The 67,416-nt window shown below is 50.0% G+C and overlaps 1 protein-coding gene across 1 annotated transcript; it reads right to left on the reverse strand.

Moving 5' to 3' along the window:
* Positions 1 to 26,128: 26,128 nt before the first annotated feature.
* On the reverse strand, positions 26,129 to 59,336 carry LOC119964297 (calcium-binding mitochondrial carrier protein SCaMC-1-A-like). The gene is made up of 5 exons (XM_038793573.1): positions 59,188 to 59,336; positions 57,859 to 57,966; positions 50,071 to 50,238; positions 38,725 to 38,875; positions 26,129 to 26,669 (listed from the first exon to the last, which is right to left on the reverse strand). Exons 1-5 carry the CDS (start codon positions 59,314 to 59,316, stop codon positions 26,485 to 26,487), a joined length of 741 nt encoding a protein of 246 aa, XP_038649501.1. The 5' UTR covers positions 59,317 to 59,336; the 3' UTR covers positions 26,129 to 26,484.
* Positions 59,337 to 67,416: the final 8,080 nt, after the last annotated feature.

Consider the following 67,416-nt stretch of genomic DNA (forward strand, 5'->3'; position numbering starts at 1 on the left):
TCGCCACCCTCTGCGGGAAGTAGTTCCTCCTCATCTCCGTTCTAAACCTCTGCCTCTCGACCTATATCTGTCACCATTGGTCCACTTTTACTTTATCAATCCCGTTTAGTACCTTTATCAGATCCCCTCTCGTCCTTCTAAACTGCAGCGAGTATAAGCCCAAACTTTTCATCTCTCCCTCGGGAAAGTACCTTTACAGGAACCTCAGGAACTGCTGGGAATGGCGTGAGCAGAGTCCAGGAATCCCGGGAGCAGAGTCCGGGATGGTGGGAGCAGAGTCCGTGAATCCTGGCAGCAGTGTCCGGGAATGTTGGGAGCAGTGTCTGCGAATGGCAGGAGCAGTGTCTGGGAATCCCTGGCAGCAGTGTCTGGGAATCCCTGGCAGCAGTGTCTGGGAATCCCGGGAGCAGTGTCCGGGAATGGCGGGAGTTGACTCCGTGATTGGCGGGAGCAGTGTCAGATTGGCGGGAGCAGTGTCTGGGATTGGCGGGAACAGAGACCGGGAATCCCGAGAGCAGTGCCTGGGAATAGCGGGAACAGTATCCGGGAATCAGAAGAGCAGAGTCCGGGAATTCCGGAAGCAGTGTCCGGGAAGGATGGGAGCAGGGTCCGGGAAGGATGGGAGCAGGGTCCGGGAAGCATGGGAGCAGTGTCTGGGAATCTTGGGAGCAGTGTCTGGGAATGGCGGGAGCAGAGACTGGGAATCCCAGGATCATTGTCCGGGAATCCTGGCAGCAGTGAGATGCCAGAGCTCCAGGAGAACCAGGGGGCAGAGGTGAGTGCAGTGACCATCACTCAGGAAAAGGTTCTAGAGAAACTGAAAGGTCTGAAGGTGGATAAGTCACCTGGACCGGATGGACTACACTCCTGGGTTCTAAAAGAGATAGCTGAGGAGATTGTGGAGGCATTGGTGATGTTCCTTCAGGAATCACTGGAGGCAGGAAGGGTCCCAGAGTACTGGAAAGTGGCTAATGTAACACCACTGTTTAAGAAGAGAAGGAGGCAGAAAATGCATTACCTCACATTTGTCCGGATTAAACTCCATCTGCCATCTCTCCGCCCAAATCTCCAAACGATCTAAATCCTGCTGTATCCTCTGGCAGTCCTCATCGCTATCCGCAATTCCACCAACCTTTGTGTCATTTTTTTTAGAACATAGAACAGTACAGCACAGAACAGGCCCTTCGGCCCTCAATGTTGTGCCGAGCCATGATCACCCTACTCAAACTCACGTATCCACCCTATACCCATAACCAGCCCTATTCCTGATCTCTACCCATATAGCCTCACTGCCCTCTGAGGTGTCCTCCCGTAGTACAGCTGTGATATTCTCCCTCACCAGTAGCACAACTCCGCCACCCCTTTTACATCCCCCTCTATCCTGCCTGAAACATCTACATCCTGGAACGTTTAGATGCCAATCCTGTCCTTCCCTCAACCAGGTCTTTGTAATGGCAACAGCATCATAGTTCCAAATACTAATCCAAACTCTAAGTTCATCTGCCTTACCCATAATACTTCTTGCATTAAAACATATGCACTTCAGGCCAGATGGAATACAATGTGGAAAAGTGTGACGTTATGCACTTTGGAAGGAGAAATGGAGGCATAGACTATTTTCTAAATGGGGAAATGCTGAGGAAATCAGAAGCACAAAAGGACTTGGGAGTCCTTGTTCACGATTCTTGTAAGGTTAACGTGCAGTTTCAGTCGGCAGTTAGGAAGGCAAATGCAATGTTAGTATTCATGTTAAGAGGGTTAGAATACAAAATCAGGGATGTACTTCTGAGGCTGTATAAGGCACTGGTCAGACCCCATTTGGAGTATTGTGAGCAGTTTTGGGCCCCGTATCTAAGGAAGGATGTGCTGGCCTTGGAAAGGGTCCAGAAGAGGTTCACAAGAATGATCCCTGGAATGAAGAGTTTGTCGTATGAGGAACGTTTGAGGACTCTGGGTTTGTACTCGTTGGAGTTTAGAAGGGTGAGAGGGGATTTTATTGAAACTTACAAGATACTACGAGGCCTGGATAGAGTGGACGTGGAGAAGATGTTTCCACTTGTCGGAAAAACTAGAACCAGAGGACACCATCTCAGACTAAAGGAACGATCCTTTAAAACAGAGATGAGGAATTTCTTCAGCCAGAGGGTGGTGAATCTGTGGAACTCTTTGCCGCAGAAGGCTGTGGAGGCTAATTCACTGAGTGTCTTTAAGACAGAGATAGGTTGTTGATTAATAAGGGGATCAGGGGTTATGGGGAGAATTCAGGAGAATGAGGATGAGAAAATATCAGCCATGATTGAATGGCGGAGCAGACTCGATGGGCCGAGTGGCCTAATTCTGCTCCTCTATCTTATGGTCTTATAGATCCCTCAAGGTTGCCACCCAGGTTGATAGGGTTGTTAAGAAGGTGCATGGTGTGTTGACTTTCATTAACAGGGGGTTGAGTTTAAGAGCCGTGAGGTTTTGCTGCAGCTTTATAAAACTCTAGTTAGACCACAGTTGGAATATTGTGTCCAGTTCTGGTCGCCTCATTATCGGAAGGATGTGGATGCTTTGGAGAGGGTACAGAGGAGATTTACCAGGATGCTGCCTGGACTGGAGGGCATGTCTTGTGAAGAAAGGTTGAGGGAGCTAGGGCTTTTCTCACTGGAACGAAGAAGGCAGAGAGGTGACTTGATAGAGGTGTACAAGGTGATGAGAGGCATGGATAGAGTGAATAGCCAGAGACTTTTCCCCAGGGTGGAAATGGCTGTCACGAGGGGATATAATTTTAAAGTGATTCGAGGAAGGTATAGGGGAGATGTCAGAGGGAGGTTCGTTACACAGAGAGTGGTGGGTGTGTGGAATGCACTGCCAGCGGAGGTGCTGGAGTCAGAGTCATTTGGGACATTTAAGCGACTCTTAGACAGGCACATGGACAGCAGTAAATTGAAGGAGTGCAGGTTAGGTTGTTCTTAGATTAGGATAAATGGTCAGCACAACATCGTGGGCTGAAGGGCCTGCACTGTGCTGTACAGTTCTATGTGTGCAGTTCTGGTCACCACATTACAGGAAGGACATTATTGCTCTGTAGAGTGCAGAGGAGGTTTAGAAGAATGTTGCCAGGGTTAGAAAAGTGTGGCTATGAGGAGAAATAAATGGCACAACCATCAGGAGCATAGAGACACAGAGAGATCTGGGTGTGCAGGTCAACAGATACTTAAATGTGGCAGCACAGGTGGAAATGGTGGAAAAGGAAGCATATGGCATGCTTGCCTTCATTGGATGGGGTATCAATTATAAAAGCTCGAAAATTATGGTTCAATTATATAGTACGTTGGTTCAGCTACATTTGGGATACTGTGTCCAATTCTGGTCACCAGAAGGACGTGGAGGCTTTGGAGAGAGTACAGAAAAGGTTTACCAGGATGTTGCTTGGTGTGGAGGGTATTAGCTATGAGGAGAGATTGAATAAACTGGGATTGTTCTCCCTAGAGAGACGGAGGCTGAGGGGCGACCTGATAGAAGTTTATCAAATTATTAGGGGTATAGATAGGGTGAACAGTTGGAGGCTTTTTCCAAGGGCGGAAATTGTAATTACAAGGGGGCACAGGTTCAAGGTGAGGGGGGAAAGGTTCAGTACAGATGTGCGGGGGAAGTTTTTTTACACAGAGGGTGGTGGTGGCCTGGAATGCACTGCCAAGTGAGGTGGTTGAGGCAGATACGTTAGCGACCTTTAAGACGTATTTTGAAAAGGAACAGGGACATTGTCATGTGAGAGTACCTTTAAGAAATGGGTGTTTATTACTGCAGTGATGTCAGAGAGGGGGTGGAGCTGGGCTGTCTGTCAGTTTTTACTTTCACTTTGGGCTGGCTGCTACAGGGTGTGATTCAGTTTGGTTTTGAGAGCTGGATAGCTGCAGGCAAAGCAAGCAGCTGTAAGGATCTCTCTCTGTAGGCTACAGACTGACTTCATCTCATTTCAGGATTTCAAAGTGGTCCATGTCTCAGTAGAGAAGTTAAACCTGATGTCTTTCTGTAAAAGGATTAGAATATACAGTGCAGAAGGAGGCCATTCGGCCCATCGAGTCTTCACCGACCCAGTTAAGCCCTCACTTCCACCCTATCCCCATAACCCAATAACCCACCCTAATCTTTTTGGACACTAAGGGCAATTTAGCATGGCCAATCTGAACATCTTTGTACTGTGGGAGGAAACCGGAGCACCCGGAGGAAACCCACGCCCACACCGGGAGGATGTGCAGACTCCGCACAGATAGTGACCCAGCGGGGAATCGAACCTGGGACCTTGGAGCTGGACCTTGGTTTATAAAGTGTTAACTGGTTTCATAAATAACTATTGTTTTGCTTCAATAAATACTTTTAGATTTCTGCTGTACCACACCTGTAGAGTGGGCCATGTGCTCCCCATACCACAATCTATCCACAGTTGTGGGTCAGGTGAACTCCATGATACGCTTTGGGGCTGTCTAAACCCTGGCCCATAACAAATTGGGGCTCGAGGGGGATAAAAGTCTATCTATTGGATTGGCTTAGTGAACTTAGACAGTGAGGGGTGAGCATATTGTGGTTGCTTTTCAGGTGTGGTATTTCAGTTTAAGTAGGCAGAGTGTTGTGGACAATGGCTCTTTCAGAGGCTCTGAAGATTTTGGGGGTGGAGACGGTCACACGCAGTACCTCATGGACAGTGACTAAAAAATACAGGCTTTTAAAGTTGGCAAAAACATTGCAGTTAACATTACCTGACAAAATGCAAAAAGAAGAGGTATTTAACACGGTAGCTGAGCATTTAATATTGCCTGAGATACAATCTGACTCATTGGAAAAAGCAAAGATCCAGTTGCAGATTAAGCAACTTGAATATGAAAAAGAATTAAAGCAGCTTGAATACGCAATGAGAGAAAAAGACAGAATAGCCCGAGCAGAACAAAAAGAACGAGAAAAGGAGATACAGATCAGGGAAAAAGAAAAGGAGAGAGAAGAAAGAGAAAAAGAAAGAATAGCCCAGGGAGAACAAAAAGAAAGAGAAAGGGAGACACAGATCAGGGACAAAGATAGAGAGGGAGTTTGAATTTAAGAAAATGGCCATGAAACATTTTTTTAAAAAAAATTTAGAGTACCCAATTCATTTTTTCCAATTAAGGGGCAATTTAGCGTGGCCAATCTACCTAGCCTACACATCTTTTGGGTTGTGGGGGCGAACCCCACGCAAACACAGGGAGAATGTGCAAACTCCACACGGACAGTGACCCAGAGCTGGTATCGAACCTGGGACCTCGGCACCGTGAGGCTGCAGGGCTAATCCACTGCGTGACCGTGCTGCCCAGAAAATGGCCATGAAACATGACATTCAGTTAAAATTGGCGGACGTAAAGGAAAACGTACAATTGAATGATAGTGATGAGGATAGTGAGAAAGAGCATCATAGTTGAAGGCTTGGTAGAGATAGATAGAGGTAGAGATAGAGAAATATAGCACAGAACAGGCCCTTCGGCCCACGATGTTGCGCCGAACTTTTGTCCTAGGTTAATAATGGAATGTTGGACAATTTTTCATGGCCAATCCACCCAACTTGCACATCTTTGGACTGTGGGAGGAAACCGGAGTACCCGGAGGAAACCCACGCAGTCACGGGGAGGATGTGCAGACTCCACACAGACAGTGACCCAAGTCGAAATCGAACTTGGGACCCTGGAGCTGTGAAGCAATTGTGCTATCCACAATGCTACCGTGCTGCCCTTAAGAAGTTAACCTACACTCCATTATTCTACCCTAATCCATGTACCTATCCAATAGCCGCTTGAAGGTCCCTAACGTTTCCGACTCAACTACTTCCACAGGCAGTGCATTCCATGCCCACACTACTCTCTAGGTAAAGAACCTACCTCTGACAGCCCCTCTATATCTACCACCATTTATCTTAAATTTATGTCCCCTTGTAATGGTGTGTTCCACCCGGGGAAAAAGTCTCTGACTGTCTATCTATTCCCCTAATCACCTTATAAACCTCTATCAAGTCGCCCTCATCCTTCTCCGTTCTAATGAGAAAAGGCCTAGCACCCTCAACCTTTCCTCGTATGACATACTCTCCATTCCAGGCAACATCCTGGTAAATCTCCTTTGCACCTTTTCCAAAGCTTCCACATCCTTCCTAAAATGAGGCGACCAGAACTGTACACAGTACTCCAAATGTGGCCTGACCAAGGTTTTGTACAGCTGCATCATCACCTCACGGCTCTTAAATTCAATCCCTCTGCTAATGAACGCTAGCACACCATAGGCCTTCTTCACAGCTCTATCCACTTGAGTGGCAACTTTCAAAGATCTATGAACATAGACCCCAAGATCTCTCTGCTCCTCCACATTGCCAAGAACCCTACCGTTAACCCTGTATTCTGCATTCATATTTGTCATTCCAAAATGGACAACCTCACACTTGTCAGGGTTAAACTCCATCTGCCACTTCTCAGCCCAACTCTGCATTCTATCTATGTCTCTTTGAAGCCGACAACAGCCCTCCTCACTATCCACAACTCCACCAATCTTCGTATCATCTGCAAATTTACTGACCCACCCTTCAACTCCCTCATCCAAGTCGTTAATGAAAATCACAAACAGCAGAGGACCCAGAACTGATCCCTGCGGTACGCCACTGATAACTGGGCTCCAGGCTGAATATTTGCCATCCAAATTTGCCATCCAGTTTGTTATCCAACTGGCCAAATTTCCCACTATCCCATGCCTCCTTACTTTCTGCACAAGCCTACAATGGGGAACCTTATCAAATGCCTTACTAAAATCCATGTACACTACATCCACTGCTTTACCTTCATCCACTTGCTTGGTCACCTCCTCAAAGAAGTCAATAAGACTTGTAAGGCAAGACCTACCCCTCACAAATCCGTGCTGACTATCCCTAATCAAGCAGTGCCTTTCCAGATGCTCAGAAATCCTATCCCTCAGTACCCTTTCCATTACTTTGCCTACCACCGAAGTAAGACTAACTGGCCTGTAATTCCCAGGGTTATCCCTCTTCCCTTTTTTGAACAGGGGCACGACATTCGCCACTCTCCAATCCTCTGGTACCACCCCTGTTGACAGCGAGGACGAAAAGATCATTGCCAACGGCTCTACAATTTCATTTCTTGCTTCCGTCTGTTTCACACTGTCCTCTCCAACAATATGGCCCCTCTCGTTTGTAAATACTGAAGAAAAATACTTGTTCAAGACCTCTCCTATCTCTTCAGACTCAATACACAATCTCCCGCTACTGTCCTTGATCGGACCTACCATCGCTCTAGTCATTCTCATATTTCTCACATATGTGTAAAAGGCCTTGGGGTTTTCCTTGATCCTACCTGCCAAAGAGATTAGTAAAGAGAAATGTAAGCTACCAAGAGACAGAAAGAGGGGAATGCATAATAAGGGACAAAGAAATGGCTGAGCAATTGAATACATACTTTCGTTCCGTCTTCACAATTGAGGACAACAATCAGATACCAGAAATGTTGGAGAAGGAAAGGTTTAGTGAGAGAGAAGAACTGAGGGAGATCAATATTAGTAGCAACATTTTGCTGGGAAAATTGATGGGATTGAAGGTGGATAAATCCCCAGGGCCTGAGAATCTGCATCCCAGAGTGCGTAAGGAGGTGGCTCTGGAAATAGTGGCTGCATTGGTGGTCATCTTCCGGGATTGTATAGACTCTGGAACTGTCCCTGCAGATTGGAGGGTAGCTCACGTCACTCCGATATTCAAAAGGGAGGTAGAGAGAAAGCAGGGAATTATAGACCAGTAAGCCTAACATCGGTAGTGGGGAAAATTCTTGAATCTATTATCAAGGACTTTATAGTGGAACATTTAGAAAGCAGTGGCAGGATCAGTCAGAGTCAGCATGGATTTATGAAGGGAAAATCACGCTTGACAAATCAGTTGGAATTCTTTGAAGATGTAACTAGTACAGTTGACAAGGGGGAGCCAGTCGATGTGGTATATTTGGACTTTCAGAAGGTGTTGACAAAGTCCCGCAAAAGAGATTATTGTGCAGAATTAAAGCGCATGGGATTGGGGGAAATGTATTGAGGTGGATAGAAAACTGGTTGGCAGAGAGGAAACAAAGAGTCGGGATTAATGGGTCCTTTTCAAATTGACAGGCAGTAACTAGTGGGATACCACAGGGATCGGTGCTGGGACCCCAGCTATTCACAATATATATTAATGATTTGGATGAGGGCAAAAAAATGTAGCATCTCAAAGTTTGCAGATGATACCAAGTTGGGTGGGAGGGTGAATTGTGACGAGGATGCAGGGATCCTACAGCAAGATAGATAGAGAAATACAGCACAGAACAGGCCCTTCGGCCCACGATGTTGCGCCGAACTTTTGTCCTAGGTTAATCATAGAATTTTGGACAATTTTTCATGGCCAATCCACCCAACCTGCACATCTTTGGACTGTGGGAGGAAACCGGAGTACCCGGAGGAAACCCACGCACACACGTGGAGGATGTGCAGACTCCACACAGACAGTGACCCAAGTCGAAATCGAACTTGGGACCCTGGAGCTGTGAAGCAATTGTGCTATCCACAATGCTACCGTGCTGCCCTTAAGAAGTTAACCTACACTCCATTATTCTACCCTAATCCATGTACCTATCTAAATATCTATTTAAATATGTCCGAGCATTGCCAAGGTTTGACGAGAAGGATGTAGAAGCCTTTTTCATTTCATTTGAGAAGGTGGCTAAATAAATAAAATGGCCACAGGACATGTGGGTATTACTGATTCAAACAAAGCTGGTTGGTAGGGCTAGTGAAGTGTTTGTATCACTACCGGAGGAGATATCTGAGTCGTAAGAGGAGGCGAAAAAATCCATCTTAAGTGCATATGAGCTAGTGCCTGAAGCTTACAGACAAAGTTTCAGAAATTTAAGGAACAAATTTGGTCAAACATACATGGAGTTTGAAAGGCTCAAACAGAGTAATTTTGATAGGGGGGTAAGGGCTTTGAAAATAGACCAAACGTATGAAGCTGTCAGAGAAATACTTTTGGAGGAGTTTAAAAATTCAATTCCTGATGTAGTGAGAACTCATGTGGAAGAACAGAGGGTTAAAACTGCGAGGTTAGCAGCAGAATGGCAGATGATTATGAATTGGTTCATAAATCAAAGCTTGGTTTCCAACATCTGTTTCAGCCGGTGAGGGATAGAAACTGGGGACATGAGAAATACTCAAGTGGTAACGGTAAAGGGGATCTGATGGGAGACAATAAGGAGAATGTACCTATGATTTTTTTAAAAATCCAGGAGGGTGGAAGAGACATGAAAAGTTTCAAATGTTTTCACTGTAATAAACTAGGCCATGTAAAGTCACAGTGTTGAAGAAAAGCCCTGGAAAGGCTGAAGTGGTAAAACAGTATAAGATCATGAGATTTGTTAAAGTGCTAAAGGAAAGCCCAAGTGATGCAAAGGAGGTGCAAAAGATTATACAGCCTGATCAAGAGGTGATTGATAAGAATATGCCAGATGTCTTTAAAGAATTTACTTGTGTGGGTAAAGTTTACTCGTGTGCCAGAGGAAGCGGGTAAAGAAGTCACAATTTTAAGAGATACGGGAGCTCGTCAATATTTAATGGTAAGAGATGAGGAGTTATGTAGTTTGGGAAGAATGTTGCCAGAAAAAGTGATAATATATGGAATTCAGGGTGAGAGGAGTAGTGTTCCATTATATAAGATAAGGTTGGAAAGTCCAGTGAAGAGTGGTGAAGTGGTAGTAGGATTAAGAGAGAAACTATCTTGTCCAGGAATACAGTTTATCTTGGGTAATAATATAGCTGGATCGCAGGTGGGAGTGATGCCTACTGTGGTTGATAAGCCAGTGGAAAATCAGACAACTGATGTGTTGAAGGACGAGTATCCTGGGATTTTTCCGGATTGTGGAGTAACAAGGTCGCAACGTCGCAGGTTAAGACAAGAAGAAAAATCAAAGAGTGAAGATGAAGTGGAAGTGCAATTATCAGAAACGATTTTTGATCCGATGGTTGAAAAAGAACAAGAACAGGTGGCGGATGAGGCGGATATTTTTAGTTCAGGAAAAATTGGTGGAGTTACAACAGAAAGACATAGAAATAAAACAGATGTATCAGAAAGCATACACAGAAGAGGAATCTGAGTGTATACCGGAGTGTTATTACCATGAAAATGGGCAGAAGTTCATCAAGTAGTATTGCCGGTAGGGTATAGAAAGGAGGTGTTGCGAGTTGCACATGAGGTACCATTGGGAGGTCATTTGGGAATAAGGAAAACCCAAAAACATTTTTATTGGCCTGGAATACATAAAGATGTAGTTACAATTTGTCGATCATGTCACACATAAAGAACAAAAAAAATTACAGCACAGGAACAGGCCCTTCGGCCCTCCCAGCCTGCGCCGATCCAGATCCTTTATCTAAACCTGTCGTCTATTTTCCAAGGATCTACTTCCCTCTGTTCCCCGCCCGTTCATATATCTGTCCAGATGCATCTTAAATGATATTATCGTGCCCGCCTCTAGTGACACCACTAGTCACCTTTCTCCATTTTGAGACACTCCCTTCCACCACTACCCTCTGTCTCCTGTTGCCCAGCCAGTTCTTTATCCATCTAGCTTGTACACCCTGAACCCCATACGACTTCACTTTTTCCATCAACCTGCCATGGGAAACGTTATCAAACGCCTTACTAAAGTCCATGTATATGACATCTACAGCCCATCCCTCATCAATTAACTTTGTAACTTCCTCAAAGAATTCTATTAGGTTTGTAAGACATGACCTTCCCTGCACAAAACCATGCTGCCTATCACTGATACGTCTATTTTCTTCCAGATGTGAATAGATCCTATCCCTCAGTATCTTCTCCAACAGTTTGCCTACCACTGACATCAAGCTCACAGGTCTATAATTCCCTGGATTATCCCTGCTACCCTTCTTAAACAAAGGAACAACATTAGCAATTCTCCAGTCCTCCGGGACCTCATCCGTGCTCAAGGATGCTGCAAAGATATCTGTTAAGGCCCCAGCTATTTTGTCCCTCGCTTCCCTCAGTAACCTGGGATAGATCCCATCCGGTCCTGGGGACTTGTCCACCTTAATGCCTTTTAGAATACCCAAAACTTCCCCCTTCCTTATGACGACTTGACCGAGAGTATTTAAACATCCATCCCTAGCCTCAGCATCAGTCATGTCCCTCTCCTTGGTGAATACCGATGCAAAGTACTCATTAAGAATCTCACCCATTTCCTCTGACTCCATGAATAAATTCCCTCTTTTGTCTTTGAGTGGGCCAATCCTTTCTCTAGTTACCCTCTTGCTCCTTATATACAAATAAAAGGCTTTGGGATTTTCCTTAGCCCTGTTAGCCAAAGATATTTCATGACCCCTTTTAGCCCTCTTTATTGCGTGTTTGAGATTCGTCCTACTTTCCCGATATTCCTTCAAAGCTTCATCAGTTTTGAGTCGCCTCGATCTTATGTATGCTTCCTTTTTCATCTTAGCTAGTCTCACAATTCCACCCGTCATCCATGGTTCCCTAATCTTGCCATTTCTGTCCCTCATTTTCACAGGGACATGTCTGTCCTGCACTCTAATCAACCTTTCCTTAAAAGATTCCCACATTTCAAATGTGGATTTACCCTTAAACAGCTGCTCCCAGTCCACATTCCCTAGCTCCTGCCGAATTTTGTTATACTCGGCCTTTCCCCAATTTAGCACTCTTCCTTTAGGATCGCTCTCATCTTTGTCCATGAGTATTCTAAAAATTACAGAATTGTGATCGCTATTCCCAAAGTAATCACCGACTGAAACTGGCCGGGATCATTCCCCAATACCAGGTCCAGTATGGCCCCTTCCCGAGTTGGACTATTTACATACTGCTCTAAAAAAAACTCTCCTGGATGCTCCTTACAAACTCTGCTCCATCTACGCCTCCAACACTACACGAGTCCCATTCAATGTTGGGGAAGTTAAAATCTCCCATCACAACCACCCTATTGCTCCTATATTTTTCGATAATCTGTCTGCATATTTGTACCTCTACTTCATGCTCGCTTTTGGGAGGCCTGTAGTAAAGTCCCAACAATGTTACTGCACCCTTCCTATTTCATAGCTCTACCCATATTGCCTCAGTGCTCGAAACCTCCATCGTGCCCTCCTTAAACACAGCTGTGATATCATCTCTGACTAGTAATGCAACTCCTCCACCCCTTCTACCTCCCTCTCTTTCCCTCCTGAAGCATCTATACCCTGGGATATTCAGTTGCCCTTCCCTCAACCAAGTCTCAGTAATACCAATAACATCATATTCCCAGGTACTAATCCAAGCCCTAAATTCATCTGCCTTACCTGCTACACTTCTCGCATTAAAACAAAAGCACCTCAGACCACCTGTCCCTTTGCGTTCATCATCTCTTCCCTGTCGACTCTTCCCCTTAGTCACATTGAGTTTATTATCTAGTACCTTACTGGCTTTAGTTACTGCCTCTTTACTGACCTTTAACTTCCTAATCTGGTTCCCATCCCCCTGCCACATTAGTTTACATGTCAAGTGACAGGGAAACCTCAAGCAGTGATAAAACCAGTGCTCTTAATACCCATTCCAGCATTTGAGGAACCTTTTACAAGGGTCTTAATTGATTGCATAGGATCGCTTCCTAAAACAAAAAGTGGAATCAATATCTTTTGACTATAATGGATATGTCTACTAGGTTTCCAGAGGCCATTCCAGTACGTAATATTACAGCTAAAAAGATTGTGGAGGAGTTACTTAAATTCTTTACTAGATATGGACTACCCACAGAAATACAATCGGATCAAAGATCAAATTTTACCTCAAGGTTATTCAAAGAAGTTATGGATAGCTCAGGAATAAAACAATTTAAATCAACTGCTTACCATCCAGAATTGCAGGGAGCGTTAGAAAGGTTTGCAGCCATCTGGGATGTCCACTTCCAGAATATAAAATGGATGTTTGCAAAGACTATAGGGAAACATGGACAATGCTAAGAAAGCAGGCAGGCACAGAGTGTATTGAGAAGGCAACTCCCAGACGAGACTGAAAAACGGACTGACCTGAAAGAGTTATTGACTAGCATAGTCAATTAGCATATTGCTGGCCCAAAGCAAGGCCAACGGCCACCTAAGACACGCCCATCCATCAGGGCACCCACTCCTTTATTGGTCAAGATCAATACCAGTGATCAAGATATGGCCCAATTAATTGGGGCCAAGTTCAAGGCCCGCCCAAAAGCACGCAAAGCCCCTTCAGGTATAAGAAGAAGGCCCCGAGAGAGAATCGCTCTCTTGGACTCGGCTCTCAAAGCGGAGAGACCCGTCCACCAGCTGCACCAGAAGCAAGTCAGTCCAAGTTCAACACTCGCCATCAGACGGACGACCTTAGCTGTTCTGCTGTTACACCTTCGCACCCAACAGCCTCAGATCCGAACAACGGCCATTGTTCCTCTGACTGAGTGGGAACCCGAAGTTAAGTATAGGCGTTAGCGTTAGAGATGGTTTAGTTTGTGGTATTTTGTGCATGAGTAGATATTACTGTGTGTGTAAATAAATAGTATTGACTTTGAACTAACTAACTGGTGCATTGGCTCTTTGATCAGTATTCGGGTTTGAACCTTGTGGCGGTATCGAAAGATACCTGGCGACTCTAGAGCAAACATAATTAGGATCAAGGAAGGTGACCATATCTAGAACCAGATAAACAGACAACAGGTGGCATTAGACATTAAATACAATGTTGAGGGCTTATTGTCAAGATTATCCAGAGGATTGGGATAAAGGAATTCCATTCATGCTGTTTGCAATTAGGGATGCACCTAATGAGTCAACCAAATTCAGTCCTTTTGAACAAATTTTTGGTCATGAGGTAAGAGAACCACTTAAATTGATTAAGGAAAAATTGGTGGGTAAGAAATCGGAAATTACACTATTGGATTACGTGTCAAATTTTAGGGAACGATTAAATAGAGCAGGTGAATTGGCTAGACAACATTTGAAAGTTGCACAAAATGTGATGAAATGAGCAGCGGACAAGAAATCCAAAGTTTGTAGTTTTGCCAGTGGAGATAAAGTTTTAGTATTATTACCAGTGGTAGGTGAACCTTTAAAGGTAAGGTTTTGTGGACCCCATCAGATTGAAAGGAAATTAAGTGAGGTGAATTATGTGGTAAGAATGTCAGATAGAAGGAAAACTCACCGAGTGTGTCATGTCGACCAGGCTAGATGGAATTGAGGTTCAAAAGGAGGAGGTGTTAGCAATTTTAGAAAATGTCAAAATAGATAAGTCCCCTGGGCCAGATGGGATTTATCCTAGGATTCTCTGGGAAGCCAGGGAGGAGATTGCAGAGCCTTTGTCCTTGATCTTTATGTCGTCTTTGTCGACAGGAATAGTGCCGGAAGACTGGAGGATAGCAAATGTTGTCCCCTTGTTCAAGAAGGGGAGTAGAGACAACCCTGGTAATTATAGACCTGTGAGCCTTACTTCGGTTGTGGGTAAACTGTTGGAAAAGGTTATAAGAGATAGGGTTTATAATCATCTTGAAAAGAACAAGTTGATTAGCGATACTCAACACGGTTTTGTGAAGGGTAGGTCATGTCTCACAAACCTTATTGAGTTTTTTGAGAAGGTGACCAAACAGGTGGATCAGGGTAAAGCTGTTGATGTGGTGTATATGGATTTCAGTAAGGCGTTTGATAAGGTTCCCCACGGTAGGCTATTGCAGAAAATAAGGAAGTATGGAATTGAAGGTGATTTAGCGGTTTGGATCAGTAATTGGCTAGCTGAAAGAAGACAGAGGGTGGTGGTTGATGGCAAATGTTCATCCTGGAGTTCAGTTACAAGTGGTGTACCGCAAGGATCTGTTTTGGGGCCACTGCTGTTTGTCATTTTTATAAATGACCTGGAAGAGGGTGTAGAAGGATGGGTTAGTAAATTTGCAGATGACACGAAGGTCGGTGGAGTTGTGGATAGTGCTGAAGGATGTTATAGGATACAGAGGGACATAGATAAGCTGCAGAGCTGGGCTGAGAGGTGGCAGATGGAGTTTAATGCGGAAAAGTGTGAGGTGGTTCACTTTGGAAGGAGTAACAGGAATGCAGAGTACTGGGCTAATGGCAAGATTCTTGGTAGTGTAGATGAACAGAGAGATCTCGGCATCCAGGTACATAAATCCCTGAAAGTTGCCACCCAGGTTAATAGGGCTGTTAAGAAGGCATATGGTGTGCTAGCCTTTATAAGCAGGGGGATTGAGTTTCGGAACCACAAGGTCATGCTGCAGCTGTACATAACTCTGGTGCGGCCACACCTGGAGTACTGCGTGCAGTTCTGGTCACCACATTATAAGAAGGATGTGGAAGCTTTGGAAAGGGTTCAGAGGAGATTTACTAGGATGTTGCCTGGTATGGAGGGAAGGTCTTACGAGGAAAGGCTCAGGGAATTGAGGTTGTTTTCATTAGAGAGGAGAAGGCTGAGAGGTGACTTAATAGAGACATATAAGATAGTCAGAGGGTTAGATAGGGTGGACAGTGAGAGTCTTTTTCCTCGGATGGTGATGACCAACACGAGGGGACATAGCTTTAAATTGAGGGGTGAGAGATATAGGACAGATGTCAGAGGCAGTTTCTTTACTCAGAGAGTAGTCGGGGTGTGGAACGCCCTGCCTGCAATAGTAGTAGACTCGCCAACTTTAAGGGCATTTAAGTGGTCACTGGATAGACATATGGATGAAAATGGAATAGTGTAGGTCAGATAGGTTTCAGATGGTTTCACAGGTCGGCGCAACATCGAGGGCCGAAGGGCCCGTACTGCGCTGTAGTGTTCTATGTTCTATGTGAATATGCTTAAAACGTACTTTGAAAGGGAAGGAGAGAAAAAGGAGGTTTTCATGATTCTAACTCAAAATGACGAACCAAATCCAGATGATTTTGAATTTGACATACCACAAATTAAATTGGAAAATGAGGATGTTCTTAAAAATTGGGATAAATTGTTGAGTTACCTTGCAGAGGAAAATCGGACTGACCTGAAAGAGTTATTGATATCACATGGGCAAGTTTGTGGAGATAAATTGGGAAATACTAAAATGGCTATACATGATGTAGATGTGGGAAAGGCTGTTCCGAACAAACAACATCCATCTTGACTTAACCCTCTAAAATTGGCCCAGGTTAACAGAGAGATTGAGAGTATGCTTAAAAATGGCATAATTGAAGTGGGTTGCAGCCAATGGAGCTCACCCACAGTGATGGTACCTAAACCAGATGGTACCCAACAGTTGTGTGTGGACTATAGAAAGGTTAATGCAGTTACAAGAATGGACTCTTATCCTATCCCACATTTGGAGGATTGCATTGAGAAAGTAGGCCAATCAGTTTTTATTTCCTGGTAATAATACTAAAACTTTATCTCCACTGGCAAAACTACAAACTTTGGATTTCTTGTCCGCTGCTCATTTCATCACATTTTGTGCAACTTTCAAATGTTGTCTCATTAATTCCCCTGCTCTATTTAATCGTTCCCTAAAATTTGACACGTAATCCAATAGTGTAATTTCCGATTTCTTACCCACCAATTTTTCCTTAATCAATTTAAGTAGTAAACTGGATTTACTTAAAGGTTACTGGCAGGTACCTTTATCCGAAAGGGCAAAGGAAATTTCAGCTTTTGTGTCTACAGATGGTTTATACCAATTCAAAGTTATGCCATTTGGCATGAATAACGCCCAAGACACATTTCAACAGTTAACTCACAAGTTGTTTCTGGATTACCCAATTGTGCAGTATACATCGACGATCTGGTAATTTTCAGCCAGACATGGACAGAACATTTAAAACATCTGATGGAGTTATTCGATCGACTTCAGGAAATGGATTTAGTGGTAAACCTAGCCAAAAGTGAATTTGGAAAAGCCCAAGTCACTTTCCTTGGCCATACAATCGGACAGGGTCGAATGGTCCCACGGGATGTGACAACAAAAGTTATTGGGGAGTTTCTGATACCCTCGACACGATGGGAAATAATGTGATTTCTTGGCATGAGTGGATTCTACCGGAGAGTTGTGCAAAATTTTAGTAGTGTGGTCGCTCCACTGACGGACTTGTTAAAGAAACGTAGAAAATTTAAGTGGACGGCGGAGTGTCAACAGGCATTTGACGGTCTGACGGCTGTGTTAACCACTGCTCCTGTGTTAGCCATCCCAAATTATACCAAACCATTCAAAGTGACTGTTGATGCGAGTGATGTGGGCGCAGGTGCGGTGCTTCTACAAGACGACGACAAAGGGCTAGAGCGGCCTGTTGGTTATTTTTCCAAGAAATTGAATTCTCACCAGAAAAAGTATTCCACGATTGAGAAGGAGACTTTGAGTTTGGTGCTGGCTTTGCAACATTTTCACAATAATGTGACCAGCAATCCATCTGACACCATTATATATACTGTTCATAATCCATTGATGTTTTGGAGCGATTCCAGAATAACAATGCAAGGCTATTTTAATAGAGTTTGTTATTACAGCCATTTCATTTAAAAATAGTACATGTGGCGGGACGAGAAAACGTGATAGCTGATGTTTTGTAAGGAATGTGATGAACAGAAGCAGGTTCGGTGGAGGAAGAAGAACTATAATGAACTATGTAATTATAAATGTTTGCATGTTTTTTCTTAAAAAAGAAATGTATATTTACTGTCCATATTTCTGAAAGGATAGTGAAAAGGTGAAAAATGAAACCATCTTGAAGTTGATGGGTTTTTTTTTCTTGGGGGGGGGGGGGCGAGGTGTCATGTGAGAGTACCTTTAAGAAATGGGTGTTTATTCCTATAGTGATGTCAGAGTGTGGGTGGAGCTGGGCTGTCTGTCAGCTTTTACTTTCACCTTGGGCTGGCTGCTACAGGAAGTGATTCAGTTTGGTTTTGAGAGCTGGATAGCTGCAGGCAACGCAAGCAGCTGTAAGGATCTCTCTGTAGGCTACAGACTGACTTCAGCTTATTTGAGGATTTCAAAGTGGTCCATGTCTCAGTAGAGAAGTTAAACCTGATGTCTTTCTGTAAAAGGGTTCCTTTTTGTCTTATGGATGCTGCAAGGAAAGATTAAGAGTTACGTATAGAGTACTGTATTCTTTGGGGGATTTATTGGTGTTGATTGTTGTTAAGATGTTTACTGTGTGTTTATAAAGTGTTAACTAGTTTCATAAATAAACATTGTTTTGCTTTAAAAGATTTTTGTTGCATCACACCTGTAGAGTGGGCCGTGTGCACTCCATAACCAAATCTATTCAAAGTTATGGGTCAGGTGAACTTCATGATACACTTTGGGGCTGTCTAAACCCTGGCCCATAACAACATGAACAGACGGGGTATAGAAGGATACAGGTGGTTGGTCGAGATAGGATGCGTGATCGGTGCAGGCCTGGAGGGCCGAAGGGCCTCTTCCTGTGTTGTTCTTTCTTATTTTCCTTGGAATAAAGAAGGCTGAGGGATGACTTAATTGAGGTGAACAAAATTATGAGGGGAAGAGATAGAGTGGACAGGATAAAATTGTTTCCCCTGATGGAGAATTCTAGAACCAGGGGACATAGATTCAAGATAAGTGGCAGAAGGTGTAGAGAGGACATGAGGAGGTACCTTTTTACACAGAGGGTAGTGGGAGTCTGGAATTCGCTACCCGAGTTGGTGGTGGAGGCAGAGACCCTAAACTCTTTTTAAAAGTACCTGGATCTGCACCTTACCAGCTGTAAGTTACTGGGCTATGGACCAGGTGCAGGAAGATGGGAATAGAAAGGGCACCTTGGTGTCTTCATGCAGGAATGGACAAGATGGGCTGAATGGTCTCCTCTGTACTGTAACTTTCCTCTGGTTCTATTTGAGAGTGACTGCCAGCTGCATTGTGCTGATGTTGGGATGATGTCCCGCCTTGCACATGGATCGGCTGCCAACTAAGTGGAGTTGATCTTCCTGTGGCAGCCCCAGGAGGTGGGTAAGATTTAATGGAACAAATGAATGAAAATGAAAATCGCTTATTGTCACGAGTAGGCTTCAATGAAGTTACTGCGAAAAGCCCCTAGTCGCCACATTCCGGCGCCTGTCCGGGGAGGCTGGTACGGGAATCGAACCGTGCTGCTGGCCTGCTTGGTCTGCTTTAAAAGCCAGTGATTTAGCTCAGTGAGCTAAACCAGCCCCTGTAAAGCAGGGCCACAGGGGAGAAAGATAACCCGTGACCCCAATTCTGATGTAATTTTCTATCCAATCCAATTCTTCTGCCTACCCCAGCAATGACCTTGCAGTACAATTGGAAGTTGAACTGGCAGGCAGCCTTTTTAATGACCGGTAAACATACACAAAGGCAAATGTCTACAACGGAGCCTCTTCTGGTCAATGCAGACTTGGGACCCACATTTTCTCATTTCAATGGGGTCGTGATGCCAATAGTAACAGTCAGGCTTGTATATCGGTGTCTGCGAGTCTGCGTTCATACCTGTGTATGTCAGTCTGAGTCCATACCTGTGTCTGCGAGTCTGCGTTCATACCTGTGTCTGTGAGTCTGAATCCATACCTGTGAGTCTGCGTTCATACCTGTGTCTGCGTTCATACCTGTGTCTGCGAGTCTGAGTCCATACCTGTGTGTGAGTCTGCGTTCATACCCGTGTCTGTGAGTCTGAATCCATACCTGTGTCTGTGAGTCTGAATCCATACCTGTGTGAGTCTGCGTTCACACCTGTGTCTGCGTTCATACCTGTGTCTGCGAGTCTGAGTCCATACCTGTGTGTGAGTCTGCGTTCATACCCGTGTCTGTGAGTCTGAGTCCATACCTGTGTGTGTCTGCGTTCATACCTGTGTCTGCGAGTCTGAGTCCATACCCGTGTCTGTGAGTCTGAATCCATACCTGTGTGTGAGTCTGCGTTCATACCTGTGTCTGTGAGTCTGAGTCCATACCTGTGTGTGTCTGCGTTCATACCTGTGTCTGCGAGTCTGCGTTCATACCTGTGTCTGCGAGTCTGCGTTCACACCTGTGTCTGCGAGTCTGCGTTCATACCTGTCTGCGTTCATACCTGTGTCTGTGAGTCTGAGTCCATACCTGTGTGAGTCTGCGTTCATACCTGTGTCTGTGAGTCTGAGTCCATACCTGTGTGTGAGTCTGCGTTCATACCTGTCTGTGAGTCTGAGTCCATACCTGTGTCTGCAAGTCTGCGTTCACACCTGTGTCTGCGTTCACACCTGTGTCTGCGAGTCTGCGTTCATACCTGTCTGCGTTCATACCTGTGTCTGCGAGTCTGCGTTCATACCCGTGTCTGCAAGTCTGCGTTCATACCCGTGTCTGCAAGTCTGCGTTCACACCTGTGTCTGCGTTCACACCTGTGTCTGCGAGTCTGCGTTCATACCTGTCTGTGAGTCTGCGTTCATACCTTTGTATGAGTCTGCGTTCATACCTGTGTCTGAGAGTCTGCGTTCATACCAGTGTATGAGTCTGCGTTCATACCCGTATCTGAGTCTGCGTTCATACCTGTGTATGAGTCTGCGTTCATACCTGTGTATGAGTCTGCGTTCATACCTGTGTATGAGTCTGCGTTCATACCTGCCTGAGAGTCTGCGTCCATACCTGTGTGTATGAGTCTGCGTCCATACCTGTGTGTATGAGTCTGCGTTCATACCTGTGTGTATGAGTCTGCGTTCATACCTGTGTCTGCGAGTCTGAGTCCATACCTGTGTCTGCGAGTCTGCGTTCACACCTGTGTCTGCGAGTCTGCGTTCACATCTGTCTGCGAGTCTGCATTCATACCTGTCTGCGAGTCTGAGTCCATACCTGTGTCTGCGAGTCTGCGTTCACACCTGTCTGCGAGTCTGCGTTCATACCTGTCTGCGTTCATACCTGTGTCTGCGAGTCTGCGTTCATACCTGTGTCTGCGAGTCTGCGTTCACACCTGTGTCTGCGAGTCTGCGTTCATACCTGTCTGCGTTCATACCTGTGTCTGCGAGTCTGCGTCCATATCTGTGTCTGCGAGTCTGCGTTCATACCCGTGTCTGCAAGTCTGCGTTCACACCTGTGTCTGCATTCACACCTGTGTCTGCGAGTCTGCGTCCATACCTGTCTGCGAGTCTGCATTCATACCTGTGTATGACTCTGCGTTCATACCTGTCTGTGAGTCTGCGTTCATACCTTTGTATGAGTCTGCGTTCATACCTGTGTCTGAGAGTCTGCGTTCATACCAGTGTATGAGTCTGCGTTCATACCCGTATCTGAGTCTGCGTTCATACCTGTGTATGAGTCTGCGTTCATACCTGTGTATGAGTCTGCGTTCATACCTGTCTGAGTCTGCGTCCATACCTGTGTGTATGAGTCTGCGTCCATACCTGTGTGTATGAGTCTGCGTTCATACCTGTGTGTATGAGTCTGCGTTCATACCTGTGTCTGCGAGTCTGAGTCCATACCTGTGTCTGCGAGTCTGCGTTCACACCTGTCTGCGAGTCTGCGTTCATACCTGTGTCTGCGAGTCTGCGTTCACACCTGTCTGCGAGTCTGCGTTCATACCTGTCTGCGTTCATACCTGTGTCTGCGAGTCTGCGTCCATACCTGTGTCTGTGAGTCTGCGTTCATACCCGTCTGCGAGTCTGCGTTCACACCTGTGTCTGCGTTCACACCTGTCTGCGAGTCTGCGTTCATACCTGTCTGCGAGTCTGCGCCCATACCTGTCTGCGAGTCTGCGTTCATACCTGTGTATGACTCTGCGTTCATACCTGTGTCTGAGAGTCTGCGTTCATACCAGTGTATGAGTCTGCGTTCATACCCGTATCTGAGTGCGTTCATACCTGTGTATGAGTCTGCGTTCATACCTGTCTGTGAGTCTGCATCCATACCTGTGTGTATGTGAGTCTGCGTTCATACCTGTCTGTGAGTCTGCATCCATACCTGTGTGTATGTGAGTCTGCGTCCATACCTGTGTGTACGAGTCTGCATTCCTTAAACTAGACCCATTATTTATTTAAGACATAGTCCCACCTGTGTGCGAGTCTGTGTCCATACCTGTGTCTGCGAGTCTGCGTTCATACCTGTGTGTATGAGTCTGCGTTCATACTGGTGTGTATGAGTCTGCGTTCATACCGGTGTGTATGAGTCTGCGTTCATACCTGTGTGTATGAGTCTGCGTTCATACCTGTGTGTATGAGTCTGCGTCCATACCTGTGTGTATGAGTCTGCGTTCATACTTGTGTGTATGAGTCTGCGTTCATACCTGTGTGTATGTGATCATTCACAGGAGCCGGGTGGATGAATTATATCTTTAACCTGTTAATTAGCTGGTGTGGGATGACAGACTGGGCCCCTCCCTGTATCAGAGGGCAGGGGTGAATAAACAGGGCTGACATATTAAGACATTACAACAAATTTACAAATGAATCATAGCAATTTATTGATTAAAAAATCCATGCAAGGCCTGTAAAATAAAAGTACAAAAGTACAGGAGGGAAACCGACTTAACTCAAAGCTGCTCGTTAAACTTTAATCAGACTCAAAACATTCCTTAAACTAGACCCATTATTTATTTAAGACATAATTGTCGGATTCCCGTTCAAAGCACAACACAGTGATCATCAGCAGACTGTTCAGTGGCACGGGTTCAAATCACTAACAGTAATATGACCCAATAGAAAGGCACAGGCTCCAGACAGGACACGGAGTAAATACAATAATTAGGATTTGGAGTTTATTTGGTACAAGCAAAAGACATTTCGAACTTGCAGAACAAAACAAAACTGCAAAAAATTAATGAGCTTTATTCCCAGAGTTGGAATGATTTGGTAAATAATCTATCCGACTCCATGAAAATTTGTCTGCGGAAAGAAGGTAAAAAATGTGCGTATTTCTCAAACTGTTGATTCTTTGTGTGAATAACACCTGATTGGATGATTCTACTCTTGAGACAGACCCAAAAATCACAGTCAAACCAAATTAATTCATGGCATGTTGGCGCGTTGGTTAGGTCAGCATTTATTATCCATCCCTGAGAGTATTCAATAGTCAAACACATTGCTGTGGGTCTGGCGTCACATGTAGGTCAGACCAGGTAAGGACGGCAGATTCCTGCCCCTAAAGGACATTAATGAACCTGATGGATTTTTACAACAATCACCAATGGTTTCATGGTCACGATTAGACTTTTAATTCCAGATTGTTTTTATTAAATTCAAATTCCAACATCTGCCCTGGTGAGATTCAAACCCTGGGTCCCTGGTTTACTAGTCCAGTTACAATATCACTGCCACCCGTGAGCTTCTGTGGAAATTGGAGCGATTGAGCAGAATCATGGATGTCATGCCGCAGGCCATTGAGGTCCACGGCCACCCTGAGGTCAAGGCCCTATGTCAGTGATCATGGCCGTGGGTCACGGAGACTGGGCTGGAAGCTCTGCTCCAAATTTTGGGATTCAGGGATTTGTGTCACCAGTTTTGAGAATCAAGATCTGTAATTCCCTAAATTTTATTTAGCCTTGGAATCGGGAATACAGGAACAGGAAGCCATTCAGCCCCTCAAACCTCCACCAATCAATGAGATCATGGCTGATCTGTATTTTAACTCCATTTACCTGCTTCAGCTCCATATTCTTCATACATAAAGGACAAAAGAGTGACTAGGGAGAGGGTAGGGCCTCTTAAGGATAAACAAGGTCCACAGGGGATGGGAGAGGTCCTAAATCAATATTTCCCGTCAGTGTTTACTGTTGAGAAAGTCACGAATGTTAGGGAAATAAATAGTGATGTCTTGAGGAGTGTACATATTACAGAGAAGGAGGTGCTGGAGGTATTAAAGCGAATCAAGATAGATAAATCCTCTGGACCTGACGAAATGTATCCCAGGATTGTGGGGGGTGAGGGAGGAAATTGCCAGCCCCCTAGCTGAGATATTTGAATCTTTGACAGCCACAGGTGAGGTGCCTGAAGGTTGGAGGGTAGCAGATGTTGTGCCCTTGTTTAAGAAGGGCTGTAGGGATAAGCCTGGGAACTACAGACTGGTGAGCCTAACGTCTGTAGTGGATAAGTTGTTGGAAGGTATTCTGAGGGACAGGATCTACAGGCATTTAGACAGGCAAGGGCTAATTAGGGAAAGTCAGCCTGGCTTTGTAAGGGGAAAGTCATGTCTCACAAAATGATTTGAGTTTTTTGAAGCGGTAACCAAGAAGGTAGATCAGGGCAGTGTGGTGGACGTTGTCTACATGGACTTTAGCCAGGCCTTTGACAAGGTAGCTCATGGTAGGTTGTTGCAAAAGGTTAAATCTCACAGAAGGGTAAGGTAGCCAATTGGATACAAAGTTGGCTTGGCGACTGAAGCCAAAGGGTGGTTGTGGAGGGTTGTTTTTCAAACTGGAGGCCTGTGACCAGCGGTGTGCCTCAGGGATTTGTTATATATATTAATGATTTGGATGAGAATGTAGGAGGCATGGTTAGTAAGTTTGGAGATGATGCCAAGACTGGTGGCATCATGGATTGTCAGGAAGGTTATATAAGATTGCAACAGGATCTTGGCCAATTGGGCCAGTGGGCCGATGGATGGCAGATGGAGTTTAATTTAAATAAATTTATTTTGATAGATCAAATCAGGGCAGGACCTACTCAGTTAATGGTAGGGAGTTGAGGAGAGTTACAGAACAAAGAGATCTAGGGGTACAGGTTCATAGCTCCTTGGAGGGGCTGGTTTAGCTCACCAGGCTAAATCGCTGGCTTTTAAAGCAGACCAAGCAGGCCAGCAGCACGGTTCGATTCCCGTACCAGCCTCCCCGGACAGGCGCCGGAATGTGGCGACTAGGGGCTTTTCACAGTAACTTCATTGAAGCCTACTCGTGACAATAAGCCATTTTCATTTCATTTCGAAGGTGGAGTTGTAGGTGGACAGGGTGGTGAAGAAGGCATTCAGCATGCTAGGTTTTATTGGTCAGAATATTGAATACAGGAGTTGGGATGTCTTGTTGAAGTTGTACAAGGCATTGGTAAGACCACACATGTTCAGTTCTGGTCACCCTGTTATATGGATGTGATTTAATTAGATTTCCAGAAAGCCTTTGACAAGGTGCCACATAGGAGACTGTTAAATAAGTTAAGAGCCCATGGTGTTCAGGGTAAGATCCTGGCATGGATAGAGGATTGGCTAAATAGCATTTGGAGTATTGTGAGCAGTTTTGGGCCCCGTATCTAAAGCAGGATGTGCTGCCTTGGAAAGGGTCCAGAGGTGGTACACAAGAATGATCCCTGGAATGAAGAGCTTGTCGTATGAGGAACGGTTGAGGACTCTGGGTCTGTACTTGTTGAAATTTAGAAGGATGAGGGGGGGGGGGAACCTTATTGAAACTTACAGGATACTGCGAGGCCTGGATAGAGTGGACATGGAGAGGATGTTTCCACCAGTAGGAAAAACTAGAAGCAGAGGACACCATCTCAGACTAAAGGAACAATCCTTTAAAACAGAGATGAGGAGGAAATTCTTCAGCCAGGGGGTGGTGAATCTGTGGAATTCTTTGCCGCAGAAGGCTGTAGAGACCAAATCACTGAGTGTCTTTAATACAGAGATAGATAGGTTCTTGATTAATAAGGGGATCAGGAGTTATGGGGAGAAGGCAGGAGAATGGGGATGGGAAACATATCAGCCATGATTGAATGGAGGAGCAGACTTGAATGGCCTAACTCTGCTCCTATGTCTTATGGTCTATTTTGAAGGTCACCCTGTTTATTATAGGAAGGATATTATTAAACTAGAAAGAGTGCAGAAAAGATTTACTAGGATGCGACCAGGACTCGATGGTCTGAGTTATAAGGAGAGCCTGGATAGATTGGGACTTTTTACCCTGGAGTGTAGGGTGATCTTATAGAGGTCTGTAAAATAATGAAGAGCATCGATAAGGTAGATAGTCAACATATTTTCACAAAGGTATAGGAGTCTCGAACTCTAGGGCAGAGGTTTAAGGTGAGAAGGGAGAGATACAGAAGAGTCCAGAGGGGGAATTTCTTCACACAGAGGGTGATGAGCATCTGGAACGAGCTGCCAGAGGCAGTGGTAGAGGTGGGTACAATATTTTCCCTTTAAAAAGCAGTTAGACAGTTTCATGGGCAGGGTGGGTATAGAGGGATATGGGCCAAATGTGGGCAAGTGGGACTAGCTTAGTGATAGAAACTGGGCGGCATGGACCAGCTGGGCCGAAGGGCCTGTTTCCGTGCTGTAAACATCTATGACTCTATAGATTGGTTCGCAAAAATTTATCAATCCAGATTTAAAATCATTAATTCAGTCCAACATCTATGGTGTTTTGTGGGAGAGAGTTCCAAAGTTCTAACATCCTTTGTGTGAAGAAATGTTTCCTGGCGTCAGTGCTGAATGGATTCTGAGCCTGGGGCCTGGGAATTTTGTGTGCCTGAAGCGGAGAGAGGACTTTGTTCAGATCTGGTTCCCCGAGTGGACGTGGCCAGTTTTAGCTGGATTGAATCCCCAGAGCCGTCTTCATGCGTTCATACACCACATAGCTGATGCTGACAGCAGGAATCACCTTCATGAAATTGGGGGCTAGACCCCTGTAAAGCCCAAACGGTCCCTCTTTGGCCACAATCTTTCGGAACAGACCCATCATGTTTAGCTGTTGCGATCCCTCCAGTGAAGCTGCAAAAACATCGTCTTTCTGTTAATGTCAGAATCAAATGAAGCAAACTGAATCTCCGGTTAGGTGCCAAGCCTGTGGTGTGGGCATCACTAGCAAGGCTTGGGAATCTGTCCCCAGAGGGGCAACCTGCCACAGTGTGTGGCAAAGGCTGCTGCCTGGGGCGTGCTCTGCTCTTTCCGTGCTCCCCCTGCGTTGGGGTAGTGTGTCAGACGGGTGCAGTGAGGAGCGCCAGCACCTGGCGAGCCACTGACTGTGCTGGACAATGGCCATAACACTCGACAGGGCTGCTGGGCTCTGGGGGTTCCCAGGGGCAGAGCATCCATATGGCCAGTGGCGTTTAACACATTTAGGGGTCACAGTGGGCAGGCGGCTGCCTCGCAGGCTGCGGATTGGTGGTCGAAGGCAGGACACCCGTGGGGGCGGGGTCACACTGCGCCCAAGGCCTGTCTTCTGGTCATGGGGGTTGGGGGTGCGTGTGGGGTGCGGGGGTTCGGGGTTCAGGGTGCCGGGTGCGGGGGTTCGGGATGTGGGTGGTTCGGGGTTTGGGTGGTTCGGGGTGCGGGGGTTCGGGGTGCGGGGGTTCGGGGTGCGGGGGTTCGGGGTGCGGGGGTTCGGGGTGCGGGGGTTCGGGGTGCGGGGGTTCGGGGGGTTCGGGGTGCGGGGGTTCGGGGTGCGGGGGTTCGGGGTGCGGGGGTTTCGGGGTGCGGGGGTTCGGGGTTCGGGGGTTCGGGGATTCGGGGTTTGGGTGGTTCGGGGTTTGGGTGGTTCGGGGTTTGGGTGGTTCGGGGTGCGGGGGTTCGGGGTTTGGGTGGTTCGGGGTGCGGGGGTTCGGGGTGCGGGGGTTCGGGGTGCGGGGGTTCGGGGTTTGGGTGGTTCGGGGTGCGGGGGTTCGGGGTTTGGGTGGTTCGGGGTTTGGGTGGTTCGGGGTGCGGGGGTTCGGGGTGCGGGGGTTCGGGGTGCGGGGGTTCGGGGTGCGGGGGTTCGGGATGGGGGTGGTTCGGGGGTTCGGGTGGTTCGGGGGCGGGTGGTTCAGGGTGCGGGGTTTAGGGGTGAGTGCCGTTAATGTTTCTGCTCCTCAACCTCCCATGGCAACGCGTTCCAGGCACTCACCACCCTAATCATAGAATCATAGAATCTACAGTGCAGAAGGAGGCCATTTGGCCCATCGAGTCTGCACCAGCTCTTGGAAAGAGCACCCTACCCAAGGTCAACACCTCCCCCTAACCCCATAACCCAGTATCCCGGCCCAACACTAAGGGCAATTTTGGACACCAAGGGCAATTTATCATGGCCAATCCACCTAATCTGCACATCTTTGGACTGTGGGAGGAAACCGGAGCACCCGGAGGAAACCCACGCAGACACGGGAAGAACATGCAGATTCCGCACAGACAGTGACCCAGTGGGGAATCGAACCTGGGACCCTGGCGCTGTGAAGCAACTGTGCTATCCATAATGTAACGTGCTGCCCACTGCGTAAAAAACCTGCCCCGCACATCTCTTCTAAACTTTGCCCCACGGACCTTAAACTCTGTCCCCTGGTGACTGACCCCTCCACCCTGGGAAAGAGTGCCTGCCCATCCACTCTATCCATGCCCCTCATAATCGTGTAGACGTCTATCAGGTCACCCCTCAACCTCCGTCTTTCTAATGAAATCAGTCCAAGTCTATTCAGCCTCTCCGCATAGCTAACACCCGCCAGACCAGGCAACATCCTGGTAAACCTCCTCTGCACCCTCTCCAAAGCCTCCACATCCTTCTGGTAGTTGTGACGACCAGAATTGTGCGCAATATTCCAAGTGCAGCCTTAGCAAGGTTCTATACAACTGCAGCATGACTTGCCAGTTTTATACTCGATGCCCCGTATATACAATGAAGGTAAGCATTCCGTATGCTTTCTTGACTACCTTGTCCACTTGTGTTGCCACCTTCAAAGATCTGTGGTCCTGCACAAAGGCCCAAGCAATTTTCTGCCTTGCTTCCCTCAGAATTCTGGGATAAATCCCATCCGGCCCAGGAGAATTATCTACCCTAATATCTTTTAAAAGACTCAATACCGCCTCGTTTTCGATATTGACCATGATCCAGACTGTCCACACACCCTACCCGAGAATCAACTTCCACAAAGTCCCTTTCTTTGGTGAACAGTGATGCAAAGTACTCATTTCATACCTCGCCCATTTCCTCCGGCTCAACACATAATTTCCCCCCACTGTCTTTAAGTGGTCCAATCCTTTCCCGGGCCACCCTCTTGCTTTTTACATATGAATAAAAAGCTTTGGGATTCACCTTAATCCTACTTACCAAGGACTTTTCGTGACCCCTCCCAGCCCTCCTAATTTCCCGCTTCAATACCTTCCTACTTTCTTTATACTCCTCAAGGTTTCAACTGTTCCCATCTTTCTACAAAGAACAAAGAAAATTACAGCACAGGAACAGGCCCTTCGGCCCTCCCAGCCTGCGCCGATCCAGATCCTTTATCTAAACCTGTCTCCTATTTTCCAAGGTCTACTTCTCTCTGTTCCCCGCCCGTTCATATATCTGTCTAGATGCATCTTAAATGATGCTATCGTGCCCGCCTCTACCACCTCCGCTGGCAAAGCATTCCAGGCACCCACCACCCTCTGCGTAAAAAACTTTCCACACCCATCTCCCTTAAACTTTCCCCCTCTCACCTCGAGAGGCCCCCTTCCTGTTCCTGAGCTCTACCCAGAATGCCTAATTCTATGAGCCCTCCAAAGTGTCCTCCTGCAGTACGGCTATAACATTCTCCTTAACCAGTAATGCTACTCCCCCACCCCTTTTACATCCCCCTCTATCTCTCCTGAAGCATCTATATCCTCCAACGTTCAGCTGCCAATCCTGCCCCTCCTTTAACCATGTTTCTGTGATAGCCAAGTACTAATAAGTGCTTGAAGTTCATCAGCCTTTCCTGCTATACTTCTGGCATTGAAACAAATACACTTCAAACCCCTGTGTTTGAGAAGACAGGGTGATGTTGTTCTCTTATTTTTGTTCTCTATTTCCTCTTCAGTTATTACACCTTCTAAGCTAACGCTCTGGTTCCCAACCCCCGCTAGTTTAAATCCTCCCGAGTGACTCTAGCAAACCTCCCAGACAGGATCTCAGTGCCCCTTCAGTTTAGATGCAACCCGTCCTTCTTGTGCAGGTCCCACCTGCACCGGAAGAGATCCCAGTGGTCCAGAAATCTGAAACCCTCCCTCCTACACCACCAGTTTAGCCACGTGTTCAACTGCACTATCCTCCTATTGGCACGTGGCACAGGGAGTAATCCTGAGATTACAACCCTAGTGGTCCTGCTTTTTAGCTCACTGCCGAACTCCCTGAACTCCTTCTGCAGGACCTCATCACTCTTCCTGCCTATGTCGTTAGTCCCTATGTGAACTACGACCTCTGGCTGTTCACCCTCCCCCTTCAGGATGTCCTGTGTTTGTTCAGAGACATCTTTGACCCTGGCATCAGGGAGGCAATACACCATCCTGGAGTCTCTTTCCCATCCACAGAAGCGCCTATCTGTGCCTCTTACTGTACAGTCCCCTATAACTATCGCTCTTCTGCACTTTGTCCTCCCCTGCTTAGCAACAGAGCCAGTGTGGTGCCATTGTTCTGGCTGCTGTTGTTTCCCCTGATAGGCTATCCTCCCCAACCGCATCCAAAACAGTATACCTGTTAGAGAGGGGGACAGCCACAGGGGATTCCTGCACTGCCTGCCTGCCCTTTCTAGCGGTCACCCATCTGTCTGCCTGCACTTTGGGTGTGACCACGTCTCTATAACTCCTATCTATGATGCTTTCCACCACCTGCATGCTCGGAATTGCATCCAACTGCTGCTCCAACCGAACCATGCAGTCTGTGAGGAGCTGCCTTGCTGCAGACGTGGTCGACCGGAAAGCTGGAAGAGTCACAGGTCTGCCACATCTCACAGTTAGAGCACTGCACTCCGCTGAGTGACATTTAAGCACTAGGTAAAATAAAGGAAAATCCTAAGTTGTTTTACAAGTACATTAAGGGTGAAAGGATAACTAGGGAAAGAGTAGGGCTCAAAGGGCCACAGTGGTAATTTGTGTGCGGAACCAGAGGGTATAGGTAGGGTTCTAAATGTCTGCGTGGGTTTCCTCCGGGTGCTCCAGTTTCTTCCCACAGTCCAAAGATGTGCAGGTTAGGTGGATTGGCCGTGATAAATTGCCCCTCGGTGAGGTTACGGGGATAGGGCGAAGAGGTTTGGGCCTGGGTAGGATGTTCTCAGAGGATTGGTGCAGACTCAATGGCCGAATAGCATCCTTCTGCATTGTAGGGATTCTATGATTTGACAAAGTTTACTCAGCAAGGTTTTTGGTAAGGTTCCACATGGGAGAGGAAGCGCCAGGAAGGAACCCCCCCGACAGGCCGGACGGCGGAGGAGGAGCGGGCGGCAACGGCGGAGGAGGAGCGGCCGGCAACGGCGGAGGAGGAGCGGGCGGCAACGGCGGAGGAGCGGGCGACAACGGAGGAGCAGCGGGCGGCAGCGGCGGGCGGCAGCGGAGGAGAAGCGGAGGAGGAGCGGGCGGCAGCTGAGGAGGAGCGGGCGGCGGCGGAAGGCGGAGGCGAGGAGCGACGGCGACAGGGAGGCCCAGCAGCGGCAGGTCCAACCCCTCTCTCCCCCCCCCCCCCCCACGCGGGCCGGGAACGGTGCGGCAGCGGCGGGCCCTCTTCCCCCCCCCAAACCAGCAGCGGGACACCACCTTCCCCCCCCCCAACCAGCAGCGGGGACACCAACTCTCCCCCCCCCCCAACCAGCAGCGAGGACACCAACCCCCCCCCCCCCCCCCCCCAACCAGCAGCGAGGACACCAACCCCCCCCCCCCCCAACCAGCAGCGGGGACACCAACTCTCCCCCCCCCCCAACCAGCAGCGAGGACACCAACCCCCCCCCCCCCCCCCCCAACCAGCAGCGAGGACACCAACCCCCCCCCCCCCCCAACCAGCAGCGAGGACACCAACCCCCCCCCCCCCAACCAGCAGCGAGGACACCAACCCCCCCCCCCCCAACCAGCAGCGAGGACACCAACCCCCCCCCCCCCCAACCAGCAGCGAGGACACCAACCCCCCCCCCCCCCAACCAGCAGCGAGGACACCAACCACCCCCCCCCCCCAACCAGCAGCCCCACTCGCCCCTCCCCCTCCCCCCAACTGCAGTGACCACCACGTGGCAAGGACAAAGGGGGACTCTCTCTCTCTCTCCTGGGCGAGTGGAGAGAGAAAACAAAAGAAAAAAGAGACTTATATTTCTGTTCTTTTTTTAAAAATAAAAACCCAAAAGAAAACTGGTAAAGAGAAAAGGGGTGAAATAAAGGGGTAAAGGAAAGAAGGGGGGAAATAAATTTTTCATTTAAAAAAAAAATATATACATATATTTTTATATATATATATATATATATATAAATAAAATTAAAATAGGGTGCGGAAAAGGGGGAAAAGAAGAAAAAGGAGAGAAGAAACGATGAAGGGGAAGGGGGAGAAAAAAATGCCAGAAGGGACCCAAGAGAAAGGGGGCACCGGAGGTGGACGGGGCAAAGGGCAAACCAGCTTGGGCGAACGAGTCAACACGCGAAGCAGCGGGAAGAATGTATCGCCGCATCCAAAAGGGCTGGACGGGCGGGCAACCTCTCCCCTGGGGTTAGAGGGGGGCGTGAATTGGAAGGAAGCCATTGCAGAGGTGGTGAGGGAGCAGCTGCAGGCAATCAAGGCAGAGTTAAAAGCAGACACAGAGGCCGCAGCACAGGCAGCAGTGACCAGGGCCATGTCAGGGGTGCAGCAGGCTCTGACCAGAGTGGAGGAGAAAGTGGATGCCCAAGGGAAGATACTGGAAGCCCAAGGGAAGATACTGGAAGCCCACGGGGCAACCATTAAAGAGCTGGAGAAGGCAGCGACTGACGTGAGCGACCGGGTCATGTCCCTGGAGAGGGAAATGGCGAAACTGAGTGCAACACAGGGGAGCCTGAAGGGCAGGGTAGACGACCAGGAGATCAACTCGAGAAGGCAAAACATTAAGATAGTGGGCCTGCCAGAGGGGATAGAGGGTAGAAATCCCACAACATTCGTGGCTGCGATGCTGGGCTCCTTAGTGGGGCGGGAAACTTTTCCCACCCCACCGGAAATGGACAGAGCTCATCGGTCACTGCGCCCGAAGCCCAAGGAAGGGGAAAAACCGAGAGCAGTTATAGCCAGACTGCACCGGTACCGGGATAGGGAGACAATCCTGCGCTGGGCCAAGGAGAATAGAGCCTGCAATTGGGACGGGCACGCCATCAGAATCTACGAGGATTTTGGAGCGGACATAGCTAAGAGACGGGCGGAGTTCAACAGAGCGAAAGCAGCTCTCTATAAGAACAAAGTACGTTTTGGTATGCTGTACCCAGCAAAACTCTGGGTCACATACCAACACAAGGAATATTTCTTTACAGCCCCTGCCGAGGCGAATAGATTCGTCGAGGAGCACGGGCTGGAAAAACGCCATGGGAAGTAGGGACGAGGGGCCCATGGCAAGGAGATACGTCATGCCGACGGGGGGGTGGGGAGGGGCGAGGCAAAGCCAGCCCCCTCCCCCCTGGCAGGAGCACCCAGGAAAAACAACCCAATGCCCAAGGGCCCGCTCCAGGTGGGAGGCCAGGCCCCGGCACGAGGGAACGGGAGTACTGGAGAGGGGAGAGGGGAAGGGGGACAGCAACCTCCGAGCGGGGAGCCACCGTGCTAGCAGGAAAGCTAGCGAAGGGGGCGCGCAACAGAGCAGGGCCGCAGCGCACCCCCAACAGGGGGGAAGGCGCCAGGCAGGGGAGGGGGGGATCACCCATCAAAGGTGGGAGAGCAAATGGGGACAGGAATGGGGGAGAGAGGGGCAATGGAGGGGTACACAGGGGTATCCCCGAAAGGGATAGAGCGGGGGGGGGGGGGGGGGGCACTCGGGGGGCGAGAGACCAGGGAGGGGAAATGCAGGGACGAAGGGACAAAAGAGGCCAGAAAGGGAATAGGGCCACAAAGTGCCACAGACAAGGGCTCGAAACAGGGAACTGCTGCAAACACCCACCCAGTACGGTCTGTGGGTGAAGGGGCCCCCCGGAGTGCAGGGGGCTACCCGCGTGGCGGACACACAGTGGACGGCCATGGCGGGTGTCCCCGGGACAAGGGGGAACCCCGGAGCGCAGGGACCCGACCGCATGGGGAGAGCAGTGATAGTGGACATCCTGGACGGCCCCCTAACAAAGGGAAACCCCAGAGGGCAGGGGCGCGTCCACCGGACAAATATGGTTAACCCCACAGGAGCAAGGGGGCAGAAGCCCCCCACCAGAATAGTCACCTGGAACGTAAGGGGACTTAATGGCCCAGTGAAGAGATCTAGAGTCCTCACCCACCTTAGAAACATGAGGGCCGACATAGTCTTCCTCCAAGAGACGCACTTGAGGGAGCAGGACCAACTGCGGGTAAGAAAGGGCTGGGTGGGACAAACCTATCATTCCTGTTATGGGGCAAGGGCCAGGGGGGTGGCGATCCTGATTGGCAAGAGGACAATGTTTAGGGCGACAAAGACGGTTACGGACCCAGGGGGACGGTATGTCATGGTCAGCGGAGCCCTGGATGGGGCGCCGGTAGTCCTAGTTAACGTGTATGCGCCCAACTGGGACGACACGAGCTTCATCCAAAAGACCATGGCAGAAATCCCGGACATAGCGACGCACCGACTAATCATGGGGGGGGACTTCAACTGTGTACAGGACCCAACGACGGACAGATCAAACCCCAGAACGGGGAAAACCTCAAACATGGCAAGGGAACTCAGTCACTATATGGAGCAGATGGGAGCAGTAGACCCCTGGAGATTCGCCCACCCGGGGGAGAAAGAATTCTCTTTCTTCTCCCCAGTACACAACGTGTACACCAGAATTGACTTCTTTGTGGTGGGGAAAACGGTGCTTCCAGAGATAGACAAGGTGGAATACTCCGCAATTGTGATATCAGACCACGCCCCACACTACATGGATGTGCGGCTAGAGACGGGAAGGGCCCAGCGCCCCAAATGGAGGTTGGACGGTGCCTTACTAGCTGACAAGGCCTTCAGCGAAAGGATAGCGCGGGCCATAGCGGAGTACACTGAGATCAACCAAAACGGGGAGGTCTCACCCTCCACGTTCTGGGAAGCGCTTAAGGCCGTACTAAGAGGGGAAATCATAGCCTACAAAGCGCAAAGAGATAGGGAGGAAAGGGTGGCTAGGCAGAAGCTGGTCGACTCCATACTGGAGGTAGACCATAAATACTCCGAGGCCCCGACCGTAGAACTCCTGGCGGAGAGGAAAGAATTACAAAGGAACTTTGACCTGCTCTCCACCAGGAAAGCAGTACACCAACTCCGCCAGGCACGCGGGGCCCTATACGAACACGGAGACAAAGCCAGCCGCCTGTTGGCCCACCAGCTGAGAAAGCAGGCAGCCAGCAGAGAAATTGCGCAAATCAGAGATACCAGAGGCACGTTGGAAACAGAACCAGAGAGGATTAACAAAACCTTCAAGGCCTTCTACCAAGAGCTGTACACCTCAGAGCCCCCAACGGGGAAGGCTGGGATGAACCGGTTTCTTGACGGACTGGACATACCAGTTGTGGGAGAGGGCAGAAAACGGGATCTGGAAGCACCACTAGCACTGGGAGAGATCATGGAGAGCATTAGCTCCATGCAGACGGGGAAGGCGCCGGGACCGGACGGATTCCCGGCGGACTTCTACAAAAAATTTGCGACAGCGCTGGCCCCGCACCTGCGGGAGATGTTCACAGACTCGCTAGCTAGGGGCACATTGCCACCCACGTTAGCACAGGCCTCAATCTCGCTGATACCTAAGAAAGACAAAGACCCAACGGAATGTGGGTCATACAGACCCATATCTCTGCTGAATGCAGACGCCAAAATACTGGCCAAAATCCTAGCCAAGAGGCTAGAAGACTGTGTACCTGAGGTGGTCACAGAGGACCAGACGGGCTTTGTCAAAGGTAGACAGCTTACCGCGAACATCAGGCGCCTGCTGAACGTGATAATGACCCCCTCCGGGGAGAGAACACAAGAGGTGATCGTCTCCCTGGACGCAGAAAAGGCCTTCGACAGAGTCGAGTGGAAATACCTCATAGAGGTACTGGAGCGGTTCGGGCTTGGAACAGGGTTCACCGCTTGGGTAAAGCTCCTGTACAACGCACCCATGGCGAGTGTACAGACCAACAATACCAACTCCCAATACTTCCAGCTGCACAGGGGCACCAGACAAGGATGCCCACTGTCCCCGCTGCTGTTCGCACTAGCAATTGAACCGCTAGCAATCGCGCTCAGGGCAGCAAAAAATTGGAGGGGGATCCGAAGGGGAGGTAGAGAGCACAGAGTCTCACTCTATGCGGATGATCTGCTCCTCTATATCTCGGACCCACAAAGCAGCATGGACGGAATCATCGCGCTCCTGAAAGAGTTTGGAGCCTTCTCGGGCTACAAACTCAACATGAGCAAAAGTGAGATCTTCCCAGTACACCCGCAAGGGGGGGGGGGGGCAGCACTAAAGGGGCTGCCGTTCAATCAAGCCCGACATAAATTCCGCTACCTGGGGATCCAAATAGCCCATGACTGGAAAGGGATCCACAAATGGAACCTCACCAGCCTGACGGAGGAAGTTAAAAAGGACCTGCAAAGATGGAACACACTCCCGCTCTCCCTCGCGGGGAGAGTTCAGACGATCAAAATGAACGTACTGCCCAGGTTCCTCTTCCTGTTTAGATCCATTCCGATCTACATCCCCAAGGCCTTTTTCAAAGCGCTGGACAAACTCATCATGGCGTTCGTATGGGGGGGTAAAAATGCTAGGATCCCAAAGAAGGTCTTACAAAAAACAAAAACCAGGGGAGGGCTAGCCCTCCCGAATCTACAATTCTACCACTGGGCAGCAACAGCCGAGCGAGTAAGGGGATGGATCCAGGAGCCAGAGGCTGAGTGGGTGCGTGCGGAGGAGGCCTCCTGCATGGGAACCTCCCTCCGGGCCCTCGCCACGGCAGCACTCCCATCCCCACCCAAAAAACACTCCAGCAGCCCAGTGGTGACAGCCACCCTCCAATCCTGGAACCAACTGCGGCAGCAACTTGGCCTGACCAAAATGTCGAACAGGGCTCCCATCTGCAACAACCATAGGTTCACACCAGCACTGACTGACGCCACCTTCAAAAGGTGGAGGCAGGACGGGGGGACACTGACAGTCAGGGACCTATACACGGACGACAGGATCGCAACACTGGACGAACTGACAGAGAAGTTTCAGCTAGCTGGGGGGAACGAGCTACGGTACCTGCAGCTCAAAAACTTCCTACGAAAGGAGACAAGGACGTACCCACAACCGCCACGACAGACACTACTGGAAGACCTACTGGACGCAAGTATCCTAGAGAAAGGGAACTGTAGTGACATGTATGACCGACTGGTAGATAGGGACGACACCGTACTGGACGCAACAAGAAGGAAATGGGAGGACGACCTGGGGATGGAGATAGGGTGGGGACTCTGGAGCGAAGCACTGCATAGGGTCAACTCCACCTCCACGTGCGCAAGGCTCAGCCTGACGCAACTAAAAGTGGTACATAGAGCCCACTTAACAAGAACCCGTATGAGTAGGTTCTTCCCGGAGGTGGAAGACAGATGTGAACGGTGCCAAAGAGGCCCGGCCAACCACGCCCACATGTTCTGGTCTTGCCCCAGACTCGTGGAGTACTGGACAGCCTTCTTCGAGGTTATGTCCAAAGTGGTGGGAGTGAGGGTGGAGCCATGCCCGATAGTGGCGGTCTTCGGGGTTTCAGAACAGCCAGATCTATTCCTGGGGAGGAGGGCGGACGCCCTTGCCTTTGCCTCCCTGATCGCCCGCCGTAGAATCCTGTTTGGCTGGCGGTCAGCAGCACCGCCCAGAGCTGCGGATTGGCTGTCCGACCTCTCGGAATCTCTCCAAATGGAGAAAATCAAATTTGCCATCCGAGGGTCGGACGACGGCTTCCACAGAACGTGGGAGCCATTCATGCAACTGTTCCGGGACCTATTTGTGGCCAATGTACAAGAGGAAGAATAGTCGGGGGAAGGTAGCGGGAGGGGCTACAGGTTCGGTACGGGGGTTCGATGGCTAGCTAAGGCCCAAAACCAAACTAAATAAACATGTTGGGGGGGGGGGGGGGGGGGGGCGGGGCGCAGTTACTACTACGAAGATGCTTACCTGTAAATATGTATGTTAATTTTTGCGTGTTTGTTTGTTGTTTTTTTTTTTTTTTTTTTTTTTTTTGTTCTTTTTCTCTCCTAACAATTTGTAATTTGTTCAATATAAAATATGAAAACTGAATAAAAACACATGGGAGAGTGATCATATAATCATAGAATTTACAGTGCTGAAGGAGGCCATTCAGCCCATCGAATCTGCACCGGCCCTTGGAACGAGAACCCCACCCAAGCCCTCACTTCCACCCTATCCCTGTAACCCAATAACCCCTCCTGACCTTTTTGGTCACTAAGGGCAGTTTATCACGGCCAATCCACCTAACCTGCACGTCTTTGGGCTGTGGGAGGAAACCGGAGCACCCGGAGGAAACCCACGCAGACACGGGGAGGATGTGCAGACTCCGCACAGGCAGTGACCCAAGCCGGGAATCGAACTTGGGACCCTGGAGTTGTGAAGCAACTGTGCTAACCACTGTGCTACCGTGCTGCCCAAAGGTAACAGCGTAAGGAAATTTGGCAAATTTGATCTAGAATTGGCTGAGTGTCAGGAAGCAGAAGGTGATGGTCGAGGGGTGTTTTTCTGACTGGAAGCCTGTGTCCAGTGGGGTCCCGCAGGGGTCAGTGTTGGGGCCCTTGCTGTTTGTGGTTTATATAAATGATTTAAACATTAGTGCTGGATCAGTAAGTTTGTGAATGATACTGGTAGCTGGAGTGAGGTACATAGGACAGTCAACTCTTTAATTACAAAGGCATGAACAAGGCAGACTGAAATATTTGCATCTTACCCTGTGCCTGCATCCGTGTCCTGACCAGGGCTAGTGGGTAGCTGGCCAATTGTCCACACGTACTAGATATGGTGCCACAGGCCAACAGGACCAATATTCCGGGATTAGCAGAATCCTGGGCATATTTATTTAACCAGGCTTTCTTCAATGTCTGAAAGGGAACAAGAGAATTCAGAATAATGAGCAGAGATGACAAGCTCCAAGCATGAAAGCAATCCCTAAACACAAACAGGCCATTCAGCCCATGGTGCTGTTCCACCTCCACACAAGTCTCCCATCCCTCTTCACCTCCCCTGGCAACATATCCAATTTTCTCTCGCATGAGCTTCTCTCTTCTCCGTGTCCGAAATTATTGTTTTGAAAAGTTTTCCCATTATCCAGGTTCAAGAGATGAGCCTGTTTCTGGCCGTTTTCTCGCACCCGTTTTAAACAAGGGTGTAATTCTCTACTCCGTTCCCACCTGTATCAAAGGAGGTTTGAAAATTATGACTAGGGCCTTCCCCATTTTCACTCTTACTTCCCTCCGGATCTATGGATGCACCTCGCCTGATCCAGTTGGCTGCTCACATGCAGCGTTTTAACAGCTCGGGTGGAATTCTCCAGTTCCGTAGGCAGTGGGATTCTATCTTCTTGCTGATTGTCAATGGAATTTTCCATTGTGACCATCCCACACTGCCGGGAAACCTGCTGGCGAGGGTACGCTGCCGGCAGGAAAATGGAATCTCAACGAGCGGAGTATTCCCACTCTCAACTTGCACCATAACTTTGGCAGCATCTTCTTCCTCATTAAACACAGCTGCAAAGTATTGATTTAGTACCTCAGCCTCGCCCTCTGCCTCCACGTGTAAATCCCCTATTTGATCCCGAATTGGCCCCACCCTTACTCTTCCCACCATTTGACTATCTGCCTGTCGACGCCTTGTGGAGATCCACTTCCTCGTCAGCATCAAGTCTCGCCCACTCTTCTTTCCTTTTTCACTTCCCCACTTCCCTCTCTATATTCAGTCTGGTTGTCTTCAAATCGTAGAATTAGGACCAGGAGTAGAATTAAGACAAGGAGGGGAAACAGCATCTACCCTGCCCAGAATCTGATAGGTTTAATACAATCACCTCTCACTCTTCTAAACTCCAATGAGTAGATCCCACTCTGCTCACTCTTTCCTCCAAGACAACCCCTTCACCCCAGGAATCAACATAGTGAACATTATCTGAACTGCTTCAAATGGAAGTCTATCCTCTTTAAGTAAGGAGACCAGAACTGTTCACTGTACACTAGGTGTGGTCTCATCAATGGCATGTACAGTTGGAGTAAAACTTCATTATTTTATATTCCATCCCCTTAGTAACAGAGGCAGAGTGGAGCTTGACGCAGAGTGAGCAGATACAAATGTAGTCATTGGGATTTCAAATATCAATATATATATATTAAATATCTGGCCTACAGTTTGCATTTACCATAGAATCATAAAATATCTGCCATAGAATCCTGACAGTGCCATTCGGCCCATCGAGTCTGAATGTGCAAACACCACACGGACAGTGACCCGGGGCCGGGATCGAATCCAGGTCCTCGGTGCTGTAAAGCATCAGTGCTAACCACCGAGTCACTGTTCCGCCCTTCGTAGGAGAAACTAGAACCCAAGGGCACGTTTCGGCCCAAGACCTGAAGGTGGGCTTGGAAGAAAACACTTGTATGTACGTGGCGATCCCAGGAAAGGAACATCAGAAGGAGAAATTGAAACACTGGATATGGATTCTTGTTGAAGGAGTGTGACCAGAGCATTGCGTACAATTCTGGTCGCCTCATTATAGGAAGGACGTGGAAGCTTTGGAACGGGTGCAGAGGAGATTTACCAGGATGTTGCCTGGTATGGAGGGAAAATCTTATGAGGAAAGACTGATGGACTTGAGGTTGTTTTCGTTAGAGAGAAGAAGGTTAAGAGGTGACTTAATAGAGGCATACAAAATGATCAGAGGGTTAGATAGGGTGGACAGCGAGAGCCTTCTCCCGCGGATGGAGGTGGCTAGCACGAGGGGACATAGCCTTAAATTGAGGGGTAATAGATATAGGACAGAGGTCAGAGGTGGGTTTTTTACGCAAAGAGTGGTGAGGCCGTGGAATGCCCTACCTGCAACAGTAGTGAACTCGCCAACATTGAGGGCATTTAAAAATTTATTGGATAAGCATATGGATGATAAGGGCATAGTGTAGGTTAGATGGCCTTTAGTTTTTTTTCCATGTCGGTGCAACATCGAGGGCCGAAGGGCCTGTACTGCGCTGTATCGTTCTATGTTCTATGTTATGCAGCCTCAGAACTACAACCCTGCTCTTGTATTCTAGCCCTCTTGACCCGACTGAACCTGCACATTAATCTAAAGAGAATCGTGAACAAGGACTCCCAAGTCCCTTTGTGCTTCTGATTTCCCAAGCATTTCCCCATTTAGAAAATAGTCTATGCCTCCATTTCTCCTTCCAAAGTGAATAACCTCACACTTTTCCACATTGTATTCAATCTGCCACTTCATTGCCCACTCTCCTAGCTTGTCCAAATCCTTCTGCAGCCCCCTTCCTTCCTCAATACTACCTGTCCCTCTACAGATCTTTGTATCACCCACAAACTTCGCAACCGTGCCGTCAGTTCCTTCTTCCAGATCATTAATGTACATTGTGAAAAGTTGTGGTCCCAGCACAGATCCCTGAGGCTACACCAGTAGTCACCGGCTGCCATCATATTTATTTATTTTTTTCTTTTAAAATTTAGAGTACCCAATTATTTTTTTTTCCCAATTAAGGGGCAATTTAGTGTGGCCAATCCACCCAATGTGGTTGTGGGGGTGAAACCCACACAGACACGGGGAGAATGTGCAAACTCCACACGGACAGTGACCCATGGCCGGGATCGAACCCTGGACCTCGGTGGCATGAGGCAGCAGTGCTAACCACTGTGCCACCGTGCTGCCCTGTCTTCCTGAGCGCCAAGCCAGTCTACTGCTTTAACATCTGACCAGCAGGCCACACAAAAGCTTTAAGGCCAGTTTGGACACCTGGCCCCATCAACCCTGCATCTGTACCATTGTCTACAAACTGACATCTCCGCTTGTCTGTAACACCTCGTGGAGTCACCGCCACCAGGAAAAAGGATTTTAATTCACCAATTTTCAGCCCACCGACGTCGGTGAAGGAATCCCTCCTGGGACTTTGATCCTAGAGCTCACACCAATTAACATTTATTTTCTCTGTGGACTCAGTCCAGTACAACGAACAGAGACAAAGAACAATACAGCACAGGCCCTTCAGCCCTCCAAGCCTGTACCGGTCATGATACCACCCTTGGCCAAAACCCTGAGCACTTCCTTGTGCCGTATCCCTCTATACCCATCCTACCCATGTGTTTGTCAAGATGCCTTTTGAACGCCGTTAATGTATCGGCTTCCACAACCTCCCCTGGCAACGTGCTCCAGGCACTCACCACCCTCTGTGTAAAAAACCTGCTTCACACATCTCCTCTAAACCTCTACCCCCTGGTGACTGGCCCCTCCACCCTGGGAAAGAGTGCCTGCCCATCCACTCTATCCATACCCCTCATAATCTTGTAGATCTCTATCAGATCATCCCTCAACCTCCGTCTAATGAAAACAGACTGAGTCTATTCAGCCTCTCCACATAGCTAACACCCTCCATACCAGGCAACATCCTGGTAAACCTCCTCTGCACCCTCTCCAAAGCCTCCACATCCTTCTGGTAGTGTGGCGACCAGAATTGTGCGCAATATTCCAAGTGCGGCCTTACCAAAGTTCTGTGCAACTGCAGTTATTTTCTCTATCCCGCTCTTTCCTGTGTGAGAGGAGGGAGACATAGCAAACTCTCCTTTTCATGGTTTTTGAATATGTGAAATAAACTAATCTTTTAAGTACATCGACCTGGAGTTTGCTGTGGGGTTGTTAGTAAGAGTCATCAGATCTCACATAAATCGAGGTGCTGGGGAATAAGCCACCGTTTATTAATAAAGAAACAAATCAAATCACCTTTCCGTTTATGGATGGGAGAGAGGAAAAGGTAGTGCTGCTCATTCCTGTCCGTAACACTTCCTTAATAATAGAGTCCAGCATGGGATTAAAATGGATGGTGCTTGATGGTCAGTGCAGACTCGATGGGCTGAAGGGCCTCTTTCTGTGCTGTGAAACTCTATGACTCTATAATGCTGGGCTAACTGACCTGGAGCTCACTGTTTCCTTCTCTCGGCTTCGTTGAAAAGTGATGCAACATTTGCCAACTTCCAATCTAGTGGGATTGTTCCTAAATCTAAAGAATTTTGGTAAATCATACAATAATCATAATCTCTATTATTGTCACAAGTAGGCTTACATTAACACTGCAATGAAGTTACTGCGAAAAGCCCCTGGGTACACTGAGGGAGAATTCAGAATGTCCAATTCACCTAACAGCACGTCTTTCAGGACTTGTGGGAGGAAACCGGAGCACCCGGAGGAAACCCACGCAGACACGGGGAGAACGTGCAGACTCCACACAGGCAGTGACTTAGCCGGGAATTGAACCTGGGACCCTGGTGCTGTGAAGCAACAGTGCTAACCACTGTGCTACCATGCTGCCCCCATAACCAGTGCCTCCACGATCTCTACAGAGATCTCTTTTAGAACCCTAGACTATAGTCCATCAGATCCTGGGGATTTGTCAAATTTTAGTTCCTTAAGTTTCTCCAATACTATCCCTCTGCTGATATTCGAGCTCAGGGATGTTGTAACCCAAAGGTGCACTCAAGTGTCTCCCTTCAGAAATCCCCAGCCAAGGATTGCATGGTAACTACCCGGAAAGTTCAAACTTGTGTTGGGCAATTGTTCTGCAATCGGAATCCCCCAGAAGTACAATACACTGTATAAATGAGCAAACTTTGGTTGGTTCTGACCGTCTTCACAGAATAATTACCCAGAAAAAACTAGAAGAATAGAAACCACTTCTAATCCTGGGTAAGTACTTCCACCACAGGATTTCCATGATTACTCCGAACAGGACCCCTCCGACCAACAGACACCCCCCCCCCCCCCCCCCCAACCACTGACTGCCTAACCCCCAAACCCCCACTCAGCACACACCCTTGACCACCCGACCCCATTGACTGCCAGGTCAGCCTCCATTCCCATCCACACAACATATAAACCCACCTCCTCCCTGGCCTCTGCTCCTTTAACTCACCAGCTTGATGGCAGCTAGTGCCATATAAAGGGTGTGATTTCCTTACCTCCGGAACGCCAGCCCATGACACAAAATCTCAAGACAGATCTGGTCAGAAAATCGGGAGAGAAAGGAGCAGCTGGATTTCCAGATAGGAAAGGGGACAATCCAAATCTCATTTCCCCTGCCACCAAACTTCAAGCTCCTTAATTTCCTCGCCCATTTTAGCCCTGAGGTTACCGTCTATTTTTGGTACGGAGCTCGTACTGTGAGGACAGAGGCAAAATATTTGTTTTCTGCCTCTGTGGCATCCACGACAGGTTGTGACAGGACAGCAGAGCTTAGAGCTGATCTGCTGGCTGTAGGATTGTTCAGGTTTGTCTATTGCTTACCACTTCCATTGTTTAGCCGCTAAGTAGTCCCCTGCGTTGTAGCTTCACTATGTTGGCACCTCGGGCGCAAACTACCGGCCATGTCACGCCAGGCGAGAGTGGACCGGCCGGTTAGATAGCGGGAGAGGCTGTGCCGATCGGTTCCCATCTAACCGGCCCCCTCCCGTTGGCGAGATCAGGATCCCGCTACAATGTGGTGAGAAACCAATAATCGCGGGAAGGACCCCCTTATCGAACAGCCTCCCATGATCTAACTGCCTCCCAGCGAGCGATCACATGGACACTATTTAGTGCCCCTTTTTAAAAATGTGAAGCTGGCGGAGGAGGTGAGGGGCAGAGTCAGGCTGGGCCTCGAGGCTGCTGCTCCGGGGGGGGGGCTGTCCAGGAACGGTCCGGGGGGGTCTGTTGGGAAGGGGGGAGTACTTACCCGAGCAGGGGGCTGCACCCATGGGCCCAGCATGTCACCCCCCGGGTTGTGTCTTCCCTATGAGGGCAGCTCCAGCTCCGTCCATCCCACCGGACACTCCCGTGACAGAGTCCCATCCATGGTGAGGCAGTGATGGGCACTTTAACTCCCACTGACCGTGGTGGCCGCTGATGGGGAATTGGCAATTTTAGCAACGTGAGCACCTCAGTCCCCAGTGGATCCCCGTGGGTAGACTTGCCATGAAGCAGGCGGTAGTTAAAGCCTAGCTGCCCAATCAGACTGAGAGGCCTGGACACTCTGCCCAAACCAGAGGCAGCGGCCAACATCCCAAAACGCAGGGGCTGGGCCTCAGCACTGGGGACATCCCCGGGACCAGAGGGTGGGTGTGTGGACCAGGGAGGGAACCCGGCCGGTCCAGGTCACGTTCCCAGCGGATGTCTAGGGTCAGGGGCCCGGAGGGATCCTGCTGCAGCCGGGATGTACGTGCAGGCCGGATTGGATGGCATCATAAGGGATGGCAGGGAATAACGGTGGGAGAGGTCTGGGGACCTGTGGAACCGGGGTGGAAGCCATAGCTGATTGTGTCCCTCATCCTCTCCAATTTCTTACAGATATCACATTGTGGATGATATTGTGGACCCCGTGGAAGCTGCCTTCGCGGCGCAGTGCAGCTGGCTGGCCAGGCGGTCAGACGCTGGAGAGGACGGCGGCAGCAGCATCGACAGAGGCTCGAGGCCCCACCACATACCCAGAGGACCCGGCCTCAACAAGTGGACAGCGCGGCACCTTGTGGATATGGCACCACGTGGAGAGGAGGATACCTGCCCCTGGTGGCCATCAAGGTCACTGCAGCCCTGAACTTCTACAATTCAGGATCTTTCCAGGGCTCGAGCGGGGACTTGTGTGGCATGGAACAGTCGCTGAAGGTTGGCATGCAGGTACAGCAGGCGGTGAGGAAAGCTAATGGCATGCTGGCCTTCACAGCGAGAGGTTTCGACTATAGGAGTAGAGATATTTTACTGCAGTTATACATGGCCTTGGTGAGGTCACACCTTGAGTATTGTGGCAGTTTTGTCTCCTAGTTTGAAGAAGGACATTCTTGCTATTGAGGGTGTCCAGCGAAGGTTCATCAGACTAATTCCTGGGATGGCAGGGCTGACATATGGAGAAAGACTGGATCGACTGGGCTTGTACTGACTGGAGTTTAGAAGAATGAGAGGGGATCTCAGAGAAACATATAAACTCCTGATGGGATTGGACAGGCTGGATGTGGGAAGACTGTTCCTGATGTTGGGGACGTCCAGAACTAGGGGTCACAGCCCAAGAATCAGGGGTCAGCAATTCAGGACTGAGATGAGGAAGAACTTCTTCTCTCAGAGAGTTGTGAACTTGTGGAATTCTCCACCACAGAAAGCTGTTGGGCCAGTTCGCTGAATATATTCAAGAGGGAGCTGGACGTGGCTCTTGTGGCAAAAGGGATTAAGGGGCATGGCGAGAAAGTGGGAGTGGGAGACTGAATTTGCATGATCAGCCATGATCATATTGAATGGTGGTGCAGGCTCAAAGGGCCGAATGGCCTCTTACTGCACCTATTTTCTATGTTTCTACATTTCTAGAATCTCAATCAACAGCCCACAATTTTGATCAGGGAATCAATTACAGCAGCAAGGAGGGATGACATCTTAGAACACTCTTCAACTGAGGTCATATGGGTAGAAGCCAAAAAGGAGCAATCACATTGCTGGGAGTGTTCTATAGGCCCCCTAACAGTCCGAGAGAAATAGAAGAGCAGATATGACGTCAAATTTCAGAGAAGTGTAAAAATAATAGGGTGGCTATAGTGGGGGGATTTCAACTTTCCCAATATTAACTGGGATAGCCATAGTTTGAAATCATAGAATTTACAATGCAGAAGGAGACCATTCGGCCCATCATGTCTGCACCGGGAGTGTGACCAGCTGCATGTCCTCATGGACCACAGTTCGATTGGAGCAGCGGCTGGATTCAATGCGGAGCATAAAGGGGGCAGAGAGTGTGATAGACACTAGCTTCAGGAAGGTGATCACACTGCAGGTTCAGACAGGTAGATGGGTGATCGCCAGGAGAGGCAGGCAGGTAAGGCAGGAGCCCCCTATGGCTATTCCCCTCTCAAACAGGTATACCGTTTTGGATACTGGAGGGGGGGGGGGGGGGGGGGGGGGATAGCCTCTCAAGGGAAAATACCAGCAGCAGTGAGGCCTGTGGCACCTCAACTGGTTCTGCTGTAGAGCAGGGTCAGGCTAAGTCCAAGCGAGTTATAATAGTCGGAGACTTGATAGACAGGGGCACAGACAGGGCTCTCAGATGATGTGTTGCCTTCCTGTTGCCATGGTCCTGGATATCTCTACCCAGACTTCAGGGGAACAGCGACCACACAACCCTGTCAGTGCAACCTCTGCAAGACGTGCCGGATCATCGACATGGACACCACCTCACACGTGAGAACACCACCCACCATATACAAGGTAGATAGTCATGTGAGTCGGACAACGTTGTCTACCTCATACTCTGCAGGAAAGGATGTCCCGAAGTGTGGTACATTGGCGAGACCATGCAGACGCTGCAACAACGGATGAACGGACATCGCGCGACAATCGCCAGGCAGGAATGTTCCCTTCCAGTCGGGGAATACTTCAGCAGTCAAGGGCATTCAGCCTCTGATCTCCGGGTAAACGTTCGCCAAGGCAGCCTTCAGGATCCGTGGCAATGCAGAATCGCCGAGCAGAAACTGATAGCCAAGTTCCGCACACATGAGTACAGCATTACATTCACCCTCCACCATACTGCCTGGGTTTCCAGAATCCAACTAACTGTCCTGGCCTGGGGTTCCAATCTGCAATTATCTTACAATTGTGTCTCTCCTATATACGCTGTGATTGTGAACTTGCCTCCACCTCACCTGATGAAGGGGCAGCGCTCCGAAAGCTTGTGATTTCAAATAAACCCATTTGTCTTTAATCAGAGTTGTCAGACTTCTTGCTGTCCAGCGTCGGAGGGGCTCGGAGGGCCCGAGGGGCTCGGAGGGCCGGTTCCTGTGCTGTACTTTTCTTTGTTCTTTGTGATTGTCATGGGTTGTTTTTCTGACTGGAAGTATGTGCCCAGTGGTGTCGCAGGGATCAGTGTTGGGGCCCTTGCTGTTTGTGGTTTATATAAATGGTTTAGATCTAATAGGAGGGTTGATCAGTAAGTTTGCGGATGATATGAAAATTGGTGGAGTGCTGGCGTGATGCTGACATTGTGCTCCAGGCTGTCCACTGCGATCACCACCCCAGGAGTGTTGGCCTCAGTGCCACGCATTGCCGGCACCATCTCCTGCGCCCTTCACCTTTGGACTTCTCCAATCGGCTATGGACCTGCCGGAGAGCGGCTCCTATTCTACCGCCGCACCTTATCGTCTCCATCAGCTTTGGGTAACCCTGGTCCAGAGGCTCAGCATCTGACTGGGACTCAGCAGCCCTCCGACTGCTGCCTCGCCTGGGGGTTCCTGCCTCCACCTGATGTGTATCTGCAACTGTGTGGTGCTCACCAGATTGTGCCCCAGAAGCTTTTGGCCTGACTCTGTCTCTGCGCTGGTGGAGGGTGGGGTGACAGCTGTGACGCCTTGACGGTGGCATCCCCGGAGCTCTCCTCCGAGGTGTTTTTTTGGGAAGCTGGGGAGTGGGGGGAAGAGGAGGCACCCCGGATAGGCCCCCACTGCTGGGTTGTGATCCTGCAGGAGAATGGACATGTGGTCAGTGACAGAGAAGGATCATTGTTCTGGCATCAACAACTCATGTGTGACTGGTCATCTGGGTGGGGATTGGTGGATCCTCACCTCCGCAGCGTAGGCCAATCACTCTTACTACCTCCCGTCAGCTGTGGGCCAACTTCTCCTGCAGGGACAGAGAGCGGGCACCGTAAGCCACATCCTGGGTGGGGGCGGGTTTGACAGGAGACAGGCGTGGGCACTACTGGGCATGGTGGGGGGTGGTAGTGGAGGCCAGGATGTGCTGGGGTACCTGGCGGTGTTGTGTTGGGGTGGGCAGTTGCAGGCGTGGGGTCGTTGGGGCGTCCCCGGGGCTGACAGGCAGGATCGGTGCCAGGGGGATGGTGCCAACTCACCCAATGCAGCCCAGTCAAGGTCGTTGAGCTTCATGCAGCACTGGGTGGCGGTCCTTGCCACTGCCTCCCAGGTCGCACTAGCTGCCCAGTGGCCTACCCTCCGACCCCCTCGGGCGAACAGGGAGCGGGCACCGACTCCAGTCTCGACTCCACCCCATGGGCCTGGCCAGGTCGGCATTCCCGAATAGCAGCGCTGGTCTCCTTGGTGGCATGGCTGGGTTCTGTCTGGGGTTTGCTCTCAGGACTGGACGACGTGCTGCTCCCCGGGTGCAGTCCCAGCAAATCAGCTGGAGGGACAGTCATTTGTAACAAAAAGCCCGTGGGGCCTTGTTCAGTGATCTAATTAACGTCAGATATCGGCGATGGCCTCGCCAGGCCGGCCCGGCATTTCCCATTCGCTGCCACAATGAGAACGAATTTGGTTCGATCGCGCCCTTCATTTTTCGGTATGTCTGATGCTGCTCCTGGCCTGCCATGGTTCATTGAACCAGACTCGGGTCGTGCTGAAGTGAGAGATTTGCCAGGCCTTGAGGTTACAGACTGTGGTTGAATATAATTATGCCCACAGCATTTCACGGATGCCCAATTTTGAGTGGCTAGATTTGTTCCGCATCTATCCTATTTAGTTTGCTGGTGATGCCACACAACACGATGGAGGGTATCCTCAGTGTGAAGATGAGGATTTGTCTCCACAAGGACTGTGCGGCGGTCACTAGTACTGGTAGTCTGCAACAGGTAGACTGGTGAGGACAAGGTCAAGTACATTTTTCCTTCTTGTTGACTCACTTCCCACCTACTGCAGGCCCAGTATGGCAGGTAAGTCCTTTAGGACCTGGCCAGCTCGGTTAGTAAACATTCTACCATCGGGCAGGAGATCACACACAAACAGATTCATAAACAGCTTCTTCCCCGCTGTTACCAGACTCCTGAATGACCCTCTTATGGACTGATCTGATCTCTCCACACATCTTCTCTACTGAGTAGTACTACACTTGTGCATTTTCATGTATGGAATGATCTGTCTGGACTGTACGCAAAACAATACTTTTCACTGTACCTCGGTACACGTGACAATAAACCAATCCAATCCAATCGGCTGCATGGAACAGTGAGGGACAGACAAGACTGATCACAGGCCAACCTCCCCTTAAACAACAAATATAAGGAAACATCCAAGATTTTCTTTTAGAACCTACCTCATAGATAGCAAGGTCAATGCCAGCATATGGTATAATACCCAGAATGTTTGGAATGTAACCTTTGTAAAATGCAATCAATCCTTCGTGCTTGATAATTTTCTTGACGCAGTCTCCTACCCCCGAGTATTGTCCTGTCTTTCGCAAAGCCATTCTGGTCTTCATCACCTTGCACAAATCAGCAAAACAGAAGAAGAATAGTTAGCATTTAGACTGAAGCAGAGCTCAATTTCTCCACCATTAAATGGTGAATTCCTGAATAACTTCCCCACAGCAAGGCTTCACAGCTAAACACAGAGGCCAAGGTTTGATTGGCGATCATGTTCTTCACAAAGCTGGAGATTAGATTCTCTGTGAGTGTTCACATGGTGTCAGGAGCTTTATTCTGGTTTTCTCATTGCTGCAGGAGTGGCTAAGACCTCAAACCCATGGAATGTAACACTTCTTGCATTGTAGAAACATTCCAGCCAACACAATAGATTAGCAGACGAAATGTCTGACCCAGCCAGATATGGACAAAGGCAGCTATCTATGACTCCTACTCTCCAATGTGGTGCTAATGGCCCCATTGATAACTGCTCCAAAGCACAATGGGCTAGATTCTGTGCCGGCCGGATGCTCCGTTTTGCCAGCAGCCCGGAGGTTTCCTGACGGGGTGGGGCTGCCCCACAATGGGAAACCCCATTGACCAGCCGATGTACGGAGCATCCTGCTGGCGGGATGAAACAGAAATGTGGCGGGGCGTGGCGGAGAATCCAGCCCAATGAGTTTCGACCAGGGGCCTCGTGAGTTGAATAACTCTAAAGCTTCCACATCCTTCTGGTAGTGTGGCGACCAGAATTGAGCGCTGTATTCCAAGTGTGGCTTAACTAAGGTTCTATACAGCTGCAACATGACTTGCCAATTTTTAAAGTCAATGCCTCGGCCAATGAAGGCAAGCATGCCGTATGCCTGCTTGACTACCTTCTCCACCTGTGTTGGCACTTTCAGTGTCTGTGGATCTGTACACCCAGATCCCTCTGTCTGTCAATACACTTAAGGGTTCTGCCATTTACGGTATATTTCCCACCTGTAATAGACCTTCCAAAATGCATTACCTCACATTTGTCTGGACTAAGCACCCTTCCTCCGCTACCCTGTCTTCTATGATCGAGCCAGTATCCATCTTGCCAGCTCATCTCCTTTTGTAACAGTTTGCCATGAGGGACCTTGTCAAAGGCTTTACCATGTAGACAACATCCAATGCCCTACGTTCCTCAATCATCCTAGTCACCTCCTCAAACGACCCAATCAAGTTAGTGAGACACGGCCTCCCCTTCACAAAACCATGCTGTTTATCAAGATCAGATAGATGTAAAGGGATATGATATAGTTGGGATTACGGAGACATGGCTGCAAGGTGACCAAGGATGGGAACTAAACATTGAGGGCTGTTCAGTTTTTAGGAAGGACAGACAGAAAGGAAAAGGTGGTGAAGTTGCATTGCTGATTAAAGAAGATATTGGTACAATATTGAGGAAAGATATGAATGCAGATGATGTGGAATCTGTGTGGATTGCTTTATCCTGGATGGTGTCAGGCATCTGGAGTGTTGTTGGAGCTGCACGCAGAGGCAAATGAAATGAAATGAAAATCGCTTATTGTCACAAGTAGGCTTCAAATGAAGTTACTGTGAAAAGCCCCTAGTCGCCAAATTCCGGCACATGTTCGGGGAGGCTGGTACGGGAATTGAACCCGCGCTGCTGGCCTTGGTCTGCTTTACAAGCCAGCTATTTAGTCCACTGTGCTAAACCGACCCTTAATGGAGAGTATTCCCACACACTCCTTGTGTCACATGACTTGTGTCTTGTTGATAGTGGACAGGCTTTGGGGAGTTAGGAGATGAGTTACTCAGCACAGGATTCCCAGCGTTTGTCCTGATCTCATACCCACAGGATTTAGATGGCTATTCCAGTTCAGTTTCTAGTCAATGGTAACCCCAGTAAATTGATAGTAGGGGATTCAGCAATGGTAATGCCAATGAATGTCAAGGGGCAATGGTTAGATCTAAGTGGAGATGGTCACTGCCTGGCACTTGTGTGGTGTGAATGGTACTTGCCACCTCAAGCCTGGGTATAGGCGGCATGGTAGCACAGTGTTGAGCACTATTGCTTCACAGCGCCAGGGACCCAGGTTTGATTCCTGCTGGGACACTGTTTTTGCGGAGTCTGCACGTTCTCCCCGTGTCTGCGTGGGTTTCCTTCGGGTGCTCCAGTTTCCTCCCACAAGTCCTGAAAGACGTGCTGTTGGGTGAATTGGACATTCTGAATTCTCCCTCTGTGTAGCCAAACAGGTGCTGAATAAGGATTAAATCTATTCTGTTTGAGTTAATAAACAATGCAGGTACCATTACAGTACTGGGTGTATTCTACTAGGCCATCAACTATTGGAAAAGGTGTAGAGGAGCAATTTGCAGGGAAATTACAGAAAGGGACAACAACTATAGGGCAGTTGTAATGTTGGACCTTCATTATCCTAATGGAGACCCAGATTATAAAGGGCACAGAGGTAAAGATTTTCTGAAGCATGTTCAGGAGAATTTTCTACATCAATAAGTTTCCGACCCAAAGAGGAAGGAGGTACTGCAGTATTTGGTTCTGAGGTGGATCAAGTCAATAGGAGAACAGTTCGGGATAGTGATCATGAAGTTCAGGTTAGATTTGGAAAAGGACAACAAGCAACCTGAATAATAAAATAATTAATTTGAGAAGGGCCAACTTCAGTGGGGTGAGAATGGACCTGACCAGGGTAAACTGGAATGAAAGATTGGCAGGCAAAACTGGAATTGAACAACGGGTTCTCTTTAAAGAGAAGCTAATTCAGGTACAGTCAAGGTACATTTCCACAAAGGGGAAAGTCAGGAAAAACAGGACCAGAGCTCCCTGGATGGTGATTTTCTTATTCTTTAAGGGGGTGAGGGCACCATTTTTATGAATGTTTCTCTTGTGGGAGAATCCAAAACTAGGGGGGGGGAGGGCACTGTTTATTAATAAGGGGTTTCCCATTCAAGGCAGATGAGATTTTCTTTCCTCTCTGAGGGTTTTCTGGAACTCTCTTCCTCAAAAGCCAGTGGAAGCAACATTTTTGAATATTTATAATGCAGAGCTCGATAGATTTTTATTCACAAGGGGAGGGGGTGAAAGGTTATTGGGGAGTCAGCAGGAATGTGGAGTGCAGGTTAGCTGTGATCTTATTGAATGGCAGAGCAGGCTCGAGGGCTGGGGGGTGAATGGTCGACTCCTGCTCCTTGTTCCTATGTTGGTGATGCTGGTGAGTTGCCTTCTGATGCAGTCCTTTTGGGTAGATACATCCACAATGCTGTTAGGGAGGGAGTTCCGGGATTCTGACCCAGTGACAGTGAAGGAAGAAGGAAGAAGTTAGAATGATGTGTGGTTTGGAGGGGAACTTACAGGTGGTGGTGTTAGTAGAGATTGTGGGTTTAGAAGGTGCTGTTAAAGGAGACTTGGTGAGTTGCTGAAAAAAGTGTTAGAGTAAGATGAAGGATAAAAAAAGGGTCAAATAATTATAATAGAGAACCAGGCTGAATATAGAACATTCAGATGACAGGAAGAGATTTGCAGTTAGCAGAAAGGGGAATGCAAATGAACATATAAATAGCAAAAAGGTGTTTAGGGGTAGAGTAGGGCCAATTAAAGCCAAACTAAGCGGATGTATGGGTGGAGGCACAGCTCAGGTATTAAATGAGTACTTTGCATCTGACTTTATGAAGGAAAAGATGCTGCCCAAGTTGTTGTGAAAGAGGAGGTCGTCAAGACGCTGGATGGACTAAAGGTTGTACAAGATGAGGTATTATAAAGGCTGTCTGTAATTCACGTTGATTATTCAATCAGGACCAGATGTGACACAGCCCTGCATACCGAGGGGAGGAATTGAGGAAATTGCGAAAGTACCGGTCATAATCTTCGATACTTCCTCACTCGGGCTAGTGCCAGAGGACTGGAGAATTGCATAAGTTACACACTTGTTCAAAACGGATGCAAGATAAATCCAGTAAGTACTGGCCCGCCAGTTTCACTTTCGTGGTGGGACAATAATCCAGAACAAAATGAGCAGATCACTTGTATAAGGATAGATTAATCCAGGAAAACCAGCACAAATTTTTTCATCAAGTTAGTTAAACACAATTTTGCTTTTGCATTTGTTGGTGAGGTAACAGAGAGGGTCCGGGGAGGTGGTGGCATTGTGGCATTGTCACTGGATTAGTAAACCAGAGACCCAATGTAGCAACATGGATACAAAACTGGCTGAGTGATCAGGAACAGAGTCGTGCCAATGGTTGTTTTTCTAGTTGGAAGGAGGTTTACATGGAGCTTCTCAGGGGTTGGAACTAGCTATTATTGAACTCTATTAATGACCTTGCCGTGGGTGCATAGGGCACAATTTTAAAAATTGTAGATGATAGAAAACCTGGACAGTGAAGAGGGTGGTGTAAACATCAAGAAAACATCAGGCAAATTGGTGGAATTGGCAGACACATGGCAATCAAATGCAGAGAAAAGTGAAGGAATATATTTTAGCAAGAGCAAGAAAAAATAAAAATAAATCGCCCGGCGCCAGTCCGGCGATTCTCCGGGACCCGAGAATCGGCGTTTTGGCGGAGTACGCCGTGCGGCTGGGGGCCCATTGCCAGAGGCCTGCCCAGCGATTCTCCGCTCCCAACCGCCGAGTTCCCAAAGGCATGGCTCTAACCACCTATTGCCGTTCGGGATGCTCGCGTGGCGGCTGCGGACACAGGCCACGGCCACACTGGTGGGGGGCGGGGGGATCAAACACCGGGGGGGGGGGGGGCTTATGGACGGATGGGGGACAGATCTGGGCCGATCGGGGGGCCTACTTCTTGCAGCTGGCTCCGCGGGCCAACTCCGCCACGGAGCTCGGCGCGGTCGCTGGAGGCCTCCGCCGTGTGCGGACTCGAAACCGGAGGTGCGGGGGCCCATATCCACAGCTAAAGCTGTGAGAATCACCCTGGGTCTCTGCTAGCCCCCTGCAGGGCACTGAATCGGCTCAAACTGTCTTCAGGAATTTTCGGAGTGAAACGCCAGCGTTTTTACGCGGCTGTGGGGACATAGCTCCATTTTAGAGAATCCAGTCCAGGGAGTCTGCTGTATATGTGCACAAGACATTGTAGGTAGCAGGGTAGGTTTAGGAAGGGGTTAATAAGCCATCTTGGCTTTAAAAATACCGGCACGGGATACAAATGCAAGGAAATGATGATGTGTCTAATTCTGGATACTGCACTTTCGGAAGGATGTGCAGGCTTTAGAGAGGGTGCAGAAACTATTGAGGAGAATGGTTGAAGGAATGTGGAAATTCAGTTATGTGGATAGAGTGGCAAAGCATGGTTTTGCGAAAAGAAAATTTGTTAGAGTTCTTTGAAGAAGCAACGTGGATAAAGAGGAACCTGTGGATGTGCTGTACTTAGATTTCCAAAAGACATTTGACAAGGTCCCACATCACAGATCACACTGTGCAGAAGGGGCCCTTCGGCCCATCAAGTCTGCACCGCCGCATGAAAAACACCTGACCTGTCTACCTAATTTTTATTTGCCAGCACTTGGCCATTGCCTTGAATGCTATGATGTGTCAAGTACTCATCCAGATACTTTTTAAAGGTTACTACACAAAATAAGAGCTCATGGTTAGCTAACAGGAATCAGAGAGTTGGCATAAAAGAGTCATGGAAACATAGAAAATAGGAGGAGGCCATTCGGCCCTTCAAGCCTGCTCTGCCATTCATTATGATCATGGCTGATCATCCAACTCAACAGCCTCATCCCGCTTTCCCCCATATCCTTCGATCCCCTTCACCCTCAGTGCGATATCTAACTGCTTCTTAAAAACATACAATGCCTCAACTACTTCCTGCTCTCTGGGTGAAGAACTTTCTCCACATCTCCTGTCCCAAATGGTCTACCCCGTATCCTCAGACTGTGATCCCTGGTTCTGGACACACCCCATCGTCGGAACATACTTTCTGTATCTACCCTGTCCAGTCCTGTTAGAAGTTTATAGGTTTCTATGAAATCGCCCCTCAGTCTTCTGAACTCCAGCGAATACAATCCTAACCGATTCAATCTCTCCTCGTACGTCAGTCCTGCCTGGAACATCATTCCTCAGAAAAGGAGACCAAAACTCCACACAATATTCCAGGTGTAGCCTCACCTGTATAATTGCAGCAATACATCCCTGCTCCTGTACTCGAATCCTCTCGCAATGAAGGCCAACGTACCATTTACCTTCTTTACCGCCTGCTGTACCTGCGCACTCACCTTCAGTGACTGGTGTATGGGGACACACAGGTTTTGTTGCACATTCCTCTCTCCTAATTTACAGCCATTCAGATAATAGTCTGCCTTTTTTGCTACCAAAGTGGATAACCTCATTTATCCGCATTATACTGCATCTGCCATTCATTTCCCCACTCACTCAACTTGTGCAAATCACACTGAAGGATCTCTGCATCCTCCTCACAGCTCACCCTCCCACCCAACTTGGTGTCAGCTGTAAATTTGGAGATATTAAATTTAGTTTCCCTTTGAACGCCGCAGCCAATTGGGGACGGCTCCTGGCCGGCATTCTTAAAAGTTGGTTGCGGCTGTTGGGCACTTCTTCCCGCGTTCGGGAACGCCGCGACCCTCCCAACACCCACCCGGGAGTTGCGACCCAGAGTTTGAAAAACCATGTTCTAAAAGAATGGGATCATTGTCATTCACGATTTACATAAAGGATTTGAACTCGGAATCCGAATTAGGGGTGATAGTTAATTTGGAGGAGAGCTACAACAAAATCCTGGACGGCACTAATAAACTTCCAGAATGGGTGAGCAAATCAACTTTAATATTGAAACAAGCAATGATACACTTGAGGAAGTAGGGTGACTAAAGGGGCCATGTATTCCTCAGAAAATTAGTGCCACGATGTGCTGAAGGAATAGAGGGATCTGAGGCTGTTAATACACAAATTATTTAAAGTAGGAATCAATACTAGGGGCAGCAGGGTAGCATGGTGGTTAGCATCAATGCTTCACAGCTCCAGGGTCCCAGGTTCGATTCCCGGCTGGGTCACTGTCTGTGTGGAGTCTGCACGTCCTCCCCCTGTGTGCGTGGGTTTCCTCCGGGTGCTCCGGTTTCCTCCCACAGTCCAAAGATGTGCGGGTTAGGTGGATTGGCCATGCTAAATTGCCCGTAGTGTCCTAATAAAAGTAAGGTTAAGGGGGGGTTGTTGGGTTACGGGTATAGGGTGGATACGTGGGTTTGAGTAGGGTGATCATGGCTCGGCACAACATTGAGGGCCGAAGGGCCTGTTCTGTGCTGTACTGTTCTATGTTCTATGTTCTATGTTAATACAGGTCAATAGGCTAAAACAAGCAAATGCAAGCACTGATTTAAGAGTGATAGAATTGATAAGCAGAAAAGTTACATTTAACTTGGATAGAACTTATATTTACTCTTGGACCACTGTAAAGTTCTGGTCTCCACACTATACAATGAATACTGAGGCACTGGTGAAGGTACAAATCCCCTAGTCGCCACATTCTGGTGCCTGTTCGGGTACACTGAGGGAGAATTCAGAATGTCCAATTTACCGAACAGCACGTCTTTCGGGACTGCCAAAGGCCTGTTAAACTGACTTGACTGATTCTCTGCAGTAAATATTTGCGAATTGCTCTAGAATTAGCTCCTGAATATCAGTGCCAGATTTTGGGTGTTTCACTAAATCCAAACCTACCTCCATTGGATAAATAATGGTTTGAGCTGTGGCCCCAGCCAGTGATCCTGAGAGGAATCGCTCAGCAGTTGTGATGTTTTGCTTGTCCCTCGCAAACAATTTCTTATACTGCAGAAAATGGAAGAAAGGTCAAGTGCTAGAAAATCAGAAGCAAGGAAACCATTTTCTATTACCTCATCCTGCGGAACAAATCTGGTTCCCACAACCAACACAGACCCAACTCCCACAACCAACACAGACCCAACTCCCACAACCAACACAGACCCGCCCGGAACCAACACAGACCCGACTTCCGGAACCAACACAGACCCAACTCCCACAACCAACACAGACCCAACTCCCAGAACCAACACAGACCCTCCCAGAACCAACACAGACCCAACTCCCAGAACCAACACAGACCCTCCCAGAACCAACACAGACCCAACTCCCAGAACCGGCTCCCAGAACCAACACAAACCCGACTCCCGGAACCAACACAGACCCTCCCGGAACCAACACAGACCCTCCAGGAACCAACACAGACCCTCCCGGAACCAACACAGACCCGACTCCCAGAACCGATACCGTTCCACCTCCCGGAGTCGACACCGATCCAGCTCCCGGAGTCGACACTGATCCGTCTCCCGGAGTCGACACCGATCCAGCTCCCGGAGTGGACACCGATCCGGCTCCCGGAGTGGACACCGATCCGGCTCCCGGAGTGGACACCGATCCGGCTCCCGAGGGGACACCGATCCGGCTCCCGGAGTGGACACCGATCCGGCTCCCGGAGTGGACACCGATCCGGCTCCCGGAGTGGACACCGATCCGGCTCCCGGAGTGGACACCGATCCTGCTCCCGGAGTGGACACCGATCCAGCTCCCGGAGTGGACACCGATCCGGCTCCCGGAGTGGACACCGATCCGGCTCCCGGAGTGGACACCGATCCGGCTCCCGGAGTGGACACCGATCCGGCTCCCGGAGTGGACACCGATCCGGCTCCCGGAGTGGACACCGATCCGGCTCCCGGAGTGGACACCGATCCGGCTCCCGGAGTGGACACCGATCCGGCTCCCGGAGTGAACACCGATCCGGCTCCCAGAGTGGAGTGCTGATCCTATTCCTGGAACAGGCATCAATCCCAACACTGATCCTGTTGTTAATGGCCGCTCACACGTGCCAATATTTCTGAACCCCTCTCTCTTGCTTTCCAGAGGCTGTGTCGTTGCAACGATGACAATCTCCACAAACACAAATTACTCGGTTATTATTCACAGAGCAACATTTCCTCCCTCAGCAAAATCTGCTTTTTTGCAAAGTTAGTACGAGTTCTTCCAAACACGTACCTGCTCATAGGCCATGAATTTAATGGCTGTTTCTGGTGCTATTTTCACCACATTCATCCCATTTCCTCGCCACAAAGACACCACTCCTCCTTCTTTAAGCATCTGCTTGAATCCACTGAATATATTCATTTGGTTCGATTTGGAAGCATGGACCTAGTTTTAAAACAATATAAACTTGTTAAAATATCAACTAAATACCCAAGTGTACAATATAATAGGCACGGTGCAGAAACAGGGATTTTTTATTTTATTCTTTCCTTGGCTATGGGCGTGGCTGGGTGTGGCTATGGGTGTGGCTATGGGCGTGGCTGGGTGTGGCTATGGGTGTGGCTATGGGTGTGGCTATGGGTGTGGCTATGGACATGGCTATGGGTGTGGCCGGGCGTGGCTATGGGTGTGTCTGGGTGTGGCCGGGCGTGGCTATGGGTGTGTCTGGGTGTGGCCGGGCGTGGCTATGGGTGTGGCTATGGGTGTGGCTATGGATGTGGCTATGGGTGTGGCTATGGACATGGCTATGGGTGTGGCCGGGCGTGGCTATGGGTGTGTCTGGGTGTGGCTATGGGCGTGGCTATGGACGTGGCTATGGGTGTGGCCGGGCGTGGCTGGGCGTGGCTATGGGTGTGGCCGGGCGTGGCTATGGGCGTGTCTGGGTGTGGCTATGGGCGTGGCTATGGACGTGTCTGGGCGTGGCTGTGTCTGGGCGTGGCTATGGGCGTGGCTATGGGCGTGGCTATGGGTGTGTCTGGGCGTGGCTATGGGCATGGCTATGGGCGTGGCTGGGCGTGGCTATGGACGGGGCTATGGACGTGGCTGGGTGTGGCTATGGGCGTGGCTATGGGTGTGGCCGGGCGTGGCTATGGGTATGTCTGGGTGTGGCTATGGACGGGGCTATGGGTGTGTCTGGGTGTGGCTATGGGTGTGGCCGGGCGTGGCTATGGGCGTGGCTGGGTGTGGCTATGGGTGTGTCTGGACGTGGCTATGGGTGTGGCTATGGGTGTGGCTATGGGTGTGGCTATGGGTGTGTCTGGACGTGGCTATGGGCGTGGCTATGGACGTGGCTATGGGTGTGTCTGGACGTGGCTATGGGTGTGTCTGGACGTGGCTATGGGTGTGGCTATGGGTGTGGCTATGGGCGTGGCTATGGGTGTGGCTATGGGCGTGGCTATGGACGTGGCTGGACGTGGCTATGGGTGTGTCTGGACGGGGCTATGGGTGTGTCTGGACGTGGCTATGGGTGTGGCTGGGTGTGGCTATGGGTGTGGCTATGGGTGTGGCTATGGGTGTGGCTGGATGTGGCTATGGGTGTGGCTGGACGTGGCTATGGGTGTGGCTATGGGTGTGGCTATGGGTGTGGCTATGGGCGTGGCTATGGGTGTGGCTATGGGCGTGGCAATGGGTGTGGCTGGACGTGGCTATGGGTGTGGCTGGGCGTGGCTATGGACGTGGCTATGGGCGTGGCTATGGATGTGGCTATGGGTGTGGCTGGGCGTGGCTATGGACGTGGCTATGGGTGTGGCTGGGCGTGGCTATGGACGTGGCTATGGGTGTGTCTGGGAGTGGCTATGGGCGTGGCTATGGGTGTGGCTATGGGTGTGTCTGGGCGTGGCTATGGGTGTGGCTATTGGCGTGGCTATGGGTGTGGCTATGGGTGCATCTGGGCATGGCTATGGGTGTGGCTATGGGTGTGTCTGGGCGTGGCTATGGGTGTGGCTATGGGTGTGGCTATGGACGTGGCTATGGACGTGGCTATGGACGTGGCTATGGGTGTGTCTGGGCGTGGCTATGGGTGTGGCTGGGCGTGGCTATGGGTGTGGCTGGGCGTGGCTATGGGCTTGGCTATGGGCGTGGCTATGGGTGTGTCTGGGTGTGGCTATGGGTGTGTCTGGGCGTGGCTATGGGTGTGTCTGGGCGTGGCTATGGGTGTGTCTGGGCGTGGCTATGGGTGTGTCTGGGCGTGGCTATGGGTGTGTCTGGGCGTGGCTATGGGTGTGGCTATGGGTGTGGCTATGGACGTGGCTATGGACGTGGCTATGGACGTGGCTATGGACGTGGCTATTGGCGTGTCTGGGCGTGGCTATGGGTGTGTCTGGGCGGGGCTATGGGTGTGGCTGGGCGTGGCTGGGCGTGGCTATGGGTGTGTCTGGGTGTGGCTATGGACGTGGCTATGGGTGTGTCTGGGCGTGGCTATGGGTGTGGCTATGGGCGTGGCTATGGGTATGTCTGGGCGTGGCTATGGGTGTGGCTATGGGTGTGTCTGGGCGTGGCTATGGGTGTGGCTATGGGCGTGGCTATGGGTATGTCTGGGCGTGGCTATGGGTGTGGCTATGGGCGTGGCTATGGGCGTGGCTATGGGTGTGTCTGGACGTGGCTATGGGTGTATATGGCGTGGCTATGGGTGTGGCTGGGCGTGGCTATGGGTGTGGCTGGGCGTGGCTGAGCATAACTGGGCGCGGCTATGGGTGTGTCTGGGTGTGGCTATGGGTGTGTCTGGGCATAACTGGGCGTGGCTATGGGTGTGTCTGGGCATAACTGGGCGTGGCTATGGCCCTGGCTATGGGCGTGGCTATGGGTGTGTCTGGACGTGGCTATGGGTGTGGCTATGGGTGTGTCTGGACGTGGCTATGGACGTGGCTATGGGTATGTCTGGGCGTGGCTATGGGTGTGGCTATGGGTGTGGCTATGGGTGTGTCTGGGCGTGGCTATGGGTGTGGCTATGGGTGTGGCTATGGGTGTGGCTGGACGTGGCTATGGGTGTGTCTTGGTGTGGCTATGGGTGTGTCTGGGCGTGGCTATGGGTGTGGCTATGGGTGTGTCTGGGCGTGGCTATGGGTGTGTCTGGGTGTGGCTATGGGTGTGTCTGGGCGTGGCTATGGGTGTGGCTGGGCACGGCTATGGACGTGGCTATGGGTGTGTCTGGGTGTGGCTATGGGCGTGGCTATGGGTGTGGCTGGACGTGGCTATGGGTGTGGCTGGACGTGGCTATGGGTGTGGCTATGGGTGTGGCTGGGCGTGGCTATGGGTGTGTCTGGGCGTGGCTATGGGTGTGTCTGGGCGTGGCTATGGGTGTGGCTATGGGTGCATCTGGGCATGGCTATGGGTGTGGCTATGGACGTGGCTATGGACGTGGCTATGGGTGTGGCTATGGGTGTGTCTGGGTGTGGCTATGGGTGTGGCTATGGGCGTGGCTATGGACGTGGCTATGGGTGTGGCTATGGGTGTGGCTATGGGTGTGTCTGGGTGTGGCTATGGGTGTGGCTCTGGGCGTGGCTATGGACGTGGCTATGGGTGTGGCTATGGGTGTGGCTATGGGTGTGTCTGGGTGTGGCTATGGGTGTGGCTATGGGCGTGGCTATGGGTATGTCTGGGCGTGGCTATGGGTGTGGCTATGGGCGTGGCTATGGGCGTGGCTATGGGTGTGTCTGGACGTGGCTATGGGTGTGGCTATGGGTGCATCTGGGCATGGCTATGGGTGTGGCTGGACGTGGCTATGGGTATGTCTGGGCATGGCTATGGGTGTGGCTATGGGCGTGGCTATGGGTGTGGCTATGGGCATGGCTATGGGCGTGGCTATGGGTGTGTCTGGACGTGGCTATGGGTGTATATGGCGTGGCTATGGGTGTGGCTATGGGCGTGGCTATGGGCGTGGCTATGGGTGTGGCTATGGGCGTGGCTATGGGCGTGGCTATGGGTGTGTCTGGACGTGGCTATGGGTGTATATGGCGTGGCTATGGGTGTGGCTATGGGCGTGGCTATGGGTATGTCTGGGCGTGGCTATGGGTGTGGCTATGGGCGTGGCTATGGGCGTGGCTATGGGTGTGTCTGGACGTGGCTATGGGTGTATATGGCGTGGCTATGGGTGTGGCTGGGCGTGGCTATGGGTGTGGCTGGGCGTGGCTATGGACGTGGCTATGGGTGTGTCTGGACGTGGCTATGGGCGTGGCTATGGGTGTGTCTGGACGTGGCTATGGGTGTATATGGCGTGGCTATGGGTGTGGCTATGGGCGTGGCTATGGGTGTGGCTGGGCGTGGCTATGGGTGTGGCTATGGGCGTGGCTATGGGCGTGGCTATGGGTGTGTCTGGACGTGGCTATGGGTGTATATGGCGTGGCTATGGGTGTGGCTAGGCGTGGCTATGGGTGTGGCTGGGCGTGGCTGAGCATAACTGGGCGCGGCTATGGGCATGGCTATGGGTGTGGCTGGGCGTGGCTATGGGTGTGGCTGGGCGTGGCTGAGCATAACTGGGCGCGGCTATGGGTGTGGCTATGGGCGTGGCTATGGGTGTGTCTGGACGTGGCTATGGGTGTATATGGCGTGGCTATGGGTGTGGCTGGGCGTGGCTATGGATGTGTCTGGGTGTGGCTATGGGTGTGTCTGGGTGTGGCTATGGGTGTGTCTGGGCATGGCTATGGGTGTGGCTATGGGTGTGGCTATGGGTGTGGCTGGGCATAACTGGGCGTGGCTATGGCCCTGGCTATGGGCGTGGCTGGGCATGGCTATGGGTGTGTCTGGGCGTGGCTATGGGCGTGGCTATGGGTGTGGCTGGGCGTGGCTATGGGTGTGGCTGGGCACGGCTATGGACGTGGCTATGGGTGTGGCTGGGTGTGGCTATGGGCGTGGCTATGGGCGTGGCTATGGGTGTGGCTATGGGCGTGGCTATGGGTGTGGCTATGGGTGTGGCTATGGACGTGGCTATGGGTGTGTCTGGGCGTGGCTATGGGCGTGGCTATGGGCGTGGCTATGGGTGTGGCTATGGGTGTGTCTGGACGTGGCTATGGGTGTGGCTGGGGCGTGGCTATGGGTGTGGCTATGGGCGTGGCTGGGCGTGGCTATGGACGTGGCTGTGGGTGTGGCTATGGGTGTGGCTATGGGTGTGTCTGGACGTGGCTATGGGTGTGGCTATGGACGTGGCTATGGGTGTGGCTATGGGTGTGGCTGGCTGTGGCTATGGTGTGGCTGGGCGTGGCTATGGGTGTGGCTATGGGTGTGGCTATGGGTGTGTCTGGGCGTGGCTATGGGCGTGGCTATGGGTGTGGCTGGGCGTGGCTATGGGTGTGGCTATGGGCGTGGCTGGGCATGGCTATGGGTGTGTCTGGGCGTGGCTATGGGCGTGGCTATGGGCGTGGCTATGGGTGTGGCTGGGCACGGCTATGGACGTGGCTATGGGTGTGGCTGGGTGTGGCTATGGGCGTGGCTATGGGTGTGGCTGGGTGTGGCTATGGGCGTGGCTATGGGTGTGGCTATGGGTGTGGCTATGGACGTGGCTATGGGTGTGTCTGGGCGTGGCTATGGGCGTGGCTATGGGTGTGTCTGGACGTGGCTATGGACGTGGCTATGGACGTGGCTGTGGGTGTGGCTATGGGTGTGGCTATGGGTGTGTCGGCGTGGCTATGAGTGTGGCTGGGCATGGCTATGGGCGTGGCTATGGACGTGGCTATGGGTGTGGCTATGGGTGTGGCTGGCTGTGGCTATGGTGTGGCTGGGCGTGGCTATGGACGTGGCTATGGGTGTGGCTATGGGTGTGTCTGGACGTGGCTATGGGTGTGTCTGGACGTGGCTATGGGTGTGGCTATGGGTGTGTCTGGACGTGGCTATGGGTGTGGCTATGGACGTGGCTGTGGGTGTGGCTATGGGTGTGGCTATGGGTGTGTCGGCGTGGCTATGAGTGTGGCTGGGCATGGCTATGGGCGTGGCTATGGGTGGGTCTGGGTGTGGCTGTGGGTGTGGCTGGACGTGGCTATGGGTGTGGCTGGGCGTGGCTATGGGTGTGTCTGGACGTGGCTATGGGTGTGGCTGGGCGTGGCTATGGGTGTGGCTATGGGTGTGGCTGGGCGTGGCTATGGACGTGGCTATGGGTGTGGCTGGGCGTGGCTATGGGTGTGGCTATGGACGTGGCTATGGGTGTGGCTATGGGTGTGGCTGGACGTGGCTATGGGTGTGGCTATGGGTGTGGCTATGGGTGTGGCTATGGGTTTGGCTGGGCGTGGCTATGGGTTTGGCTGGGCGTGGCTATGGGTGTGGCTGGGTGTGGCTATGGACGTGGCTATGGGTGTGGCTATGGGCGTGGCTATGGGTGTGGCTATGGGTGTGGCTATGGGTGTGGCTGGACGTGGCTATGGGTGTGGCTGGGCGTGGCTATGGGTGTGACTGGGCGTGGCTATGGACGTGGCTATGGGTGTGGCTATGGGTGTGGCTGGGTGTGGCTATGGGTGTGGCTGGGCGTGGCTATGGGTGTGGCTATGGGTGTGGCTGGGCGTGGCTATGGGTGTGACTGGGCGTGGCTATGGACGTGGCTATGGGCGTGGCTATGGGCGTGGCTATGGGCGTGGCTATGGGTGTGGCTATGGGTGTGGCTATGGGTGTGGCTATGGGTGTGGCTATGGGTGTGGCTATGGGTGTGGCTATGGGTGTGGCTATGGGTGTGGCTATGGGCGTGGCTATGGGCGTGGCTATGGGTGTGGCTATGGGTGTGGCTATGGGTGTGGCTATGGGTGTGGCTATGGGTGTGGCTGGGCGTGGCTATGGTGTGGCTGGCCGTGGCTATGGATGTGGCTATGGGTGTGGCTGGGCGTGGCTATGGGCGTGGCTATGGGTGTGGCTGGGCGTGGCTATGGTGTGGCTGGACGTGGCTATGGACGTGGCTATGGGTGTGGCTGGACGTGCCTGTATTGCCCATCTCCAACTGAGTGTCTCACTTGGCAATTTCAGAAAAGAGTTAAGAGTCAACCACATTGCTGTGGGTCTGGAGTCACATGGAGGCCAGGCTGGATCATGACGGAAGATTTCCTTCCCTGAAGGAAGGAACCAGATGGATTTTTACAACAATCGACGCTGGTTTCATGCTCACATCACAGATAACCAATTTTTAATTTGAGGTTCATTGATTGAGTTTCGGGGAGAGGGTGGCGCAGTGGTATTGTCGCAGGACGAGTCATCCAGAGACCCAGAGCCATGCTCTGGGGACCCGGGTTCCAATCCCACCAGGGCAGATGGTGAAATTTCAATTTAATAAAAATCTGGATTAAAAAGTCGAATGATGACCATGAAACCATTGTCAATTGTTGTAAAAACCCATCTGGTTCACTAATGTCCTTTAGGGAAGGAAATCTGCCGTCCTTACCCGGTCTGGCCTACATGTGACTCCAGACCCACAGCAATGTGGTTGGCTCTTAAATGCCCTCAGGGATGGGCAAGAAAGGCTGCTGGCCTGCTTGGTCTGCTTTCAAAGCCAGTGATTTAGCCCTGAGCTAAACAGCCCCTGAGGACATGAGGAGAATGATAATATATGGGCCCCGTATCTAAGGAAGGATGTCCTGGTCTTGGAAAGCGTCCAGAGGAGGTTCACAAGAAAGTCCCAGGAATGAAGAACTTGTCATTTGAGGAACAATTGAGGACTCTGGGTCTGTACTCGTTGGAGTTTGGAAGGATGAGGGGGGATCTTACTGAAATTTACAGGATACTGCAAGGCCTGGATAGAGTGGACGTGGAGAGGATGTTTCCACTTGTAGGAAAAACTAGAACCAGAGGACACCAACTCAGACTAAAGGGACGATCCGTGAAAACAGAGATGAGGAGGAATTTCTTCAGCCAGAGGGGGGTGAATCTGTGGAACTCTTTGCCGCAGAAGGCTGTGGAGGCCAAATCACTGAGTGTCTTTAAGACAGAGATAGATAGGTTCTTGATTAATAAGGGGATCAGGGGTTATGGGGAGAAGGCAGGAGAATGGGAATGAGAAAAATATCAGTCATGATTTGTAAAGCAAAAAGTACAGAGAATACCGGAAGTCTGCAGAGGGATTTGGATAGGTTAAGTGAATGGGTTAGGGTCTGGCAGATGGAATACAATGTTGACAAATGTGAGGTTATCCATTTTGGTAGAAATAACACCAAACGGGATTATTATTTAAATTATAGAATATTAAAGCATGCCGCTGTGCAGGGAGACCTGGGTGTGCTAGTGCATGAGTCGCAAAAAGTTGGTTTACAGGTGCAAGAGGTGATTAAGAAGACAAATGGAATTTTGTCCTTCATCGCTAGAGGGATGGAGTTTAAGACTAAGGAGGTTATGCTGCAATTGTATAGGGTGTTAGTGAGGCCACACCTGGAGAATTGTGTTCAGTATTGGTCTCCTTAGGAGAAAGGACGTACAGGCGCTGGAGGGTTTGCAGAGGAGATTCACTAGGTTAATCCCAGAGCTGAAGGGGTTGGATTACGAGGAGAGGTTGAGTAGACT

The sequence above is a fragment of the Scyliorhinus canicula genome, chromosome 4 (genome assembly GCF_902713615.1).
Source record: "Scyliorhinus canicula chromosome 4, sScyCan1.1, whole genome shotgun sequence".
In the NCBI taxonomy this organism is placed as follows: domain Eukaryota; kingdom Metazoa; phylum Chordata; class Chondrichthyes; order Carcharhiniformes; family Scyliorhinidae; genus Scyliorhinus; species Scyliorhinus canicula.

Coding starts and splice junctions, on each gene's coding strand:
- LOC119964297 (XM_038793573.1), bottom strand. CDS start 59,316: ATGAATATATTCAGTGGATTCAAGCAGATGCTTAAAGAAGGAGGAGTG. Junction 50,239..57,858: donor CCATTATTTATCCAATGGAG/GTAGGTTTGGAT, acceptor GATTTGTGCAAG/GTGATGAAGACCAGAATGGC. Junction 38,876..50,070: donor TTGACCTTGCTATCTATGAG/GTAGGTTCTAAA, acceptor GTTCCCTTTCAG/ACATTGAAGAAAGCCTGGTT.